This window comes from Tetrao urogallus, assembly GCF_951394365.1.
Source record: "Tetrao urogallus genome assembly, chromosome: 12".
Taxonomy (NCBI): Eukaryota; Metazoa; Chordata; class Aves; order Galliformes; family Phasianidae; genus Tetrao; species Tetrao urogallus.
Genome location: NC_136825.1, coordinates 12,127,984 through 12,188,931, shown reverse-complemented (window position 1 = coordinate 12,188,931; position 60,948 = coordinate 12,127,984). Strand labels below are relative to the sequence as shown.

Below are 60,948 nucleotides of genomic sequence, written 5' to 3'. Positions count from 1 at the left end.
TTCCTACTTCTAGCTGTGTAGAAATATCAGTTAGACCTTAAATCTTTTGCTACTAAATCTTGTTTGCTACATCAAGGTATTTTTCCTTTTACTGTGAACTGAGCTAAAATGCCAGCTAAAGGCTTGTACAAAGGTGGAAAAGTAAAACCACTTCCTTTTGCATTTGTGTCCTTTATGGAAACAAGGAAAAACATGGATCCCATTGTATGCTTTTATGTAAAAATATTTATTCAGCAGTACACAGCTTTATTAAGACATTGTAGATATTCTCTGAACACTTTAGAGGAGGAAGGTAAGAGCAGTTGTGAATATTCTGTCATTGCAAGGCAGTTCCGTTAACTTGACTTAGCAGTAGCCTTTCCACATAATACAGTCAGCTCACTCTAAAGATGAAGAAAATTCACTTTAGTTCAAGCTAACAAGCAAAGCTTAAAGGAAATTTAAAAATTAGGTGCTGTAGATGTAATAAGTAAATCCCTGCTCTCTGCTTACAGATGCAGATACGCTGTTACCAAATTTGACTTCTGCACCTTCATCTTAACTTATGCCAGCCACATTCAATTACTCCCACCCACAAGACTTATCTGATTATTATCACTGATTGTCCAGATGGATACCTATTGCTCCAGATGAATTCATCCGGAAGCTCTATGCTTTGCTAAGAATGTCAGGCAGTGTGTGCTACAAAGTTCTGTTCAGCTTTATTCTTCTTCAAAACAATTTACTTCCTAGAGCCAGAAGTAAGGTAGTTCATGTTCAAATACCAGTAGAGAATTAACAGTAGTTCTTATTCAGTAATAGACATAGAACAACAGATTTTAACAAGAACCGAAGCTTTGCTGTAACTTTGTAAGCTTTTGTGGATGGGATAAAGTATGGCAATTTGCACACTGAGCAATCTAGAAGGAAAAGCTTATAATTCTGTTCTATTCCTGGTAACTGTACATGTTTCTGTAAGTGCTCTCCTACGCATTTATCTGTGTACGGCAGTTGTCCCTTCCCTGTACCTCCCTCTCCCTCTCTCCTTCCAATTTCTGCCAGCCAACTTAGGCTTAACTTCTGAAGAAATACACAATTAGAATTAGCACCCACAACATTTATCTCACATGAAAATGCAGAACAGGGTGGTGGAATACTTATATGCAAGTCTCCTGGTTTAAGCTTACCACTAGGTTATGAATGTGCTGTACTGTATCTTGATTTAATAGTTGAACATCAAAGTTACGGAGGTCTCCACCAGCCATACGGAGTGTCTAAAAACATGAAGAGAAAGTTTCAAAAACTACTCCAAACGTTTATACTTGCACTGTCAGCTTCTTCGAAAACCAGGTGCTGCCCTGCTACATTACAAAACATTGCTAACTGTTCTTCCTTGTGTTTAGCAGCTCACATAGGGACAGCGAGAGCTATCTGTATTAGACAATTCACAGCTGAACTACTGTAAAGTATTTTAGAATTTTTTTTTAAAGGAAGAGTTTCATACCTGTCCATCAGCCAAGGGAATGTTTACAAATGGAACCATTTTATCTTGGGGTACTGATTTACTTCTCAGTATCATGCCTTGAACTCTTTCACTGGTAGGTAAAGTTCTTGAGACAGCTTGTTGTAGTCCAGCACTAGAATACAAGTAAAATGTTACTATAACATTAGCTTCCTCTATTCTGCACATTTTTTGTGCAAGAAGTTTCTGCACATGGTAGCAAGCATACCTAAGAAAAAAGCCATCTTGTTTACCTTTTGCAGTGCTGCCAAAGGACTGCAGGAAATCTAATAGCAGCATTTACTAGCACACTAGGTAATATTTTCTGACCGTGACACTTTTTATTCCTGTGTTACAGGCCTGTAAGCAGGCTGACATTTGGACCTCTCACTATCAAGGACATCCACTCCCCGATATAGACAGTGGAGAACAGTGTTGGAAAGAGAAAACTGTGCCTTGAGGCTTAAGATAAGACTTGCACTGTATCTGTTCACTTCAGAGGGAAATAGCAGGACATTCCAAAGCTGCTACCTCTTAGAGGTACAGGAAATGCTGTACGTATAGAATTCCTTCACTTGTTTTTTTTTTAAAGGCAGGATTTGGACATTTTCTATGTGGCAATAAGCCTCTGGCATTTGTAGTAAGCCAAGGTGAAACTAAGCAACATGTTGGTTTCAAGACCCAGTTAGTTACCAAAATCTTACACCCTTCCCTCTTCTCCCTACCCTTAGGTATTTCAGCTGTCAAAACTAAACTGTTGCTTATGGAAAATAATTGAAAACCTAAACTGTTGAAAAAGGATACAACTGTGATAATCAATTTTTTAAAACATGAGCATATTGGTCACATTTTAATCAAACATATGCTCTGAGGCCGTAGCTTAAACTCTAAACTATACCTTTAAACAAAAGGAGAAAGGAGTAGAATGTATACTCCATTAATGTTTATTGAGGTTTTTCCTTTTTTTTTAAAGGAAAGAAACAAACTGGCTTAGTTGTGACATTGCATTCTGTACCTCCATGAGAAAGTAAGCTAACGCCCATGCTCAAAGCGGGAGGTGCAACTGGTTCACATCCCCACTACCAAGTTCAGTGGCAGACCATGAAGACCTGTTAAATCTAGATCGACATGCAGTGTCTTGGTGCTCCTTACCCTTTTGATACTTTTGGCGTGGCTTTGAAACTTGTGGCATTGCAGTCAGGGGCAAGAGTCTTAACAGCCTCATTTATGCTTGTGGAAGAGTAAACAGACCTAAAAAAATAACAGGAGTAGTGATTTATTTTAACTGCCTCCTCATCTACTTCTACTGTAAAAGCTCCAGCTTAGATGAAAATGGACAGTGAATTAGAGAACGTTGTAAGTGTTCTATAACATATCCAGTTTATATACAATGAAGAAGCCCTCAAACAGATTCTGAGCTATGCTGGAACCTAACATGACAGGTGAATGAAAGGTTTGGTTACATTAGTAGATAAGGGACAGCTGCAATTCCTGATGTGGGGGATACTTAAAGCATCATCCCCAGCTTTGTTTCAGCATACAGAGATGATCTTCTTGGGAAGCTGCTTTTTCAGTAGGATTCCATTTTACTAGTTCAGCTCTCAGGACACTTGTTATGTATGGCTGACCTGAATCCACAGAACAATTTTTTAATTTTTGACTTTTTTTTTAATTGTTGGGCTTTAACTTGGTTCACAGAATTTTTGATGACAGAATTTACCTCTGCTCTTTCCTCTCTTTTCCCACTCGCATTTTGAAGACTAAAGGCTTAATTTTGTCCCACTGTTACTGCACAGAATAAATGCAGCCTGAAAAGCCAGACTTCTCAGGCAAAGCAACCTCCTGTAGTTTGATTTCATCAAGACAGAAACTAAAAAAAAATCCCCATTCAGGAAAATAATTGTACGTGGCTAAGACTTTATTTCTTTTAGGCATGTTAAGCACTGATATTATTTCAGTTGTTTTTCTCCGAATACAAATTGAATGTACCCAAATAAGTGCCAGTGGATTCAGGGATGTACACTGGAACAGGAGCATCTCAAAAAGCTTTTTCAAGCAGATATATCCACTGTTTTTTATTCACTAATTTTAATTCATTAGATTTTATGGCGAGACTTAAATATTGTCTATCCTAAGTACCACAAAGGTGATTTTGCAAGCATCTATTTCCCTGCTAATGATAACTTCCTTTCTGCTATGTCTAAGGGCAAAATTATTACACAACAGTTCATTACCCATAATAAGAAGCAACAAAGACATTTCCCTTATGTGCTGTCTTTCATGAAGTGATGTTTGTTAGTCTGTGCTGATAACACATTCAGGACTGCACACCATGTGGTGAGTGAGAGAACTACGTCTTTCAGCTAGATGTGCTTTTTTGTACATCCGATACAAGTTACGGAAGGCATCTCTATCAGAGCGTTTATAAGGCTCAAATTTCATCTACTTTTGAGAATGATTCTGTGCAGGATTTAACAGTTTAAGTAAGTTATGTATCAAAAGTCAGGCTTACCTAGAAAGACTGTGCAGTTTGCTATTTAAACCAGAGCTCAGTGAAACCAGTGACTTTGATTTGGATACCTGAGAACGTGCATTAGACTGCAGTTAACAGAAATGGCATCTTAAGGCAAAATGATAGACATATGATAGATACTTCCAGGAAAAATACTGGAAGAATTCCATGTTCAAACAGAACAGTTAAGCTCCACAGTGCTGCTTTTTGCTGTTTTACAAATTTTAGAAACCACAAATACACATTTCAAGTTTTTTGATGTAAAACTGTACTGAATTTCAGTATGAAAAAACACAAGCAATAGCTTTTCTAACATACACCTTTCCAACACGTAGCCCTCTTGTAATTAAGACCTGTAACTCCACATACAAGTTTTGTCTTCATTGAGTCATCCTGGCACATTGTGTTTGGCTGAGGTACTGCACTGCACAGGACTGAGGTGGTAGAATTAATACACCTGTGCTATCTGGTTTACAGATCCATGTGGATAGGATGCACCAGTCACCCAAACATACGTCTATTTTTAACACAAAGTTGAGTTCTAAAAAAATGTTTCAGATAGTTCCTCAAACCATCAAGACTTATTGGCAAATCAGGAAAGAATGACTACTTCAGTATGAGCAATTCTGTGTGAATGAGTTACACAAAGAGCAGATAACATTTTATTATGAAGTTCATTTACTATGCAAATTGTCTTGCTTAACTGAAAGTAAGCTGAATTTGAAAGAATTTATTGTTCAAACAGACAACAGGCTACTGGCCTGTCTGGTAATGGACAGAGCAGGGTTCATAGCACGTCACAACTGATTAAACCCTTACATTGTTTATTTAGAGTAAACTTACTTTTTTAGGTATTTTCTTTGCAGATGTATACTTGGCATCTTCATATTCAACAATTGTAGTTACCTTAACTAGAAATGCATTTGAAAGAAAAGAAAAGAAAAAGAAGTCTCACAAAGAGGCATACGTTACTTCAAACTTTTTTGTTTGAAGGCGATTTACCCACCCATAGTTAGGTATCAGTTCTGCTGGGTGATGATCACTCACCTGGGACAGAATTCAAAGCCAACTGTTTGTCACAGACAAAGTGACACATCAAATAGTTAAAAGGCACCAGATAACCCCTTAACTCCCAGATAAAACAGAACTGCATTTAAGTAGTAATGTCACTTTTATGGCATAGTTTGGACTATAAAGATGAATGTTATATTCTTTATAGAGCTTAGAGAACAGGAAGTCAAAGCATAATGTGTAATGTTCTGAGCTCACCTGTTATACTGTAGAGCACTGATAAGGCTCTCAAATCTGTCTCCTTTCACCATTTTCAGTGATAAATCTAAAGGGCAGGAATTCTTATCTCATGTTTTGGAGCACTAGAACAGCAACACAGCACATGATCCTTGTACTTTTAGTTAAGCACTTCCCTCTGAAGTTCTCCAGGCCTAATGTTCACATTCTGCTCAAACCACAACAAGGAGAAAATCTAAGAGCAAAGCTACATAATAGAGCTGCTTGCCTTTTTTACTGTTGGTCCGTGTCACTTTTGGGTTTGGTACATCTTCTAGGGTACAGTCTGTCTGTAAGACATTTATTCAAAAAGATAAAGTGAATATTTTTTTGTTCAACAGATACATTTTATCTTACAGAAAGCAATAAATCAAAAGGACGTGGAAGAAAATGACAGAAATGGCTGAACAGCAGTTTATTTTTCAGAAGCAGCTGTACTTCTTGCAGGTGACCATAAATGTTTAGTAATGTTACTGCACTGTGGCTGGCTGTCTAGCCTTTTTTATGTCTTCTGTTTAAACAGGCAGATATACAAAGTAATTTGTCTGAAATCTTTACAGCAGAAAGAAAAGTTTCTGGTCTGTAAGCTGTGATAAAGTTAAAAATACACACCGCTGCAGCAGCAAGGGCCACTTCCTCCCCTTCTTGCAAATCTGTGACATAAGAAAGCACAGCTTGTTTACATACTGTTGCTTGAATCATTATTATCTGCAGGTTCTTATCTTTCAAAGTATGGAAATGAGCATGTAATTCAGAACTGTAGTTGCCTAAATAATTCACCTTCACTAGCAAATCCCTGAGGACAGCCAGTGTGCAAATCAACGATAAACAAACATCCTGGGCCACTTCAGTAAGTTTTATCTGTAGAAGAACAGTAAATTTAGCCAAACAGTACACAGCCTGAATTAAAAGCAGCAATGTTCTGTGCTGCTGGAAGCCAATGCTTTTAGGTAGCAGTTTTCAGGGAAGGCACTAAACACACCTTCTGCAAAGGCTTACAGTCAACTCAAGATCGCAGAGCCTTCAGTTTGATTTCATGGCCGTGTCACCAATATTAAATGCTGCATTCACACACACTTACTAAGCAAGTCCTTCCTTTTCATCTTTCTGATGGCAGTCGGCATCTTCAGCAGTTCCACCATGAACGCTTTCTCAGCCATTTGCAAGAGCAAATCGAGTTCTTTCTTCATTTCCCGGATGCTTTCCTTGGCTGGAAACCAAACGGGCGTTTATCGCCACACGCGTTACCCGCCTCCGAGGCCAGCCCCGAGGTGCGGCAGCGCCAGCCCGCCGGCCGCTCCCCGCCCCGACGTCCGTCACGGCGCCCCCTGGCGGAGCGGTGCTTCCCGCGCAGCCCCACCGTTCCGCGATCCGCCACAGCCTCGGCCGCCCCGACGCGCGCCTCACGGGACGCCGCGCGGCGCCCCGCCCCGAGCCCCTCCCTGCCGGCCGGCCGGGCCCGGTACCGCCGCCTCAGCGAGCCCGGAGGGGGCCGGCCGGCCTTACCCTGCTGGTCGAAGTCGCTGAGGAAGAGCGCGATGCGCTGATCCTTCTTCTCCTGAGAAAGGGCTCCGCGGTCGCGCTCCACGCCCGAGTCGGTGCTGCGCCGCTTGGCCGGAGCCTTCTTTGGGGGCATGGCTGCCACCTCGCGCGACGGACTCGCCCCTTCCGCCCGGAGGCTTTTGTACGAGCGGGGGCTTCTCCCCCCTCGCCCTCCTCTCCTCTCCCCTCCCTCCGCCTCCTCTCCCTCCGCCTCCTCTCCCGGTCCCTGGCGGTCACACCCCCGGCTGCGTGAATCGCCTGAAGGCGGCGCTGCCGACCGGCTTCCGTCCGACGGGTGAGTCGTGGCCGGGCGGAGGGGGGCGGGCGGGCGGCCGCTGCCGCGTGGCGGTCCGTGAGCGCGGTGCGACCTGAGCGCGGTGCTCCGCAGGCGGGGCGGCACCGGCAGCCCGAGCGGCCCGTGAGCTGGAGCGGCACGAGTTGCGTGCGCTGAACCACGGCTTTCGTTGAGGACCGCTTTCATCGTGAGGTGCGGCGCCTCGTGGCGAGCCTTGCAGCGTTGTGTCAGTGAGGCGGGACACGGAGAACAGCCGCTCTTTAGTTTAATATGCGCTTTATTATTTGGAAGTTTCATACATTGAAGTACCATTATAAGGAGCACCTGTAAGAAAATCAAACCTAGAAGCATGCATTCCAAAGTAAGGATTGTCTGTTATTAATCAAATGTTTAAAAGACATCGAAAATAAACCTCGTTTTTCAGCTTTACGGGATTAATCCACGAAAATACACATTCAGCTCATCACGGTACACACAGACATTGCGGATGGGCAGCAGAGATCACTGCCCTTTTGTATGAGATGCAAAGTGTCATCCCTGCTAATGTCGGAAACACAAAAGGCACCATAAGAGAATGTTTAGAAAAAACTGTTTATGCCGTTCTATTTTGATTTAAAAGTGTAAGAATTGCTGTCCTGGCATAAAACAAAAAGCCTTTGACGCCTGTAAAGTATCATTAGAAACTTGTAAACCTTTACACTTTTCCAGAAGCATCGGGTGCAAAGGCAAATATAAAATCTATTGAATTCTTAGATTACAAATGCTACCCTATGAAAAAATCTATAGTTACAAAAATATAAAAGATCTTCTAACTCCGATTGTTAGATCCTAGCTTCAATCTACACCACGTTGCAAGTTCGAAGCCAGATAGATCTGATTTAGACACATTTATAGAATAGGAAAGCGCTGCTTGTCTTATTTTTAAATCAACATTCCATCCACTTACTACAGTTTTGCCTTCTAAATTTGACTTATTACTGCATATTAAAGATGCCAAATGGAGAGTGCTGATGGGTAAAAGGCTGCATTTATCAATGGATAGTAGCAACATATCCATTCCCAGTCTGCTTTCCTTCCAGAAATCCATTTCTCTATAGATAAGAGAAAATTTTTTATTTTTATTTTTTATTTTCATATAGTGTTGTTTTTTTAACTCCAGCCTCTTTGTGTAGCACATGCAGTTTTCCTTTGTGAACTTGTAATCACTGGCAAATGATTGAGAAGTACCAAGTTCTTCCTTGCAGGCTTTTGTGAGAAACAGTAAGAAGGACAGCAGCTGCCAGTGCACATCACAGCCTGGTAGCTGCTGCTGGAAGGACAGGTATTCGCAACACCTTGCGCACATGAAAGATTGGCACATCCTTTATCCATGCAGTGCTTTTTTAGCCCTTGGCTTTATATCCTGGATCAGCACAGGGTGCTGAAGCAGCTCTAAAGGCAGCCTAACAAAGTGCTATTAGGTATTAAAATGAATTTACTCTAAATAATAATGACTAGATGAAATGAGATACTGATGAATTAACTTTGTAAAATGCTGAGCTTAAGCCTGACAGACTGTAATGCTTTCCTGGCTGAATACTGGAATACATTTCTTGGCCAAAGGTGTCCAGCTTCCAGTCTGGACAAACTGAAGCCTTCTTCCTCCGTTCAGTGGAATTAGCATAGATTAGTGCAGTAATACCACTTTTCTCCTAGATAGTGACCTGCTTTAGCTGGGTTTTAATAAGAACTCAGACTCAGTCAGCCCGCAGTATGACTGTGGAAGATTTAACATGAGCTGTACTATAGTTAGCTTTTTGCTAGGTGTGCGAGACATTTCCCTCTAAATACCTTTTCTTTCATTAGAAACCACCCCCAAACATTTCTTCTGATCACAACGTTTGTTAGTCCTTGACTTAGCTGGCTGTGTTTTAGCCAGCTAATGGCTCTTCTAATGATGTGGCTTCGAACAAATGTTCTCTATAGATAAAGCAGTTCTTTATAAAGTAGCGTTTTATTTTACCTTCTTTGAAAGCATTCACAGTACTCATAGGTGCTTTGAGACAGTAGCTTATTATGTTGCATGTATATAAAATAAGTGAATTAAAGAGTCTTGTGGAGTTGTTATAAGAATAAGCATTCAACTGCTCTTATCTTATGCCGGGTTAGTGTGTCCAACAGCATATGAACAAGAAGGTAATACTCCTCATTATGTTCCAATTTTACAAAAATAGTGTTTGAATGGACGCCTTCTTCATCCCTTTGATCATAACTGTGTATTCTGCTCAGATTATGCTGTGATGGCAGAATTTCTTTATAACAGAAGTTCAAAGGTATCTACAGACATCTGCCAGTGATTTTCTTTTAATAAGCATGTTGTACTTATGTGTTTAGTCAGATTCAGAGAACACTCCATACTTAAAAGAACCACAGCCCGGCACACTAGTCCCTTGTAGCAGGTTTCTGAATTTTTGCTGAGTTTTAAAAAGGAAATCATGTTCCTAGTTCCAATCTAAACAATTGTTCTGAGTATTTCTGTCTTGAGACAAACAAACTAAGAACAAATAACAGTAGTAGATTTCATGACCCAACCTAGTGAGTCAAAAGTTCCAGAACATCACTTCCAACCAAGGCACAAAATCATTCACTGACTCTTTTCTTCCATTGCTTTCTTCACATTTTCCCCTTGCCCTTAAAAAAACCAGAAGTTGGTGTAACAATGTTGCATATTACCAGACATTAAATTCAACCGAGTTGTAGCTGTATCTGAAATAGATTCTATCTATTATGAATTTAGGTTAATTAGATGAACAGCACATTCTTAGCACATCTTTGTTCACTTTCGGCATTCACCTCGAAGGGGAGGAGATGGAGGAAAAAGCCGCAGCAGTTTCATGCATATTTTTCAAGAAACTTTATGTGGAAGTCTTTCATTTTCTCCATTAGGATCTTCAGCTTGTCTATTTGAGGAAGAATGGTCATTCTGAAAAATAGTATTTAGAAAAAGAATTTTAAAAAAGCACCTTATTTTCAAAGCAAAGTAAATTGCGATCACTTCACAGATGTGACACAGCCAGCAGAACTGCTGTAGCTAAAGGTTCCCTCATCGCTGCAGATCAAACAAGACCAAATTCCATGCTGAATTCCAGCTGTTAGTGGCTTGGCTGTAATAAAATGCTATTTGTTGGAAGCAAGAGCAAGCAGTGGAGTTTATGTTCACAGTTTTGGTATTGAAGGATTTAGTCCTATTTCTTGTTTCAGTAAACTAGAAGTAAGTAAGCATGTGTAAGGAGCAGATTAGTAAGGAAAGATACTGTAGATACTTGACTAAGGAAATGCTGTTTAATTCCCAGAAGAAGGCAGGGCAGTGTTATAAACACCCTAGCCAACTTCACAGCATAAGCTATAATTACTGTTTGCAGAGAAGGCATTTCAAGTGTCAGTGTATAAAAATAGAATAAAACTATGTCAGCAAGCTGGGAGAACACCTGAATCAGAAGGAGAAGATAGAAGAGCAGGTCTTTGCCCCAGCAGAAAGTGAGACTGTATGACTTTAAATGCAAGCCCTTATGTCTAATCAGAAAAGAAAGTACTGGGGTAGTACTTAGCTTATTACAGTTCATTTCATTGATCAAACAGAAACTGTACCTGAAATGATATGTTCCTTCTCTTTGGCCGAATCCACTTCCAGGTACAACACAGATTCCAGTCTCTTCCAGAAGTTTCATGCAGTAGAACATGTCAGGTGCCATCTTATGCGCCTGAGGGAATCGATGCATTGGAAAAACAAAGTCAAAATATCCCAAAGACATATAATTTCACAACTGCTTTTTTTTCCTGAAACCTTGTCTTGCATTTTTGGTTTCTTGTTCTGTTTACTAAATAGACGAAGAACAATTCCTAGTTGTACAATTCATGCTGTGAATTAAGTAACAGTAGTTTGTGGAGGAGCGAGGATGAAGAACCTACACAAAATATTTGCTTCAAAAGAAAGGTTCTACATATTTTTGTTTTACTCCTCGAATGGTTTGTAACTTTTGGTCAAAAGTCACAAAATTGTACTTAGAGAAATCTAAGCCATATCTGGCAAGATGAAATTAATTTGAGCTGCGTGTTCCACTTTTGTTAGCAGTTTCTATTTTTTCCCTTATGTTATCTGCTGACTAGAAAGTCTCCTGATTAATACCATCCAAGTTCTTAAGTGCACACAATTGTACACCTTGTCACAGAACGAGCAGGAAAGGAGCCCTGTTTTTGTCCTCGCCTATGTACTTACAATTCCCTTTAAAAAAAATGAGCATTACATATTGGATAACAGAGCTCCAGCTAGGAACAAAAAGACTTGTCACTGAGCTTACTGACCTATGAGAAAAAGTATTGTGCAGAACTAAAATCTGAAAGGAGATCTCCCTCCCTTTATCTCATCCTTGTTCACTGTGGCTTCTGCAGAGTCAGTAGTGCACAGCCCATCTCAATCTCAGCCACACATCTTGGCCTACCTACGTCCACGTACGTCTCTATCCTACAGCTTAATCCATTTAACACATGGTAGCACTCTCAACTTGGAAGCCTAACGAGTGCTTTGCTTGCTTCCCTCACCTAAAGTAAAGGCCATGTTGTATTTTAAATCATATGTAGTCAGTGAAGTACCACTTCTGTGACTAGGGGGCTTTCTCTACCTCTGGAATAGAAGTTCATCATTAGAAGTAGGGTAGATTTAGACTAGATAGAGGGTAGATTGAGACAAGGATAGATTAAGGCCAGGTATTAGGAAGAAATTCTTTACTGTGAGAGTGGTGAGACACTGGAACAGGTTGCCCAGTGAGGCTGTGGATGCTCTCACCTGGAGGCATCTGAGGCCAGGCTGGATGGGGCTTTGAGCAGCCTGGTCTAGAGGGAGGTGTCCTGCCCATAACAGGTATTTGGAACTAGATGATCTTAAAGGTTACTTCCAACCCAAACCATTCTGTGATTCTGTGATCCATTCTAACTGGCAAGCACAAAAGCATAAAGGTTAAAATGGAGTGGGAATAAATGATGACTAACCTTTGCTTCCTCAATGGCTTTGGAAGGCATAAAGATCCGTGGGAAAGCATACAAAGCACCCTGAAGTGGATTGCAGTGAACTCCTGGAACCTTGTTGAACATGTCTTCTGCCAGTTTGGCTTTTTTGGCAAGATTGTTCAAAACAGACTCCTTTTCCTGTATAAAAGGGAAGTGTCCAGTTTGACATATCTGATAAAGCAATAAAAGTGCCAGAGATAATGATGATGCCACAAGAATCCCACCCAGAATTAAGCACTCCAAGGACTTTGCTGAACTTTTAGAACAAATGATGTTCCTACATTCATCCTTTTGGTTACAGACAGCAATGCATAAAGGCATTAGCAGAATGCAACTACAAGGTGTAGGCAGACAGGAACCTACAGAAGTTTATCGGCATGCCCTGTTCTTACGTTCTTCCTTCTGAGCATCCATTCTTGGCTATTTTTAGGGACCACATTAACAAACCTTTGGTCTGACTCAGTACTGCAATTTCTTAAGCCAGATTCAATTTCAGAAGTGAAAAACTGTATATATATGCTTTAACACACAATGCCATATTGTTCATATACGGAGGTACTGGATAGCAAGGAACAAGGCTGAATTTATAACTGTATTTGAATTTCTGTTTCTCTTTAGATGTTAGTACAAGCAAATATTATTTATTAGTTCTTTTGTCATGCTTAACAGCAGAAAAGTTGAACTTATCAGCAAGAAAGCTGATTTGGTAATGCCTTCTCAGTTTGTTTTGGCTCCTAAACAAAGAAACCCTAAAAAGAACAGAATGTATCTTTAAAGGCAGACATATTTAGTTAGTATAAAAAGCCTACATGGTTCTAAGCCAGTGCAGAAAGAATAAGCATGTTATTGCTGACCTTTATGAACTGTGAATAAGACTCTTCTCCAGGTACTGGAGGATTCACTACAATATCCATTGCTGCTTGTCCTGAGACTGGAGGACAAAGGCGAACAGAAAGCAGCTTAACAAGCTGTCCTTTAATGTCTGGATGCAAGTTAAGGACCTCCATATAACCTCCTCTGTAGCCACATCTATGATTGGAGCAAACAGAAGAGATCAGTTAGCTGCAAGTGTATAAATACTGGAAAAGCAATTAAAAGAATTGCAAAAGTAGAACGATGGTTAATGAAGATCTTTGCAGTACGTAACGTAGAGGTTGCTGAGACAGCTGCTTTACTGGTCGTTTTATGATGGAAGTGAACACTGTGCCATTAAGTCCTAGTATACCATACAAAGAAAACAGGTACAAGCAGCTTCCCTGTTGGGCAAGTTAACTATTAACATGGACTGTTTCTTCTTCACAACAGGATCATATGGTTGTAGCAACATTCATTTAATAGAAAACAATCTTTTTCTTAGATCTCTTCCTCTCCAAAACAGCCAAACCCCCGTAATATTAAATGTCCTAGTGATTCTTGAGCTTGAGCTTTTCCCATGTTTGCCTTTCTCACAGCTCTGGCTTAGGACTGTAGGACTGCAGCTTTGTGGAACTGAGGCATGAGGTGTCTGAAATAAACATGCTCACAACATTGTGCTATTCAATACATTGAAACCACTGAGCTAATTCATCACTCAGTGCTTTAAATGTTTGCTTTCTTTTTCGTAACAGTTTTTAGTTAAAATCAGAAAAAGATACCTTCAGGTTTCTAATGTGAAATTCCTGTGCAATGAGATTAACGAGAGAAGATGAAATAAAAAAATTAAAGCAGACTTACTCGCCCATATATCCCTTAGAGGTGGAATGGAAAGAGGCCAGCTCAACGTTGTTAGAGTACTCAGGTCCCATCTCGTACAGAATCTTTTTGAAGGAATGAAACTGGCATCCTTCAGAGTACACATTGTCCTGGTAAACCTGAACAGTCAGAAGACATTAATGTATCCTGTTCCCCCAGCTAAGGATAAAAATGGCCTTTTAGAGAGCCGGGTGTGCACAGAAGAAACAGTTCTAACACTTGTAACTGAAGCCTTTAGGAGACACAAGGTTCTTTATTAAATGGTTGTTACTGTAATTATATGTTTTATCTCATGTGGCCTTAATAATTCAGCCTTCGGAAAAACAGCCAACTCTGTATATAATTTAGCCTTGACTTGTATGTTTAGATTGATTTTTATTCTTTATTTCATTTCAAGTGGTCTGAATATCACATAGATTTTTAGGTCAGCTCTTGCAAAGTTTCTTCCTTAATTTTCCTGCTTGTGTCTCCTATGCTTTACCTCAAATCCAGATCAAGCTACCTCTTACTAATCATCTCATATTAATCTTGTGTGTTCGTCTGTGTCTTAATGTAATAACAGAGACTCTGTCCTCTGTACTTAAAAAGCACAATGCCACATGTGGGACAAAATTTGATTTAATCTGCTTACTTTTAGCTTTGCATTTGAGAAAACAGAATATTCCATTACCTCATCAGCCAGAAGAAAAAGTTTCTCTTCCCAAGCAAAGTGTATCACATCTTCAATGCACTTCCTGCTTTGTACCTGTCCTACAGTTAGATTTTCAGATCAAGAAAAATAAAGTTAGTGGAGCACACAGACAAATCGTTCAGCCCAGACCTAGTTTGACAACTAACTTTTCAATGAAATATCCCTCTGTCTCAAAAAAGAGCTATTCAATTTAGAGCACAATTCAGTAAGTGTGAAATTAAGAAACATAAGAAACATTGGAGGGGATATGGTTCAAGGTAATTTAGTACACCTCAAGCAAAGGAAGTGTGAGGTACATTAATCATGCAATAATTAAGAGTAGTCTTTGTATAAATGATCTTTTAAAATCCTCACATGCTTAATGATTAAGCAAAAACAGGCTATTTCACAATGTTATTTAAGCATAAGTTTGACAGATAACTACAGGGAGTTTAATTATTCTGTTCCTGTTTGTGACCCAAGCCATGCTGATTGACATTGTGCCTTCCTAACTCAAGTATGATGTATTGACTTGAGCCAATTTTCTTTACAAGTGCAGTGAGCTGTGGATATATACACGAAGATTTTTTGCTGCAGTCAGCTGACAAGCAGCAGGAAAAAAGCTTATGCCTGCTTACACCCACTTGAATTGTTTTTGTTATCTTCCGTCCCCAAGCCATTAAAAGGGAGCTAGTTTCTCACTAAGCAACATCAACTACACAAAGAAATAAATTCTTCCAATGGAAACACTGGTTGTCATTCAGTTCAGTGTGTATCTGTAGCCATTGCCATTGTCGTGTAGAGAGAAGATTTTTGGTAAGGACCAAAAGCAATTGAAAGTCATTCTACAAGTCCACAAATTTCAGTGGAGGCAGTGGCTTCAGATGTGATCAGGGAAGTGAATCTGCTCCTTCCTCTCTCCCCAAATTCCTGGAGTTCCATGACAGTGAAAACAAGTTTCTAAAATTATGATGTGCTATCCGACTTGAAGCACTGATGTCTAGAATTCAGCTTTACACATTGGCATGTATTTTGGATGGGCCTGCAATGTCAAATATAAAAAAAAGTAAATGGATCTTAAACATCTTTTCAAGAGAGGTGCTACAGACCGGTGGGATTTCCTGGGTTGATGATGCAGAGCACTTTTGGGTTGCAGTATGCCTTGGCTTCATTCAAGGAGCGCCGCAGCTCATTTACATTTAGAGACCAGCAGTTTTCTTCATCCAAGTAGTAGTTCACCTGGATGGCATCTAATTCAGATATGAGTGCTGAATACAAGGGATATTGTGGTATAGGGATCATCACTCCTGTTCGGGATTTTCCACCTCCTGAGACCAGGATCTTCAAAATTGACTGGGGAAAAAGTAAAAAAAAAAAAAAAAACAAAAAACAAACAAACAAACAAACAAAAAAACAACTCATACATCAGAATTAATAGTATTCTCTAGAATAAGTTACTGATCTTTCTCTTGAAAAGATGTAGAGCTAAGGTAGATTTCTATTCTAGAAGCTGGCAGTCATTTTCTTGAATATTTAAGTTACTATCTGAAAGAGGCTGGTCTAACTGAGCTTCACAGTATTCCTCTGCACATCATTGCTAAATGTCTGGTCAACTTCAAAATCTTGGGAAAAGTTCTGATCAGAAATTCTGAGCTCTAGGAAAAGTTGAAAAGAGGAACATCAGGATCGTGATTTTTCTGTAGCACCCGTTTACAATTAGAACGAAGGAAGCCTCAGCTAGTTGTTGCTCTGCCTTCCACATACTGCACCAGTGATTGCAGCAGGCCAAGAAATAACATCAGAAGTTATTGCTGGGGCACACAGAGGTTTTCCTCTGGGCTGACTGCCTCCAGCGCAGGATCTCTGGTTGGAGATCCCTCTCTTGTGGAGTCTTTCCTGTGAATCTGGATCTCTGGGGACAGGGGAGCACCTTTCCTTTGAAATATCAGTATATCTATGCTGGTCCCTTTTCTGTTACATTCCTATACCCCCCCCCCCGTTCACAGCGTTAATTTTTCTGATTGTAACAGGGCTTTTTATGTGTTAATGAGATAAAATAATGCATTTCTGACAAGTGGAGAGATTTCTTGCCTTTTTTAATCTAGGGAGAGCTCTGAAGTACAGGTGCAATCTTTATCAATGTGTAATAAGAGTGTAAAACAAAAAATAGCTGACAACGGTACCCTTGAAATTTCTCATGCATAAAATCTGCCTTTCTGTGCTTCTCATCACATTTTAACTCAGCTGTTAGATGAATGATTTATAATCAACATCATTTTGTACCCGCCACTAGTTGAAAAATACTGAACAACCAGAAAGTGTCATTAGAATGAAATGCAAATCTAAAAACAAATTCTTTGGCACACTTTGCCCCTTAAGTGATGAAACAGTAGTTGTTCTGTCCTTGGAAGTACCAAATAATGAGACTCATTGTAACTGCTGACACTCTGCTAATAGCAGAGTGTAATAAGCATGATACAGATTTGGTATGCTATGCTGATGTTCCTGACAAGCTGCCAATACAACCCTTGGCATCAGAAACTCTGGAAAGCCAAATCATTAACGATATCTGGAGAACTGTTATGTCACAATTCTGTCATTCTGGACTTTGCCACAAGGTGTCATTAAAAAAAGCCACCTTATTATTATTAGGCTGCCTTTAAAAAAAAAAAAAAATAAAGGTAAACAACTTTTGGTTGTTACAATATCAGTAATCATGTCCCTGTAATGCAAAAATCCAATAGAGATGGTTCTCTTCTTTTAACTGAGGACTAGCTTGGTCAAAGCCAAAACCTGATGCTTCTCCCAAACAAGTTGGTTATTGAAAATGGTCTTTGAGGTTTTCACAGGCATTAATATGCACTAGCGGAGTTTGCTAGGGAGAAATGCTCCTGAGACTTCTCCCCTCTTTGTCGTGGATTCATACCTGCTAACCTTCAGTTCTTATGCATCACGACTACCAGGGGCACCACTATTTAGTCTGAATGGGCTGCCTCACCTAGTTTGTATTTAGACATGTATGTAGCTTATGCTATCTATGCAAGGGGTACTGGTCATTATAAATTTAGAGATGGTGTTTTCATGGGTCTGTTCCTTAGCTGGCACCTTAAGTGCACGTAATTGATGTTCTGATTATCTACTTAATTTTACTACAGCATCTGTTTGATCAAACTCCTAAGTGTCAGACAGTTCAACAGAGATCTGTATTTCTGAAGGTAGCTAATTAATTGTAGCTTATAGCAAGAAGAAACAGCTTGAATTTTGACACTCACAGTAATACCATCACTTGCCCCAGTGGTAAGATATATGTTGTCTGGATCTGCAGGAACTCCTCCATCTCTTCTTTCAATATATGAAGCGACATCTTCACGGATGCAATTTATACCTTGGCTGGCAGTGTAAGCTCCTGTGGGAAACAGCATGAGATAAGAATTAGGTGCACTGACTATTACTCTGCTGTTTGCTAGCAAAACTCCTGAACTAGTAGTGTACAAAGTAGTTTTTGTGTAAGAGAGTTCTGAATCTCTGGGATTTCATTTTCTTTCCAAGGAGTGGGAAAGGAAGTTGGGTTGTTCATTTAGCAAAGTAATTCATTTGAGTCTAGAAAAATACAATAAGAATCACTAACATATAAAAATAGTATACTGGATTGATTAAAAAGTAGGCTGTAATGGATGCTTTGCAAATTGGGTCAGCAATCCCATTTTGACATTCTCCCAGTTGCTTTCATTATGCTGAAAGGTCAATCAATGACTATGTAAGTAGTAGAAACAAGGAACAGAGATAGGAAAAAAACAACTTTTTAAAAATCCATGACAAAAATAAGACTTGTTTGCAATATGAAAATAATATAATGCCATTTCTTCCCACAGTCTGAGAACATCCTAAACTGCTTCCCTCTTCCTCCCTGTGGAGGTAGAAGTTACCTGTAGAGAGACTTCTAGTGTCACCCCAGTCTGCCAGGTTTGCATGAGGTTTACAGGACACAACTAACAATCCTAAATTAAGTAAGATTTTTAGATGCCTGTGTGCTGACATGTGCAACACAAGTGAAGATGAGACCAAGCCTAGTTGAGGACTGATGAATGATGAAATGACAAGTGTACACATAATTTAGAACACTGTCATGAAGCTGTAGAATCTTCTCTGCTTGTTGGGTGGAGTGAAATAATTGCACCTGACTTCACTCTCTTAGCTCAGTTATATGCTAGTAGTCAGCCTAATAATACTTCTGTAGCAATGTAATTTAGAAAGACAGCCTTTGCAGGGGCTGTGCAATTGCACTGCACAAAGTGGCAGTTCAGGGCACAGAGTTCTCTGATGTCCTAAAAATTTATTTTCGCAGTAAAGTTACATTAGGTTTATACAAAGGTATTCCACCGCAGCTAGGAAGCTCCTGTTATTGTAAGACAACAAACTTAAGCCGTCATTCTGTTTTGTGCTTCTTGAAGGGCTCTGTCCCATAGCTCAGTAGGGATAGACAGAAATTCAATTTTGAGGTCTGTGGTTAATTGTACTTGGTTGATATCTTTGACTGGAATGCATTAGTTTGTACTGTAAGATACAAAGTATATTTAAAAAAAAATCCCAAAAAACAACATGTTCAAATACTCTGGGATTCTTTTGACACAACAGAAGTTGAGGATATCTGAGGCTTCCTACATGGTCTGGGACTCTGCACATGCATTCACTCCAGGCCATGTGCTTCTGGAGTGCTGAATAGAGGCTGACGAGCAACCATGGCCAAGAGTGAGGGCTGATACATGATCCAGAGATAGATGGAGAGCAGGCACAAACCAGTAGAGCAGATCAGTATGGTGAGCAGGTACAAACCAGTAGAACAGATCAATAATATATGCAGTTCTTGGTTTTCAGGAATTTAGACAGGAAGTTGTTCTCAATACATATTGTATCAGGAAAAATATTGTGTACACTGCATTTACATATTTACAGAGCTTGTATTAAAAACATATTCTCAATGATCATTGCATTTGAATGTTGCAAATATTTTAGGCCTACTTCCCCCGTGCCTACTAAGCTAATGCAAATTATTTGAAGTATGTGATGATCTGATTTAAAAAAAAGTGATTTTACGTGTATTTCTGAAATATTATACAAAGCCAATTTCCTTTCAGTCACTCCAGACGCACAGGACTGAGGCTCAGCATTCTGAGAACTCCTATTATGTCCCTAAATTTGAAAATCACTACAAGAAAAAGATTGAGGAAAAATTTAAATGTGTCCCTAGCAACTCTTACATGGCAGTTGGTACGGGGTTGCTGAAGTGTTTGGAAATAAGCTAGGAAAGGATTTGTGGAGTTAAGAGCAACTTCTCAATTTTGGTAACTGTATTTTATGTTTTACTTTTCCTGTGAGCCACACTATGAATTCTCCCCCTACAGCTTTGACCTAGGCCATCTCCATTGGACTTGTTATCATATAAACCAAGATGAGGATATTTCAGCACTACACGTATTGAAACTGCTTTAGTTGATTCTGTTGCACGTAGGAGCAACTGGAACGGATGCTTACCTAAGCTGTTACCTCCACAACCCTGCAAGATCCGTCTCGCTCGCTTTTTTGCATCTTCTGGAAAACTTGGGCTGTCCAACAGGTTTGGGTATGTGCACAGTGCCACTACCTAGAGTGCCAAGAAAGCTGTAAATTGGCCACTGCTCAACGGTTATTTCAAGTTGGTAATGTTTCTGTGAACTTTCCTTGGGCAGGAGGATCACAAATAGCAGGTAATTTAAAACAAAGGTTATTGATGAAGGGTTTGCAGTTGTTTCTTTAAAGGTAGTGCTTGCAGGAGTGAAAAGATTTTTATCAGGTTCCAAGTTCTGCTGATAAAAGCAGTTATAGAGTTGTTAACTATTTGTATTAAGACCGGTAAACACTGGAGTCCAAGTGAGCTATGCGTAGTGCAAACACAGTAAAACAGTTAATTATACAGAAGGGGAAGTCTCTAAATAGATCTGTCCTCCACTCTTTTTGTATTATTAGCCCACTCGGTTGACAAGAAATAAAGCGTTTAGATATAGAGCAGAACTGAAAAATATAATCAGAATTTTAAATCCCAGTAGCGTCTTCTGATAATTCTTGCCTAAGAGAACTCATTACCAATTAGAATTTGTGGAAATATTTAATTAAAAAAAAGGTGATGATATGGAACATAGGAAAAGTAGAAACATAACCTAACAGAACTAAGTTTATGGAGAGATGTAAGGCGTAAAGGTTCTGAAGGCCTTGCGTGAGATCAGCTTTGATTCACTCTCTCATTTCTAGGTTAACGTGGTGTCAGATGGGTAGGCTGTTATCATCTTATGGTGACAAGGTGGAAGGTGACTAAGTAATTAAACTTGAGCACATAGGTCATGGGGAGAAAGGATTTCACATTTACACAGTGTTTTATTTAGTAACATTGGTGGATCTAAATTAACTTGAAAGAAGTTTGGGGCTTTCTAGTTAGTAGGCAGTTTGTTGTATACCTCAATTTTATCATCTCAGCATGTAGATACCCAGAATCATGCAGCTTCAATTTGGCCTGTAACTCTCTAAATTTGAATTATGATAGGCTCAGGATTTTGTGTGTGAGTAAGGGATGTTTTAGTATACTACTATATATAGTATGCTATTTTTACTAGCATGCTATTTATTTAAATAGTATAAAAATACATTTATTAAATAATATAACAAAATGTAAATAGTTTTAAAATGATATGCATTTAAATAGCATAATAGTTGGGATATTTTTTTCAGCATGCTGCTGTAAAATCAGCAACTGGGTGCACCCAGCTGCATGCAGATCTTTCTTCACCTGACAGTACACTTTCAGGCATTTGCTTTTTTCCTTAAGGGCAGCCACTTTCTTTTTTGAAGTGCACTGCTGATAATGAATGTGCTGGTTCCTAATAAAGAAGAAGTGGCAGGGGAAAGGATGGATGGGGAATAATCTGAAGAGTAAGAAAAGCTACTGCGTTAAGAGAAAATACAGCAAGCAAATTACAGGACTTTAGGCTGAAATCACAATTTGTAACTCATTATGGCAGACTATTGTCTGTAAGTGCAACTGAAGAATCACTCATACTAATACATAAGTCAAATGGATACTAAGGTATCATAACATAATCAAAGAAGCAAGAATAATGTGTTATAATAGTCTTACCTGTCGAAGGAAGGTGATTGGCCTCTGTCCCATTGCATGTGCATCTCCAATGTTGGCTTTAATTACTTCAGTAAAAGGTTTTTTGATTCCCTAGAAGGGGATAATTCACAATGTACTGTTAGGGCTGAAACAGCTGATAGAGCCTTGTTCTTTGGCTGGCTGTAACTAAACAGTGTGTAGTCTCAGAAAAGAGACGTTTAATGTAAAGCTTACTGCATTTCTTAAGTACTACCAGTAGATCTTAAATGCTGACTGTGACACATTCTAACACAATTAGTAGTCTGCTCTTTGTTTTCATTTTCTGCTGCCTACAAATAAGAGATTGGTTTGCATGGAAACTACATGTGTGAGCTGGAAAAAGATGAAAGAAAGGCATTTTGAATTAGCAGTAATAGAACAGCTTGTTTGATACACCTGCAGGAGGAAGGGCTCAGTCAAGAAACTACAAATATTTGATAACATCTAAAAAATCCACTAACAAGAGAAATCTAAGACATCTAGTACTATTTTGAGTTGGCCTATACACGTGTTACTTCTTTATTTTCTGAATATTTAGAATAAGTATGCATTATGTTATGACCCCACAACACTACAGCTGTTCCATGGAGCCCACAATAGTGAGGCTCTGTATGATAAACAGCAAAAGTGCTAAATAATCACCATGAGTATTGGAAAGCTTCCTAATCTCTGAAATCTGAACAGGCACGTGTTTTTCCTGTGAGGAACTGAATGCATCATGAGAACAGAGGGAAAGCAGTGGAACAGTGTTGGATAGCAATCAGCTCTTTAAAAAAGGACATAAAATTACGGGAAAAAAGGTAAAGAGCTGGACTGGGAGAAAAAAAGAGTATGGTTTATTTAAGTAAGAAAGATGATCTAAAAGATAACTGAAGTGTGAGAGATGTAGGGAAGTCTTCAAGCTGTTACAGGATTTTCATGTGGACTAATAAACTGCAAGTTTATACTGATTAGTTTTCTGTACAGAATCACTTGCAACAACCTGCTCTGTTTGGGCTGAGCTCACAAAGCCCCTTCCTGGCCCGTGTACCTAAAGCAAGTTACAGGTTTGCATATGGCTGGCAAGGCTTAACTAGTTATTCGTTTTCTACCATGGATGGCGTGCAAAGATACTGATGACCAAAATGATAGAATTGACCAGTAAGTTCCTAGGTTGTGAAGATTTGGAAGCCTACAGCTACATATGTGGCTAACAGGTTATTCTAGATAATGTGGTTTCTGTTCTCCCTACAGATCCACTTCAAGGATTACATAACCAATCCCATTTACATTTTTCTTCAGAATTTAAATAGGTAGCTAGAAATGGCATCAAGACAAGGAGGTGGAACTTAGATGATCCTGATTTAGTACAGTTAAAACACTTTAAATGGCCTTAAAATTGGCAGGAATTTTTTAAAGGTTTCACTTAAAGTAATTGAAAGTGATACACTGACCCAGCCATGTCATTTGCTTTTATGTTTGCTGATATAAATGAGCGCCTAAATAAGGGTTGCATTTCAATTTTATATAATGAATTAGGAATAGAGATATCTGATAAACATTACAGGTATTTGAGGCTGGAGTTTAGCAATTTCTCAGCATTACAAACAGTTAGAAATAAGTTGGGGATCGTTGATAGCAGATACCATCCAGATCATTGCTAGTGCCAAACTCAATGTTTATGCCATCACTGCCTTTGAGCTCCAACTACAAGAACATAATCATCACCTGCTCCTTAAAACTTACCCTACTCTTGCTACTGAATTGATTGATATGGAGAAAACAGGAAAACATGTAAGTTCTCTTACTGGAAAATCTTAGTGGAGATAGAACAGCTGGGTTGCACGGACTGCTCCATGTATGTCACATGTGGTTGCACACCTGCTCGATGTATGTCATCCTATTGAATAATTTGTATTTCTTGGCCTCAGCTGCAGGAGCTATTACTTTTATTTTTGTGTGTTTCACAAGAGAGATGCTTTTAAATAACTGGGACCTTTGCCTTTCCTGTCTGAGTTAATGTCAGCAATTGTTTAGAACTGTCTTCTCAAGACTCACTATATCTCTTCCAGTGAAATCTAGAGAAAAAGTATTATGACTACACATTTTTCTCTTCACATATTTCTACTACCTGATTTCTTGTCTTTCTATAGAATGAGGGAATATCAGAAGCTATTCAGATTGTTTAGATTCGTCCTTGAGGAATTGCTACTTTGCAATTTCAGAAAGAAGGCAAAGGAAATGATAACAAGCAAGAACTAATGAAGAATGCTAATGAGCCAAAGTTTCAAAGCAAGGATATCAGAAGCTGCCATCAAAAGAAGTCTAGACAGTGTCCATGACTGCACATGAGTTTAAGGTGGAGATCTACTCGAAGCCTTGACACAGAGACGTATTAGTCACAGGTCTCTTGAGTCAAGGTTTATCTATGATGATGGCACTAGTGTGCGTGGCAATCTCAGAAAAGATTACTGTCAAGTACTTCTCAAAGTCTGTATTAATATCTATACATGAGGAGATGCAAATGTAATGTTGGTAAACTCGACATCAGGCTGTGGAACACGAGGAAAAGCGCTGCAACAAAACATAACATTTGTTAGGGCAAGGTTTATTTTATTGCAGGAGGCTAAACAGTCTTCAGCCATGTCACAACCCTGTCTGTGCTGGGAAAATATAAGTCCCTGGTAAGCCAGGAACATTCAGGGAGAGCAGAAACTGTCTATAGTCTCTCTCTGTATATAAATATATACATATATGTATACTGTATTTACATATGTATACAAATATACGTATGTAATACATATATTTATATATCTATGTATTTTTATATATGTAGCATTCATTTGTAATTTAGTAGGGGCAGGCTTTCAAGGTGTGTTGTAGAGGCAGTTTGGCTGGATTTGGCAGGATTGCAACTGGCAATTACAACTATACTTGTGGGGTTAAGCAGGCAGAGATCTGGAAAAGTGAAGCTTGCAGAACAGGAGCTGTAATAACGAACTGTGGAGCAGTAAGTACCAGTCTGATACTCATGCCTACTGACGAGGGTATGAACCACGTCGGGGAGAAAAGCCAGCCTCCAGCCCTACAAAACATCCAGTGCTACCACCTTCTGCCTTCAGTGGCTCCTCACCCTGTCCTGACAACATTTCATCTTCTGAACAAAGCCAATCTTCTGCCATTCTACTGAAATTGTTAGCAAGGGGACTGATTATGGTAGTCATCTTTTTTTAAAGAAACCATCTCGCACTTTCAAATTCAGATGTAAAGCAGAGCATATAAAAATACATTCAATATTTTTCAGTTGCTGCCTTTATGATAATGACAGGTTTTAAAAAGAAGAAATGAGTCTTTCCTCTACACTCTTTAGAAATAAGTTCCTTCAGTTATTTCTGTCAATCTCTTTTTCTTAAAGGAACTGTAGTTTTTCTGGGAGGCTATGTGAAAAGCTTCTGGAACTCAGAGAAGGTCAGGCAGGATTATTCTAACTGTATTGGTGTTCTCAGTATCACACCATGTTGAGACAAAGGCTTTTCATGTAGGAACCAGAATTAACTGGTGCAGACTTCGTGCAGTAAAACAGATCTGGAGAAGCTTCCTTTTCCCCTACATATCCCCGTGACCTCAAGAAACAAAGCTAGAAGTAGAAAAATACAAAATGAAGAAAAAACTCACAGGGAGCAAGTCACCATGCAAGGAGTGTTGAGTGAATTATTTGATGAAAGAAGTGGTATGATGCCAGAACATTCAGTATCACAAACAACTAGCAAGAAGCCAAAGCACTGCCAGTGCTGGTATGTCTTGCAGGAGTTTTAGCATGCCTAAAGGTTCCTTTTACAATGGTGCCATCAAAGAATGCTGGGAAATTGTGAGATTAGCACAGTGTCCAGAAAGAGCAAAGAATTGCTCAAACAAATGTACAGCTATGTTTGCTCAAGTCTTAAGCAGATTTCAGGGGAAAAGCCTCAGTCTGAACACAGGCTTGCGTGGTTTGAATTTGATTGAAACTAAGCTAAAACGGAACTGGAAAGGGTGAAAATGTGAGGTGTTTTTAATCCCAGAAGAGCAACGTGGTGCTTCAGCTGTTTTAGAATTTCAGAATTTGTCTGCTTTGGGCAGTTTTTCATTGATTCATTTCCATTGGCAATTCTTTGTGCTCCCTCCTGATGGTTATCGGGCAATAACACCACACTGTGGAACCGTTTTCCTTAGCACAGGCCAATCCTGATTTTGCTGTGACTTGCACAAACAAGCTGTAAAATAAGGGAGCTGGCACAACCAACCATTTCAGCATAGTTTAGATACACTCTGTAGTAGCCAAGTGCTTTTTTAGCTCTCAGAGGGCCAAGAAAGCACTGGCCAGAGGCCCTTAACTAATAGAGACTTGAAGGTCTGAATTAGCATTCCAATCTATTTATTAAAACAGCTCACGGCAGAAAAAACCCTGACCTGCTTACCACAGAGTGAGGCTTTGTGTTACGTGTGTGTAATTCATGCTGACAAGGACTGCTGTTGGAGGGAAGGAGAAGGCAAATTTTGGATTTTGACTTAAAATGGCAGTGGTGACTTGCATGCGCCTTACAATTGGATGAGAACAACAGCATGGCTGACCATTAACAGGCAGGTGTGAATCAGACATTAAAGATCAGGAATTGTCCTCATGTTGCTTTTCTGTTTTGCATTGTTCAAAGTACATTTGCATTCAGAAATTTTGTCTACGTTAGTAAAATCCTAGATTTGAATGTGACTGTATATAACATAACTAAAATAACGCCTATTAGGAGGAGGTTAGACACTAGGATCCTCTCAAATTGAAAACCTATTGGAAAATAAAAAAGACTATTTTGGAATCAAGTTTGATATCATATCTGAAAATATCAAATCTTGACTGTGGATCTTGTGGACTGTGTGTGTCTGAACATAGAGTTTTTGTAATCATATTCTCAAGATCTTCCTCTTTATCTGCAGTAGTTTCCCCCCTTATTAAAAAGCATGGGTTCTACTGTGGACTTGCTCTAGTACACAGTGTGTACTGCAGAGGAGGAGCAACAGTTCTACCTTAGTAAGGTCACAGGCTCTTGCCTGGGAGATACTTTCTTGGTGTGTACACAGTCACGTATTCAAGGCAGGAAATTACAGGGTGGTAATTTAAGCTTAGCACCTTTTGTTACTGGGTGTACCAGTCCATCTTGCATCCTTTTCTTAGCATGTCAAATTGTATTTCTGCATGTCATCGCCGTAACTGTTTTATCTTTCCAGAACTCACAGGGACACAGTCAATTCCCATTTACAATTAAGGCTGGATTCTGAGTCAGAAATCTTTCTATTCAATTTAAAAGCCTGAAAAATTAGTTTATTAAAAACAAAAAACAGAACAGACTGAAGTGTCTGGAGACTGTACATTGCCACAACATGCAAGTAGTTCCAGACTCAGTGGTGGAATATGAAATCCTCCTCCGCTGATCTGAAAGAACTTTCTGCATGCTACCAATATGTGTCTGCATACCACCTCTCTGCCCCTACCTTTCTGTCTAAATAACTTGGGTGTCTTGAACAGAGCCCTAATGTTGTAGTAACTTGCAGTAAGCCAGTTTAGTTTCCAGTGTTACATGAGTTGACTTGTGGATCCTAAAATGCTATTTAGTATGCATGTGCTTTGTAAGGACGTTTAAGCTCACTTAACTTGACATCAAATGAGTTATGTAAAACCTACACAGGAAATTGGTAAACAGGAGAGTTTAAGTGAGGGAGATAGGAAGATATTTTCCATAACAAGGTCAGTTAAAATTAGCACTAATGCAAAATAACAAATTGTATGTTTGCTGCCTATCTGAAGATAAAGCTTGTTATTACGCATTATGTAGAGAGAAGGGTTCAGTCCTGAGATTACATTATTCTTGCATGGCCTTCATGCTCAGGCTAAAATTTCTAGTCTGAAATGTAATTGAAGTCAATACTTGATATGCTGGCCATCTGTCAGCAAGTCTCAAAAACAAGTGATAGACAAAAGATCATACTTGTTCTTGTTGGAGTTCTACTGAGAGAATAATCGCTTGGTAAAACATGCCTGTGCTTGAGCTTGCTTTGTAAAAATTTCCAGCAACACCAAGAAAATGGCTGAAAGTTCTGTCTCTCACATCAGTAAGCCAGCATCAGCTGGTTATTACCATCAGCAAAGGGGAGAAGAAATAAGTCTTTCACTTTTGAAGCACGATGCTTTTTCAAAATTATAAATATATATATATTAAAGGAAAGTATTTGAGTAAGAGATTTTGCATAAAGATTTCCAGCTGAACAGACTTAACTTAGATGGAAACTTTAATTTTCCATTTCAGCCAATACAGATCACAGGTCAACAAAACTCATGAGGTCTAAGTACAGGATGCCTCATCTCCGCTCCTGAGCGATGGATCTTATCCTGCTTGAGTAATGCATTCTAATTTGAGACTTACACTGGCCTGATCCTGAGCACGTTAACGAAGAGGCTGAAATTAATGCCTCCTTTTTACTTGCTTTCTCTTTTTAAGAACTATCCCTTAAATTGCCCAGGGACTTCTCAAGTAACGTTTTATTCCTTATTTCCATGTGCACTGCGGAGTTAAAGCTCCTATTGGAATCCTCTGCGGTTACCATACAAAAGAAGCAAATACCAGAAAGAATAACAGAGGAACAGCTATTCAGAATGTGAGTCGACAGGACAAAACTGAAGGAGGAAAGCTTTCACTGTGCAAACAGCTTCAAGTAGCTATTTAGCAGTCTGCATAGCAAGCTATATGAATTACACAAGTATAAAGTCTGAATTGCCCAAGTTTAAACATAGGGGCCTCTATTGTCTGATTAGACAGTGCCTGCATTGAAGATGCTTTTAGTTTACGTAGAAACAAAATATCTAGAGGCATCTTCTACAGAATAGGACAAATGCAGATTTACAAGTGGAGGTACCATTGCTTCCCACTGCCTCGTCTTTCTCCCACACCATACTGTGGAGCGCAGGCTTTCCTGCTTGTGCAAAGCTCCTCCCCCATCATAAGTGGAGGAGCAGCTCCAGGATCTTGCTTTCGGCAGTAAAGAGTGATCACAGATTGAGAGATGCTGTGGGTCATCGCCTCTCTCAGACAACCACTACTTCAGGCAGCACTCGTTCCTCCGGCAGAGGTGCAGTGCTCACTCTGTGATTGTAGGTTGAGAGGGGTGAAAAAAGCAGTTGTCCAGTAATGCAATGCAGAAGAAAGTCTTTCAGCTGCTTCCTCAGGTTGGTCAGTGCTCTCTGTCAATGTTGTCCTGACTTCAACAGTAATATTCTCCTCCTTCCTTGCCAACAGGTACTTGGTTTTGTTTGCTTTAGTCATTTTAGAGTGTAGTCATGTGTTTACGAACACTGTTTGCTATTGATAATATTCCAGGGACTGCCTCAAGGAAAAAAAAAAAAGCTTTTAAATGGAAAATGCCACATAAGCAGACACAAAGCAGCTGTAACAAACTTCTAATAAAGCAATTGGTAATTACTTGCCTTTCTATTTTTTAAGAAGTGCACTGGCGATGATTCTCTCTGCCAATGACTCAGCTTGTAATTGAAGGAAGCAGAGGAGTGGGGAGGAGTTAGGAAGATCACATTGTATTTGTTTTGTTAAGTAATATCTCCTGCTCTGAGATGGATGGTAACATGAAAACAAACACTCAGCGGGAACGCTGGAAGGTTTTGTTCCCTGTTCCTGGCAGATGATCTCATTAGGGAATCCATGGAAAGGCAGCAACACCTTTATAAACAAGTAGTGTGGCAAAAATCAAAACACATTTTGAAATGAAACCTTCATCAGCACTCTGATGGTCCAATTCTAAAAAAGATGCATCCAATAATTGAGTTAAGCTTAAGTAGTTGATGCATGTAATACATGGTGAGCTGGAAGCATGCACAGCCTTCCAAAATGAGAGCAGCCAACTAACACAATGAATGAAGAAATGAAACAGTCCCTTCCGCATTGCTACGGCACTGTTGTTCAAAACATACACTTATCATGTTCTTCCTGCCATACTTACAATTACAGATTAGTAAGGCTTGCTAAAGTAGAGAAAATAGGGAATAGTATTTGGAATCATAAGAAGTAACTCTGCCTGATGCTTTACTCAAAGCAGCACTACGTTGCTCAGTCCCTGTGCTGGTGGGGAAGCTGTGATCAGTGCTAGCAAGAAGCCACACCTGAACTGCTGTTTGTTCTCTGGATTTATGTCTTAAGATAAGGACTAAGAGAAAGATCTGGAGAGCTCAGCATAAGCACTGAGTGATTTGGATGCTCTGTTCGGTCTGGTTTGGCCCAGGAGCTTCTGGGATTTTTGGCTGCTGTGAGTGTCAGCCACCCAGAATCGGGCAGCACGAGCGGGCGTTGGCGCTCGTGTTGGGAAGCGGCTCCTCAAGCGCCTCAACTCGGGCAGCTGAAGCCGGGGAATTCCGCGTCGGAGATGTGCGCAGGACTCCTGTGTCTGCCCGGCGTTGGGGCGTGCGGAGCCGCGAGGACGGCGGGGGGCGGAGGTGCCCGTCCTGGTCGAGGCAGAGCCTTGCGGCCCCGTACCGAGCGCCCAAGCGCTCCGGCGGGCGGTCACTAACCCCGCTCGATAACGTAAAGGACGCGGTATTGCATCAAGAGGTCAAAGTGGCAGAAGAGATGTAAATACCGCTTTATGAGGGGATACTGTATGCGCTTTACGCAACCCACGGCACGAACAAACAGGAGGCGGTGGCGGCTTTCAGTCTCTCGTGCCACTCCCACCCCTTCGAGAAGGGCCGGGGGAGGGCAGGGCCGGGTGCGGGGGGTTCCTCGGCCGCTCTCTCATCCTCCCCTCGGGGACGGCGCGTCCGCGGGCGGAGGCTGAAAAGCCGCTCGCGGTTCCGAGCATCCCGGCGGGGCGCCGCGCAACCGGGGAGCGGCGCCCACAGGGCGGTCCCGCGGCCCCTCCGCCTGCCACGTCGGCCCCACGCCGACCGCAGCCCCGCCGAGCCCCCCGGCGCCCCAATCAGCGGCGGCGGTGGCGGAGGAGTGCCCGGGGGCAGGGCCGGCGGCCGGGGAGCGCTGCCCCGCCCCGCCCCTCCCCGCCCGCGGCCCCCGCCTCACCTTCCGCAGCTCCTTCTCGATCTCGCCGGCTTTGTGGACGATGGGGCCCCGCACGGCGTATTCTACCGCCTTCACTTGCGGGTTCATGGATTCCAGCGTCAGGATCTTCTCCCTGCTCGCCTTCTCGTTGATCTTCACGGCGGAGGCCTCGGCAGCGCTGCTCCATCTCGCCGCCCCCTCCGGCGGCAGCCGGGTACCCCGCGTGGGCCGCCCCGCCGCGCCGCGCAGCGCCTCTTCCCCGGCGCCCCGGCAGCTCGCCGGCATCCGGCCCGCGGCGCGCCCAGCCGCCGACACGAAGCGGTGCATGGTCGGCACGGGCGCTCAGCCCGGAGAAATGACACCGCCGCCGAAGATCGGTGTGTCCCGCAGTCAAAGCCCGCGGCTGTCGGGATGCCCGCGAGCGAGAGACGCGCTCAGGAGCGATGCCGAGCAGCGGGCGCTGTTACATGCACACGCTCAATGCTCCCATGTCCGGATCCCGCAAACTTAATCGCGATCGGTACGAGCGATCTCGCAGCCGTGCGGTGCCGCGGGAGAAGCAATAAGTCCCACCATTGCATCAGGCGGCGGCGCCGTACAGCCCCCTTCCCTCCGGCAGCTCCCGCACTCAGTGCCCCACCACAGCCCCGCCTGCAGCCATGCTTAGCCGAGCCGAGCCGAGCCGAGCCGTGCCGTGCCGTGCCGTGCCGTGCCCGCCCGCGGCACGCCAAGGTGGGGATTGCAGCAGCAGGCTGGCGTCGCGCAGCCTGGCGGGTTTTGTAGTTCCAGCGGCCCTGGGCTGCGCCTGCCCACAGCATCAGGTGATGGGCAGGGAACTACCGCACCCACAGTGCCCCCGCCCGCCGCTCCGCATTGTCTGCCGCCGCGCACCGCGGCTGGGGATGCCGGGGGGAGCGGGAGGGGGCAGAGCCCGCGGGGGGATCGGCGCAGCCCCGGCTCCTTAGGCGGACCCCGCCGCCTTTGTCTGCGGCTGTTTTCCTGCTCGGTTCTGCGAGCCGCCCAGCGCGGCCCCCGCTGAGCCGCTCCCGTCGGTGCGGGGATGGAGCGGGCGGGGGCTCGGGCCGGGGGCTGCGGGCGGGCACCTGTTGGGGAGTCTGCGGGATGCGGCCTCCCGGGGCGAGAGGGAGCCGGCGGCGCTCCCCTCCCTCCTTCCCTTCCTTCTTCCCTCCTGCCGCTCGCTGCGGTGCTGCGCTGCTGCGCTGCTGCGCTGCTCCGGTCCTCCCCTCCTGCAGGAATCATCCGCTGCTCTCACAGTGCCTTCATTGTTTCCAGATGATGGAAATGTTTTTATCTCTCGGGTTCAGTTCTGCTCTCAGAGCGGGCGGCTGGAGAGCTGCCATCAATACAGCAGCGGCACAATTCAGGGGGCGGGGAGGTAAATGCTCTCTTCTTGGCATCCGTGGGGAGGAGAAGGCCCGGCTCACCCCTCCTGGGTGCCCAGAAGAGGCTCCTTGTTTGTGCTCAGAGAGTGGAAAAAGGGACCATTCACTCAGGAATATTCCTATGACCTCATGTTACCTCCACGAGGAAGAGCCTGGCCTGCAAACCGGGCTCATTTCTGATTTATTTCTGTAGAACCTTCTTTCTCTTCCTTTCTCTTTCTCCACTGACTTGGGAGAATGGAGGAAAACAGCTTCCTATTTTAGGTACCTAATTAGATGGTTCAGGACTCGTGCTCTGTGCTGCATGGTTTGGTACACTCCTCTGGCAGATGAAGAAAAGGAAGCTGCTTTGGCAGTGTTTGGCTTTATTTTGTCCCATGGCACTCTATCTTGACTCTTTTCCTGTCTTCACTATTTCCTCTTTCTAATAGCCTTCTGCTTGCTGTAGCGTTTAGCTCCGTAAACATTTAGCTCTAATTCTTGTTCTATTTCTATTTACTCTGTGCTACTTTAAAGAAAATTCATTTGTTTTATTCAGGGATTTCATTTGTTATGATTTCGGTTGTACACGTTGTACCGAAAGCTTTTTGTTGTCTATTGCTCAGCTCGTGAAGGCTAAACAAAGGTCTGACCCTCTGTGTCCTCTCTCCAGTATTCAGTACCCAAAATGACCCAATAGAGTGCTGTCTGTCGGGAACTCAAGTTCTAGGAAGGACATTTTTGTTTATCTGCAGCTTCGGTGACTGTTTCAGCACACTGGAGTCTGCATCTCCTCCACACTCATTCATTTTCCACATTTTGAATCTTTAATTTTTGAACCATCACGTTTTGGAGCCCATACATTTTGACAGTGCTCCTTTACGGTTGACATCAGTTGTGTATCTGGAATGCTGAGTGTTACCTGAATGTTGCTTTTGGACTGATAATTAACAAGCCATGTTGTGGTGCTTTGACACCAGGTTTGATAATGTACTTCAGAAGAAAAGTTTTCAAGCTGTAGTAAAACTTGTCAAGGTAAAAACAAACAAACACAAAAAACCCATAAAAACAGAATGCATTCTGTAGTAGGATCTAATCAGGTCACTTGAAGTGTTTGACTTATTTTGAATTTTGATATAAATTATTGGAAAACTGTTATTTCTATTCACTGTATATCCACAGGCTTGCTGGACACCCTAGTTTGAGTTCATCAGGGATCAGGGTCAAAATGCTGTCTGCCATATACAAATCTAAGTCTGGTGGATTTGGAACCAGTAATTTTGTTAGTGGAAGTATAGAAGTCAACCTTTGCTCCTGACATACACTGTTCCACCCCTAATCCGCCCCCCAGAAAGAGCTGGCAAAGCAGAAAGTTTCCAGTGCGTGCTGCTGCCGTATCTCTGATTCATCCCAAGGAGGACAAGGCACGGGCTGCTGCCCGGCGGCCCTGGCTCTGCCTCCAGCTGGCGGTCCCAGCGGGACCTTCTTTGCAGATTCTGTAATGCTGCTTGTTAGCACAGCAGCCTTGGGAAAAGGCTAGCAGTCGTACAGTACATTTTGCACAAGTCAAAGCATATGCTTGTAATTAAGCAGTTGAATGAATATATACAGCCTTGAAATTCAATAGTTTGATTAATTTCCCAAGTGTAGAAACATACACAGTAGTAAAGAAATAGGATGAAAAAACGCCTTCCGTGTTCAACATAATATGAGGTGTTGTTTGGGTTATGGAAGTGTGTATTTCTTTAATTATGATAAATGTATGTTATTTTAATATGGATACTTTCAGGAAGGTAATGGCATGTGATAAACTTGCAGTTTTGGAATAAAAATTCATCATTAGAAGTAAGTTAGATTTAGACTAGATAGAGGGTAGATTGAGACAAGGATAGATTAAGGCCAGGTATTAGGAAGAAATTCTTTACTGTGAGAGTGATAGAGACACTGGAACAGGTTGCCCGGAGAGGCTGTGGATGCTCTCACCTGGAGGCATCCAAGGCCAGGCTGGATGGGGCTTTGAGCAGCCTGGTCTAGAGGGAGGTGTCCTGCCCATAACAGGTATTTGGAACTAGATGATCTTAAAGGTCCTTTCCAACCCAAACCATTCTGTGATTCTATGATTCTATCTTCTTATCTTTTATGTTAACAGCAAAACTCACAGTGACTTCAGGAAAGGTAACCCTCGAGTTGGTATGACTGCGTTTGTACATGCCACTTTGACTTACTGAGGCTTAGCATTCCTACGCATGCAATGAGGAAAAGAAAGCTTAACTTGTGAGCAAAGGTACTGTGAAATTAGTTAATGAATGTTTGTAACACAGTTGTGCAATGACCTATTAAGGATGAAGTGTCTTCTTGTATTCGCTTATGGAAATCTTCCTTTCTCTCACCCCTTGCCCCTGGAGTTGAAGGGCAGATAGCAGGCATAGTCACAGGCTGCTGCTACACCCTGTGGAGGAGCTGTGGCTTTTGCACATTGGCCTGAGATGGTTGATAGGCACAGTCATCGGGCAGCTTATGCAGCTGGTACAAACCATATGAATGCAAGTTTCATAAACTAGACAATGAAGGTGGCACATACTGCTTACCAAGTGTAGTTCTTTGATCCCCAATGGCGTGTTCCATCCTTAGTTGTAAAGAAAGACCATGTTTGGTTTTCTCGCAGACATGAGAAGCTAAAGTGAATTTCACAATGCTATTGAGTACTTGGAGATATGGAACAACAGCAAATGTTTAAATACATGGAAAGCTAGATACAGAGTTGGAGAAAAGCCTTGATAAACAGACCAACAGCTGCTGTCACATGTTTTCATGATGACAGACCTTCAGCAAGCTGCTTATCACGAATGAGTGCATGGTTTAAACCACATGATTATAATAATGATGTGGTGGCTGGATGTTTGTTTTTCTTATGCTGTTTCATTTAAATAAATGCACTGGATAGAAAACTACTCTTAAAATGGCAAAGTGGTTAACTATATGTAAGGAATAATTAATATTTGAATGACATTTGATTTTGATGAGACATCAAGTAAACAAAAAACATGTTGCAAAACGTATGGTTTTTTTAGGCAGAAAGACAAGCTGTTCTCGTGTTCTGTGTTGTACAAGTATGAGAATGAAGAGGACCGTTTCCTCTGGAATACTGCTGATGGTGGTAGTTCAGAATATAATGAGCATCTTCAGAGAAATTACCGTTCTGAGTGTTCTACCAGCTGAACAGAAACCATCAAGATCTTGCCCAGAACTCTGTGCAGTCAGTGGAAAAAGTGCCAGTTCAGTGACTTTGTATCTTAATGTTTACTGCCTCTCATTCTCTTATGATAAGCAAAAATAAAGTCCAATCTCCAACCCAAAGAACAAACCCAAAAGGAAACATGAAACACTTTATAAAATTTTCTTTGTAATAATTGAAAAGGTACTCTATGAAAATAATGAAATTCTATTTTGAATAGGACGCTTTATATACAAAACATTTAAAATAAAACTGCTTGCGTGATTTTGTTGAAACCAAACTGTTCTAAATAATGTGTGAACTGAGTAATTTCGCACACCTGTGATGGAAATTCATGAAACCATGACCTTGAGTCTGCTTCTGGGTTGGTTTTTTTCCCACCTTAACTGAGAAGGTTCGGATACACAAAACACCAAAAACTAGTTGAGTATTTCAGAGGGTCTTTAACAGCCAGGGACTATGAGCTAGAAATGTAAATGTTTCTTTTGAGTTCCAAAGGAAGCACAGTAAGAGTATGGACTTCTTGTGGATTTTGTGCTTGTCGAATTGGAGCTGCACACCAAAATACTGCAGTGTGTAAGAGCCCCGTATGGTAGGCATCCCAGTGAAGGAGAGAATCCTAAGGCCTCCCATAATTCAGATCAGCCAGACTGCATGTGGCAACCACACAGACAAGAAACCATCAAGGACGCAGAACTTCATGTGTAGCTTTTCATCAAATACATAAATGGCATAGCTTTATTATTTCCTCTTTTAAATTAGTGTAAAACATGTTCTAAGTGAGGCTCTGTCTTGCAAAGTACTACTGTTGCTGACATAGAGGTTAGGCATCTGTACTCTTAAAAAAATATTTGTTGCTTTTTCTCAGTGCTGTGTTAAACCTCTAAAGGGATACAAGAGTAGTTTTGACATAGTAGTAATTTTTGACATTCAGAACTCAAAACTCTTGTGTTAATAAGTTAGAATACCCAGAAAAATAGAATAGAATCACAGACCAGCACAGGTTGGAAAGGACTTTGGAAGATCATCAGGCCCAACCTTTAACAGATGTCTGTATGATGAATCTTAAAAATCAGTAGTCTAGCAGTGAGTGCTGTCTTGCTTGTGTTCAATAAGGAAAGAATTTTTATTTTTGTTAAAGTATTTGAACAGCTGTTGCTGACTATTTTATTTGCTCTAAAAAGAAAGGGAGGATACTGTAATAGGACTGTGTTAGTTCTCTTGTATATTCATTAACTCCTTTCCTGGACACTGTCACACACACTGCAGAGCCCCCTGCTGTTAAGGGCCATCCAAAATATTTTTGTATGTTTTGCTTTGCCTGAAACTTCTCAGTTAAAATGAAAAACAAAATCCTGAAATATTTTCCAGGTTCTCATTGCATGATTTCATCTCAATCCAACAACAAATCTGGATGTTTTGCCTATATGAAACGCAACTGTGTTTTTGGCAACGGTCACGGTTTATAGAAAATATAAACTTGTCTTTGTGTATCTGTGGAGAAAGACCTCTGCTGGCAGCAGATCGATGTAGGCTGAAAGCAGTACACACAGCGAGAAGGTAAACAAAACTCACCCTCTGAGAGATCATTTAAATACTGACGAGAAAAGGAACATGGCAAGTTAGCCAATTCAGTTGCTCTGCACACAGCAGAAGCCATAACACAGGGATGGATGCTCACAAGTGCAGAATATCTTCTCACACTCTGTGTGGGAGCTGGACTTGAAGCAACAAATGGCTGTGGAGTCCATAGGCATGAATGCTAAGAATGAGAGAAAGAGTGGGAGAACAGAGAGGCCACAGAGCACCGACATGAGCTGTTAAGAATGAGACTCAAGGAGGAGGGGTGGAAACAAATCAATAGGTCGTACTGTTCTAGGAAAGCATTCTGCACGTGACGAAATGTTTGGCTATTTATTCATCATACAATAATTGTTAGTAAGGATGGAGTGGCATGGCAAACTGAGAATCTTTAGGGGACTTTCTAGGGCATAAATGTAATTTAATTCTGGGAAATGACATAGCAGAAGTCCAGCACTTTTCCTGTTGTTTAGATCGTGACAGATCGTGACAGTGGCAATGTTACTGTAGTAGCACACTGCTGTCTGAGAACACCTACTGTGGTAGGTGTCTGCAGGAAGAGGAATGTGCATATGAGATTCCAATAAGGATGGTATGTATGCAGGAAGGAGACACTGGGCTGAGAATTGGGAAAACTAGATTGAACAAAACTGTACACTGTATATCTTACATTTATCTATGAGAGATAAAGTTAATACTTAGATATGTTCATTGTGATTTAAAATGCAGCATGTAGAAAACTACCCTGAGCATATTTGTGTGGAGAGATGATAGAGTTCAGACATTAGTGTTGAACTACTTTTAATATTTAGGACTTTAAAACTCTTCTAGATACATTTTTTACCATATGTACTATGTATTATGAATGGATTTTTGTTTGCCTGCAATTCATAGCACTCATCCATTCCAGCACTGCTTTCATAACATGAACTGAGCATTACACCTGAAGTCTAACTGCTCTTTGTTCCTGTGGTGTAAATCCTGGTTGCAGAACAGTTTAACAAGCGTCTTCTCTCTTTTACTGTATGCGAGTAGTTTAAATTCGAAACACTCAAATTATGTTATTGTCTTTAATATAAAATATAATGCAGTTGAGACCTGTTCGATCTGTCAGCATTTGTTTTATCAACCAAAGTAAAAAAAATCTTCTGTGCTGCAACAATGTGAAAGCTTCTGCTGGAACCAAATGTGGCATGTAGGACTTCTGGTGGAAAACAAGTAGTAAACCACGTATCAAACAGAGCCTTCTGGTGATTTAAAACTTGTAGCAGTTCTACAGGTAATCAATTCTTTTAAGAAGAATGCAAAACAACAACAAAGAAACAGTACAGTTGGTCTATTACTGGAGTATATATTTTTAGTGTCTTTATTTCATTTACATATATGAATGAATCTATTCATATTCATATTCAAATAGAAAGATCTATTTATATAAAAATGTGAAATCCAATACAGTGAGTACAGTATGTTGTACAAATATGGATCATAATCTAATGCATTTAGGTGGCTCGTGGTGGCTTCATGGAGCCCCTTTCCAACGCAAGGTATGCCCCTCTCCAGTAGGATGTTTTGAGATGGCTTTTCCTTCTTCAGAGCGGTTGCTAAAGAAAGGGTGTAGGAGTATGGAAAAAGTGGGAAAGTGGACCTTAAACAGTTTACTGGTGATTTTAACCCTCCATTTTCCTTGTTTTGCATGTGAAAAACAGCATAGGACCAGAGCTGTATTGCTGTTTTGGCTAGGAGCTCTCTTTGGGGAGCTGCCCTGATAATTACAGAGATAAACTGTCAACAACAGAAGTGGGTAAATGATTGTAAGTGATTGTGCTTGGACCTGGAACTGCAACCTTCCTCTTCAAACGGCTGACTGAGACATCTCTACTCCTTGGGTCATGGTTAGCATGAAATTAAAAAGATTTCTTTTTCAAATTTAAATAAGAACTTTTTTTTACCCTAAAATTGTTACCTGTGAACTTTGTCATGTGAGAAGGTTAACTGTCAGGATTACTGAAAGGAATCACATTTCCAATGCTTAAGGTGGGAGTGCACCTCCTTACTGTTATGATGTTATGTAACTTCCCTATGTTATCTCCTAAATATTCTGATTTTCCTTAGTATAAATAGATGAAATTGGTTGTTCTCTGTGCTGATTAGAGGACATTTCATTTTTTACTGTGTTTATGTTACACACAGCAATAATGTTGCTTAGAAACCTGTAATAAAAGCACATTGCTGATGTAGAGTATGTGTGGGCTTTTATGAATCTGGAACTCCATTTTCTGGTTTCACAGAACCATAAAGCAGTGTCAACAGCTGAGCTGAATAAATCAAGCAAGAGTGAGGCTCCAGACAACATTGCTTGGCAACTGGGAGACCATTATCTGGTCTGTAGAGATGATCAGCAAACCGTGGGAAGGGTAGAGCATTCATCAAGGCCTTCAGCTGTAGCTTTACTCTGTGAGGAGTTAGGAGGAGTGCTGGTCTTCTGCCTGAAGGAAGAGGTATTTTTTCATTTCACAAGCAAGGCAAAGTGATTTGGGCTGTGCTGGCTGATGAATAAATACTCTCTCTGTAGATTCCTGTTTACCAAGAGCTGACCAAATGCCTCAAAATAACTCAGTGATGAGGTAGTAGACAGCAATAAAATTAACCTTTAAAAAGCATTCTCTGAACTGCAGTTAGGTGAATTTCCTTAAAAGAAAAATGCAGAGAGAAGCCTGATTAAGAACACCTCTCCTCCAGTGTTTTTCCTCTGTGTGGAGGTGCAAAAGCCAAGTCCAACTCAAAGCAACCAAATCAGATTCTGTTACAGCGGGCCCAGTGCCAGCCTCGCAGATGCTCCCATTGCTGCCCTGTGGAAGTGTCACAGGCCCAGTGCAGGTCTTTAATATTTGCTGGCAGCTACACTCGGGGCTGTTTTAAACAGAGATCTTCAAAAAAAGAATTTGCTGTCAAGGCTTCGGTGCATTTTTCTCCTGTAGACATCTTGTAGTAAATGAACAAGTATAATTAAAAAAAGAGAAAGCCAAACTCTTAATGGAGGCACTGTCATTCTCTCTTTCCTCTTTAAGATGTAAGCTTTGCACGCAAATACAAAACATTCACACACTGTTGCACAGCTCTAACTTTTTGCAGTGGAAGTATTTCAAACTGCTATTTTTCTTTTAAAGTGTGTAAGAAATGTAAAAGCGCAGCTAGGTTAGGTTACGCTATTAATAATTGCGGGCGGGAGCGACAGAAGATCCACGCTCCTGTAAGGACGCACCACTGCGAGCACGGCGAGCCTCACAGGCGCGAGCGAACAGCTGAGGCGGGAGGCCGCAGCGCCGAGCCCCGCTGCCGGTGGGCGGCTCTGGAGATCGGCTCTCGCGCCCGTTGCTGAGCTCCCGAGCAGCCGCTCCTGCCCTCCACAGCCGAGCCGCGCCGATCCGCGGCCGTTAAGCGGACCCGCGCCCCCATGTGCACACAGCCAATCTGGGGGTGCGGACGGCTCCTCGCGCACGCGCCCCGCCTCGGTTGCCGCCGGGTGGGCCGGGCTTCAACGGCGGCGTCGGGGAGGTGGAGCGGCTCCTTTGTGGGCGCCGGGCCGGGCCAGGCCCCGCGGAGGCCGCGCTCGCTGCCGTTGGTGCGCGCTCCCGGCTGGCGCCGCGCCCCCGCCTTCCTTTCCTCCCGCCCTCCTCGGCCGCCGAGGGGCGGGGCGGCGGCGCTCCGGCGGCAGCAGCAGCAGCAGAGCAGCATCAGTAGCGAGCATGTCGTCGAGCAGGGCCAAGAAAGTGAAGATGGCCACCAAGTCGTGCCCGGAGTGCGACCAGCAGGTGAGGCGGGGCGTGGCGCGGCGCGGCGCGGCGCGGCGCGGGAGCCGCCCTGTCCCGTCCCGTCCTGTCAGCCGTCCCACGCCTGGCGCCCGGCCGCTTTGCCCTCAGTGCCCGTGTACTCGGCGCTCACCGCCGCCCGGCTGGCACGGCAGCCCTGCCGCTGGGGCTGTGGCTGAGAGCGGGGCGAGCCGCGGGTGTGCGGGGCTTCGACGCCGCTTCGGTGCCCCCGGCCCCGCGCCTCGGCGTGCAGCGCGGCCGCTGCCCGTGCAGGGGCTTCCCGCTGAGCCCCGCCGCTCTTCCTGTTTTCTGTCAGCTCCTCTCGCCTGTGGCTGTCTCTCGATGTACGTGCTGTAGAATACGCGTTTGTGACGGTAACGCCAGAAGCTGCTGGCTGAGCTGCTTGGTTTTCTGAAAGGAGGAAGATCTGCACCGTTTATAGCAGCGTTTGTATGAAGCACGGAGTTGTTGCCTTTGCAGTCGCCGGTTGTGTGTACCGTGCTTCTCTCGCTGTGATAGTTAGCTTATGCCAAAGGATTCTGTGACATGCAGCGTTGCTTAGGCATTGGTATTGTTTAGTAACGACAAAATATATCAAAATACAGTTAACTTTGTAATTTATACAGTGCAGCCCGTCCCCAGCATGACTCGCGTGCCTGGGACCGGTCCGGATCGCTCACTGTGCTGCTTTCTCATGGAGCAGTTTAGAAGGAGCAAAACTGGGAGCTTTGCTGTAATTCCTCCCGTGTGGTCCCAACGTGCGTGCAGTGTTGTTTGCTCCCACCGCAGTTGTGCTCAGCATACGAAGTGCAATTATTGTGCTTCAGCGTGAGCAGCAGTTGGGCTGTTGGCATATTATATGTTTGCCTTCACGTCCACTTCCTACTGGTGATGATGTTACTCATAAAAGCAGGCCGGCTCATTTCAGCCTTGCTGGAACAATAGCACAGCGCTACAGAAGGCTGCCGTGGGGCTCGGGTAGGGGAGAAGGCTTTCCCATGTAATTATGGGAAACACATTTCTGTTTGATCCTGGAACATGACCGGTATCCCATTTTCAGTTAAAACCTAAAACAAAAAGCTCTCACACTGCTTGCTGAACAAATTCTAAAAAAATCACTTGTTCTGACTTGCATGGTTTCTGTAATGTTCCTTTGCATCCCGGAGCAGCTGCAGGCGTTACGCTGCGTGGGGCACCCTTTCATGTTTTAAGCAATGCATGAACCACTGCAGCTGCTCACATGTTGAGTACGTCACTGCAGTGCTGTTTCTGAGAAAAGGAAGCTATGTGCCAAGTTCTGATATTAGGTCGGTGAAAGAAGAAATGGAAATGAGTGAGAAGTTGAGTATGAGATAGGTGTTTTTTGTTTTGTTCATTTAATTTAACGTAAATGACAAACTACCAATACGAGGAAGGGCAAATAATATTACAGACTTTTAAAGCTGATGCTGGAACTTTGTTCCGCTCCTTAGAACTAAACCAGATGATGTGCATGTGAGCACAGACATGTTATTAACAGGTCTTCCATGGCTGGCAAGGAATTATGTGCGTCTTGGCCTGGCACAAGAATTACTCATCAGGCCTTGCTTTCCAAGACCAGAAGCTAAAACCTTGCCTCACAATGCCTGGATCTTTAAAGCTTCTCTTGGAAGCAAGGTGCTTTGCCCCAGCGCAGCTCATCGGCCCTCTGCATGGTGGGAAGGCCCCTTGGTGGCCATGTCTTGTACCAGCATTTATTTCTTGCATAAACAAGGGCTTGGTGTGTTACAAGTGATATGAGTGGAAACACTTAGACAGCCACAGATATTACAGTATAATGCTGAGTAATGTTTCTTAGGCTTTTAAACTTTTTTTTTTCCCTGACATTTAGATGATATGTAATTGCCATTTAGTATCTTTGGTTTTTATTGTGTTGCTTTTTCTGTTACAGAGTTTTGATTGTATTTTCACAGCCCCAGTAAACGAGGGAGCCTGAAATCCTTGCGGTCATTTATTGGAAATAATTAACCTTAATTTACCTTTGAGTGATCTTTCTTGTATGAGAAACTCAATTTGTTTTGGTTAGAAAAACATTGAACAGACTCAAATAGCATTTGCAGGACTGTGCTGCCTCAATGATTGCTGGGGGATGGTTTGTGTAGTAAGTAATTTTCGGAGGATAATTGAGAGCCTTGGGTGAATAAGCCCCTTCCCACGTGCTCCTGTCCCCAAACATTAGTCCCACCTACATGCCTAACCTATAACAATATTGCTCTGTCAAACACTATGAAGTTAATTGGGAAAAAAAACCATTGTGTTTCCTCTAGTTCCCATTGGTTGTCCTCCACCAGTGGTGATTTATTTATTTATAATTTTGGCAGAGCCAAGGGAGGTAATTATTGGAGTGATCCAGGTGTTCAAATGTGGGTTCATAATGTAAACAAACCTGAACAATGCAGATGAAGTGTCTGCTGAGTAGTGTTTCTATACTCTCCTCTTGAGATGTGAACAGTGGGATAAGAGCGCACATAAGCCTGCTAACTTTGATTTTAGGGTTAAGTAAAGCTTGATTAGATTGTTTTTAATGTCAGTGTTCCCATTAAAGGGAGTAACCATGTCTGTAGTTACCTGGGCTGCATCAACTCAGTCAGTCACTCATCCTGAGATGATGTTCAGGAGTTGAGATGTGCTGAAGGAAGCAGAATGCTTATTTATTCTGAGTAACAAGTTCCTCTTTAAAATTAATGCACTGCTTTCACATTTGTGTCTTAGCCAGTTGAATACTGGAAACCTTCATATGCATGTCTGGTAAAATTCAGCAGACGGTCGTCAGTCTGTACTCCTTGCAGTTTCAGTGAATGCTGGCAAACTTGTAGAGGCCTGTCTTAACTTGGGAAGGTACCTCCTGCTTCTTTTCCCCACTCTCCTGCTTCAACGTGGTTTGTTTTTAATGGTGTTATTTAAGTCTATTCCAAATTTTTTTTTTATGGTTGCTTTAATTTGCGTTTTCAGCCTTAAACCTAATCAAGGTTAGATGGGTTATTCTGTGCTATTTTAAAACATCTTGAAAGACTTGGCTTTAGGTGAAGATGACAAATGACAAATGATGTCGTTTATCAGCATTGCCTTTTTAAATTGTTCAGAGTAAATTTTGGTCATATTTCTTGTAAGCACAGCATTTCCAAATTCTTGCACCTTGGTTCAAATTGCCTGTGGCAGTGTGCTGCTCTGGGCTGCTCTGCTGGTTGAGGGAAGCTCTGTGGCCTCTCAGGCTCTGTCTGCAGCCAGCTTTGGGCGAGCTGTGGCAAGTTACGTGTGTTTTGGGTTAACTGGTCCTTCTGAAGCTCCCCGGCCTTGTCTGCAGCCCTATGGAAGAGTGGTAGGAACGCATGTGTTTCACTTCAGGCTCTGTTGTGCCTCTCATGCTAAGCTGCTGTGCTGATGAAGGGGTTGGTTTTGATTGTTTCTGGGGGTGAATGTGTTCTAAATGCACTGATGATTTTAACTTATGCTTTCTTTCCCCTTCCCCCCCTCCCCGTATTTTGTTTTTGTTTAATAAGTGAGGGAAGGAATGCTGGGAGTGGCTTACTGCTATGGCTGGGGATAATTGTGAGCTCCAAAAGAAAACGTGCTTCTATTCTAATTCATCCCTGGTTTGATGCCCTCACTTTTCCTCACCCCTTCCTGCCAGCTTGGGGAAAAGGGCTCACTGTACAACACATGGCAGTGTTGTGTTCTGTGCTTGTTTTCTGCATGACAACTGCATGAAGAGAAGGCTTAGTGGGTGATTAACAGCAGAACCTGGTTTGACTACTTTCAAATATAATATGTGATGGTCTAGACTGTAGTTTTTCAGTAAAAACTAAATATGAAGAGGTAGCTCTGTGCGGATGGAATGCAAGATACTGTTGTGTGGGGGTTTTTTTCATCATATATAGGAATTTGGTCATAATTCAAAATGTTCTGAAATACTTTTCTTTTGCTCTCTCAGGTTCCTGTTGCATGTAAATCGTGTCCCTGTGGCTACATATTTATTAGTCGAAAACTCTTGCATGCTAAACGTGCAGAGAGATCGCCACCCATTACAGGTAATACTTACAAAGATATGGAAGAATGTGATAATAGCTCTTCTGCTTTATTTCTTGGAAGCAAAGAGCAGTGTTTTGTGCCTCTGTGCAAACTGGCTGCTGTCAGTTCACTTTCCTTTGAATTTGTGCACAGTAATCTTAATGTAATAGTTTTTCTTCAGTTTTAATGGGGAAAATGTGGTGGTTTTGGTCTTACATCCCTTATACTTGCAGTATTGGCATTTATTCTGTGTACACTTAGCTGCTCACATTAGTCACTATGCAAAACAATCCCTTACAGAAAGCTTTCTGTTAATGTTTTGAAAATAAACGTCTGCATACGTCAAAGGGATCTGATTTCAGAGTGCATGCTGATTGAAGCTGGGTTTTCTGAAAGTAACTGTTTTTTCTTTAAGTTACACTGAGTTTTGCTTACTCACGAGCACTAGAATGGCACTGCATAAATGTGGTGACATGTCTAATTTAAAACCAGGTACATCTTGCTTCTTTCTGCATGGTTAAATCTTAAAAGTCCATTTTGTGTCCAATCCAATTTCTTTTGTTTTTGAAGTGCATGCTGAAACATTGGTTGAGTATGCATTCTATCATAATTAACATTCTCCTTGTGTCCAATTTTTATCACTTCCTCAAGTCTAGTAGGAATTAGTGAGATCAAGCACCTGTTGAGGAATTTTGTTTTTAATATTGATGTATGCTTTTTTTTCTAAATTATCCAAGAAGTCTACAAAACTGAACTTAAGAACTTGGTATTTTTGTATTGATATTCTGAAGGGCCCTTGTAGTTCAAAAGCTAGTAGGAATTATATGATTATATGCTAGATTACAGTATAGAACAGGTAATGCAATCTGTGCTATTGTCTGGAAGGGCTGATGATTTTTCTCTCCCGCTCCCCAGTTGTTTTAAATACAAGTTACCAAATTAAGTTGATGGCCATAGTTTGATAGAGCAAAGCACCTGCATAATTCGGCTTTGTATGTGTGAAATACAACTTTTGAATTAAGATCAATGACAGGTTAATGTGCTGTCCAGTCTGTAAGTAGCCTGTCTATGTAAATGAGGTGATAGAATCAGAAGGAAGTTGATTCCCCAGGAAGATTTTGCTCGTAAATGGAACTGCAACTTTTTTTACCATGTAGTTACTGCAAAATGGAGCTGCAGCCTTGCAAATGTTCAACCAGTTTGCATTGAATAGTTTGTGGTGGTTGTGTACTATTTTCACTACTCAAGCTCACTAATCTGTACTTAACTTTTCAGTGAAACGCATGTAAATGCCCTTTGATGTGTAGGAAGGTGATACACCTGTTCAGCATCAAGTGAAATGAGACTTGATCTTAGGCTGAGGTTGGTGGGGGAGTGATGGTGGGGGTTTGGTGGCTGAGTAATGACATCTAACGATAGCATCCTTGAATCAGTATCTCTTGTCTGAGCAGTGGGAACAATTTCAGTATTTGTATCAGAAGTATTTTACTATAGGTCAGCTATGTGATAAATCATACATTTTTAACTTATTCTTCAATAATGAAAATGCATGTAGTGTCTTGATGGCTGTGTTCTGGAGAGTTTTTTTCCCGCATCTTGTAATGGGAAGCTAAGAACTGGTGTTCTAGTGAATGTCATATGTTTCCAAATGTTATTTATATTTGAATGAATTAAAAGCTCAATCCATGTAATCAAGAAGTATAGTGTAATTTTGCATCTGACACCTTAATTTCTGCATGGATGTAATGAATTAGACCTGTGACTGTTGTGAAGAGAAGTAAAGGAAAAAAAGTTGGATGGGTGAGTGCTGAGAGTAAGTTATGAGCAAAGATGAGGACAACTGCAGATCACATCATCTCTATTCATTTGCACAGAAAACAAGAGTGAGGCCAAAAGGAGACGGACGGAGAGAGTTAAGCGAGAGAAGATAAATTCTGCGGTAAATAAAGACTTAGAAAACCGAAAGAGATCGAGGTCTAACAGCCATTCAGATCATAGCAGACGAGGAAGAGGAAGACCTAAGAGTGCCTCAGCCAAAAAGCACGAGGAAGAAAGAGGTATGAGAACTGGAGAAGTATTCACTGGGTTCTGTTTCTGTTAAGATTTTTTTTACCATTACTATCAATAAACTTCTATAGCATTCTTTAGAGTAACTGGGCTAGGTCAGTCAGTACCACATGTAATATGGGGAAGGGAATTTGGTTTTATGAAGTTTTGGTGCTTGATTGGAAGGAATTCCTAGTAATTAAATCAGTATTTTTTAGTCACCATACCCAGTTTTATCATGTAGATTGAAAGCCCTGGAACTGTAATGCTTAGTGTTTTTTTGTTTTTTTTTGTGATCCACTATTCTAGATCACAAGAACAAACAACATGGTCGCTGTTGTCAGAGTGATTAGGTGACAACATTGCTTAAAAAAAAAAGCAAAACACAACTGGAGACTCTTTAGGGAGCCCAAAGCAGAAAGGGCGTGTTAAAGTCATTGCAGCGACTTGATTCCAGGTTTTTACATAATATCTCCCAGGAAAGAATGCCTCCTTACTTATTAAGATGCCCACTGTTTTTAATCTTTATACAAGAGACTTCTACGTGCACTGGAGTGATTCTGGAGTCCTTCAGGCATGTGGCTATCACTTAAGACTTCCATCTTTGAACCTGTTGGTATTACATTTGCTATTGTTGTTGCTTGTGGCTTGCTGATGTCTGCACCTTCACGGAATTTGAAGCTTCCCTGTTTATTATTGATCTGAACTGAACTCTGTCTATGTGCACCTGTAGGATCATTTCTAGACACTTTTCTGAGAGTCTAATTCATGCACAGCTTTGGTTTGAAAATTCTGCAAGCTTTTTGAGTTGCTTTCTGAGAGTAAGTTGTTTTTTTTCATATCCCATGAAAGAGAGGAAAGCAATCTAAGCAATCAAAAGAGGAAATCCATTCTGCATGCATGTTTTGTAGTGTCTTAAAAGCAATAATTTGAAAGCATGAGGAATATCTAGAAAACTAGGCCAAATATTTTTGACCTCTTGCTGCATACTGTGGAGTGTGTGAGAATATACCAGTGTTCTGAGATGGAAAATGAGAAATATAGATGTAGTGAGGCCTTTATGTAAGAATGCAGATGCACGCATGTGTGGGGTTTTTGTTGTTATTGTCACGTGTCACTTAAGAAGATTGCCTTCATCTACTTGATCTTTAATGGAGCTGTGACTACTGCACCAGCTCTGCAGAAGAGGTCAAAGAAGAAACAGCAGCAGAGCTCGAGTCTATGCCTCCTTGAAATACATTAGCTCATCCCTAGTACAACACACTTAGTTGGCTAGGAATAAGTGGGCATATGATCTTTCCTACTTCTGGTTAATGTACAAGTAAAAAAAAATAGCCAATAATCGGCTGCAATGTCTATAAAAATGAATTTGGCAGAGCACTCCTCATAACATAAGAGATTTCTCTAAAACAAATTAACACTGAAATTTCCATTTTTGTGGTTTATAAAATTGGCTGAACTGTTATGTGGGGAGTAATTAGTGGAAATTTTAAAAATATTCTTTCTTTTCTGGTCTTGCTGCTTGATAGTGTTTTTTAATGTGGAAGCATACTAAGCAACTGTAATTCTTCTGCTCCAGTTGAGGTGATTTTTGTGTGACCTGCTCAACTATCAGCGCACTGAGAGCATTTGATGTCGGCTTGGGTAGGACTTCGAGCAGTGTTAACCTTGTGAAAGATGTCCCTGCCTATGGCAAGAGGGATTGGACAGATAACCTTTGAGAGTCCCCTGCAGCCCAAATCATTATTTGATTCTTTGGAAGCTGGCTCTGGATTATCTTGAATTAGATATTAAGTACTTTATTTCCTTTGATTATATATTGGTGGGACATTTTGGGTACGGCTTGATTGCCACCGGTGATTGTGTTCCTTTTCTCTTTTTTTCTGCCAAAAAAAACCCCAAAGAAATAAAAATAAAAATAAAAAAATCAAAACTGGAAAAAAAAGCCACTGCTTGTAAGTTTGTAGGTATTTGGTTAGGCTTCTGCATTACCTTTCGGGTGGACAGAGAGCACCTAAATTAGAATAGCAGGCAGATATTTTGTCTGTCTGAAGACCACCCAGCTGTGAGAATTTCCTTCCTGAAGGCATCTGTAGCTTTGCTTCTGTGATTGCTTAATACTCTTTTAATATGAAGTATGCTTTCCCCCAGTTATGTCTGCACTTTCGGCCAGTTCTTTTGTTTCCTTCCTGACTGGTTCACATTAGAGCTGCAGAATTAAGCATCAATTAAGAGGAATGGGAGATTCAAAAGGGCTTTTTAAAATAATCTCTTTTTCCTCTAGATTCAGTAAGAAGGGGAGGGGAAGAGAGGAAGATGACATAGAATGAGGGGATGTGGTAGAGGGCTGGGACCCAAAGGAGATGCTTCTGTCATGTTTCAAAGTGATGCGATAACCCTGGGAAATAAGAACTCCTCAATAAAAGCCTGATTTTTGTCAGGATTGTCAGTGTTTGTTTTTTGGTTTTTTTTTTTGGTCAAGATCTGCAATATATTTTGTAAACAAAAACACTTCATAATAATCTGCTATTGATTTTGCTGCTGTTGTGGCATAAGCTGATTTTGCTATGTGGGGCTGCAGTGCAGAGCTGGGCTGGTTCGCAGGCTGCCTTCTTATGTACATAACAGCTTTGCTGTTTATCAGCTGTGAGTCTTATTACAGATATTTATGTTTCAGTACCCTGATACTGTTTCAGCTGAAGTAGTAAAATAGCTTGAACAAAGTTTTCCCTTCCTTGCAATTTGTTATTCTATCATTTGTGCATTTGTTTACTCAGGGTGCACAGTTGAAGTAGTGCTGTCTCGGATAGAAAGAATTCTTAGAATCTCAGCACTTTGGATTTTGAATCCATGCAAAATTTATGAGGGAGCAGAGTCCACGTTTGGTTTATGCACAGGGGACAATTTAAAGGTCTGTGGGTCCAGAACATTGCATAAGATCTAGGAATGATTCTAGAAAGACTGAGTATTTTCACCTAAGTATCCTCTTTGTTGTACGGAAAGGACTTGATATTTTTAATGTATTACATAAATGGTATTGTGATTTTGTAAGACAGTCTTTTGCTAATAATAGAGAAGTGAGTCAAAACTACTTTCAGATAGGAATGTGAAGTGGAAAGTTTTGATGCTGTCTGTAGAAACCATGGTATCCTATGAATAGCTTATAACAAAATGTCAGCCAGATGCAAGTTCTTCACTAGTTGCTGATGAAAAATGAAATGATCTTGATGCATAAAGCTTACAGACTCGTGTTAATCCTCAATACCGTTTGATATAAAGATTTCAATGGATTCTTTGAAGTGGAAGTTTCTCGGGACTGGCTCGCACACCAGAAGGGGCAGGAAGGAAGGGAAATCTTGGGAAATCTGCTTGGCCAAGTCGTCTGAAATCTATTAACATTAAATGGGGCGAGGGGGGATGTTTTTAATTTTTCTGTGTACTGACATTCTGGGTTTGTTGGGATGAGGAAGTCTGGGGGAAAAAAAAGAAAAGGGGAGGCCTTTAGATAAGAAAACGGGAAAGGTTAATATGAAATGAGTAGTGTGTGCATAGTGGCTGTACTGAGAACAACTCATTTTTATATTTATAAATATATAGCTTTAAAATATATTATATATATATAAATATATATTTTATATATTTTTATATATATTTTATATATATTAACATTGTTAATATATCTGGATCAGAGATGAACAGCTGTTAGCTTGTTGATTAAGCCACCATTATTTTCTTGTATTTCTTCTTGTATTGCATTTTTTTGTATTTCTTGTATCCGTCACTGGTTTAGGTGTGTAGGTGAAGCAGTATGCTGGAGTGTGCTGTGGTCAAGAGTGTGTGTCTGTATGTTAATGAGATAAGGGATCAGGTGAACATGTATTGTGATTGTAAATTAGTCCGGGGCACTGTCGAATGTGGAGTAGAAGTGGAGCTTCAGAGTTGAAAACTGCAGTCAAAGATCAGGTTTGCAACTGCTCAAGGAGCCTAAATGTCCACAAGTCTGTGAGTCCTGCTGAGATATATTCCCAGAATCCCAAAGGAATTGGCTGACATAGTTACTAAGCCATGCTCAATGACGTTTGCAAAATCATGGTGGTCAAGTGAGGGCTCTGGAAAAAAGGCAGCGTCACATCCAATTTTAAGAAGGGTAGAAAGGATGACCCAGGGAGCTACCGACCTGTCAGCTTCACCTCAGTGCTGGGGAACATCATGGAGCAGATCCTCCTGGAAGCTATGCTAAGGCATATGGAAGAAAAGGAGGTGATACGGGATGACTGGCATGGCTTAGTCAGGGGCAGGGGCTGTCTTACCAAGCTTTCTGCTTTTTATGATGGTGTAACTGCGTTAGGAGACAAGGAAAGAACTAATGATGTAATCTGTCTGGACTTTAGTAAGGCCTTTGGCACAGTCTCATATAAGATCCTTCTCTCCAAATTGATAAGATATGGATTTGATGGGTGGACTGTTTAATGGATGAGGAACTGGCTGTGAGATCATACCAGAGAGTGGTAGTCAATGGCTGAATGTCTGAGTGGAATCAATGACAAGTGCTGTCCCTCAGGAGTCAGTACTTGGGCTGGTGCTCTCTAACATCTTCATCAACGACATCGACAATGGGATCGAGTGCACCCTCAGCAGATTTGCAAATGACACCAAGCTGTGTGGTGAAGTTGATGTGCCTGAGGGATGGGATGCCATCCACAGGGACCTAGATGGGCTCGAGCTGCGGGCCCAAGAAAACCTCATGAGGTTCAACAAAGCCAAAAGCAAGGACTCACACCTGGGTTGGGGCAACCCGTGCTATCAGTAAAAGCTGGGGAATATAAGGATACAGTACTGCCCTTCTAAAAAGGACTTGGGGGTACTGGTGGATGGCAAGCCAAACATAAGCCAACAATGTGCACAGAAAGTCAACTGTATCCTGGGCTGCATCAAAAGAAGTGTGGCTAGCGGGTCAAGGGAGGTGATCCTGCCCCTCTGCTCTGTACTGATGAGACCTAATGTGGAGCACTATCTCTGTATTTGGAGTCCTCAGTACAGGAGAGGTGTAGACTTGTTGGAGTGCATCCAGAGGAGTGCCACAAAAATGATCCAGGGGATGGAACACCTTACTGTTGGGATAGGCTGAGAGCTGGGTCTGTTCAGCCTTGAGATGAGAAGGCTCCGGGACATCTGATGGCAGCCTTTCATTGTCTAAAGAAGAGCTATAAGAAAGAAGAAGACAGACTCTTTAGCAGGGTCTGCTGTGACAAGACAAGGGGGAAATGGTTTCAAACTAAAAGAAGGAAGACTTAGATTGGCAGTAAGGAAGAACTTTTTTATAATAAAGGTGGTGAGGTGCTGGCACAGGTTGCCCAGAGAGGTGGTGGAGCCTCATCCATGGAGACACCCAAAGTCAGGCTGGATGGAGCTCTGAACATCAAGCTGTAGAACTACGCGGCCTTTAAAGATCCTTTTGAACTCAAATGATTCTATGATACTGTAAAAACAATCTTTAGAACTATATTTTGTGTGTATTGCTCTCTTCTGTGTCTACAAGGCTGGTCTTATGCTGACAAAACTTTTTTTATTGTTTTCTTTTGCTTTCTCTGAGTTGTAAGATACCTGTGGCTAGCTAAACTTAAGTATAAATAGGCATGATCTAGAATAAGTGGTATTTTTGAAAGCAGTGTTCTGAGTTTTGGCGTGTGCTACGGAGTAAGTTAGTTAAGCAAGCACCCTTGCTTACCGTTATGTGTCTGCATCCCTGAAACAAGACAGCGTTTTCAGAGAAAGCTGAGGGGCTTTCCCTTGCTTACTCAGGTTTTAGTGTTGTTCCATATCTGGGATAAAATTGAAAGTCTCTAATACAGAAAGTTCAGAAATGATTGTGGTAGCAAATTGGGATCCTTGTGCTGTTTGGACTTGGGCACTGTAGTTCATGTCTTCGTTGCTCAGATGTAAAATGAGGGTACAAATGTTGTAGTTAATGAGGATATTGTGAAATGTCATTGTTTTTTAGGATGGGGGCTGTTTTTGTAAAAGCAAAACAAACACAGCAAAACAACCCAACCAACAAAATCACCACCAGGAAACCAAACCCCAGTAAACCTGGAGGAACACTTGAGTTCAGTTTTGTGCCAGGAATCAATCTAATGTTAGTGACTCATTCTTCCTTAGTCATTAAAGAATAGAAATTCAGTCATGCTTTTGGGTGACTAATTCTGTGACTCTGCTAGCACCTTTGTGTGCCTCCCTCCCTTCCTTATCTCTCAGTCCCTCCCCAAGCAGGAGTTGTCAAACTTCTTTGTAATTCCTGTAGGCATTATAATATTGTAAGTTACATAGTAGTTAATTTAACTTCAGATAATGGAAAAAGCTTCTAATAGTGACTTTTTTTTTCTTCTACAGAGAAACAAGAAAAAGAAGTTGACATGTATGCTAACCTTTCAGATGAAAAGGCCTTCGTATTTTCAGTGGCCTTGGCGGAAATAAACAGAAAAATTATCAATCAAAGACTTATTCTGTAACTTGTAAGCACAGTCTGATGCATTTATATACGGAATGACTAGCATATTTCCAAGGTGTCATGGACTCTCGGAAAGCGTGTTGTCTGCGCCAGTAAGGATCGTAGTATTTCCTGTTAAAATTCTGCTGCTGTTTTTGGAAATCACATTCTGTCTCTGCAAGTGAGAAAGGAAGTGTTCTCAAGATTGTGCTATGGAAATCAGAAAGCAGAAGTGTTTTATGCCTTGAAGACAAATACTAGACGAATGCTCAGAGAGACTGCACCCATGCTAGAGCACTTCTTGTAGATTTGCTGCCAGAAATGCAATATTTTAAATATTTTCAGAAAGTAATGATTTTCCTTTAAAATCATATATTTCAGATTTTTGGCTGTATTGCAGTTTACATATGTACAGTTCACTTAACTTTTTAATAAATTGATATTGCAATATTTTATTGAGCTGGAAATTAAGTACATTTGTGATACTTTAAGTGTTTTGGTTTTAATCCTCTTAAAAATCTGGTATTCTTTGGTTTTTCTTGTGTTTTTTTCTGTGTTTTTTTTTTTTTTTTTTTTTTTTTTTTTTTTTTAATAGATACGATATAATTCAGTAGGAAGAAAACTAAAGCAATTTCATTTCGAGTGACTATTTTGCTTGTCAACTTGACAAAGAGGTCCCCAACAGAGAGTTGCTTTTCAAAAATCACATACAGTTTTTGGGGTCAGGCTGCTGGGGTTGGAAAGGCAAATACTTGTTTTGTAACTGCTGTTTGCTAGGTTTCTGTCTTGTCTGATTGGTAAGTACTCAGGCTGTATTCTTAATTGACCCATTATTTAATGGGAAGAGAGAGAAAGTAGATATCTGTGATGTAGATTGGCATCTAGCAACTTCTCACTGAGAAACCAAAAAACATGAAAACCAAAACATGAGGATATGCTGGTTAAATTTAATTCTCAACAGCTTTTGTTGTGTGGTGATGAGCTGTTCTGGTAGAAATAGGTTTGGGAAATATATTCAACAATAGTCATTGTGTTAAAATGGTATAATGCAATTTGAGCCCAAATTCTGACATTAATATGTATTTTTTTTCTTTTTTTTCTAAAAAAATAAAACAAAAAAAACAAACTTCAAACTGTAGAACACTGAAGAGGAGATGTGGGAAGCAGTTGCACGTGTAGGATCTGACATACTTGCTTTTTATCGCTTTTCCAAGAAGAGGAGAGCATTTAAATGTCTCATTTTTTCAGTCTTACTCATACTTTACAGTATCACTATTTTAATAGTGAGAATGAGTTTCTGCCACAGAGCTGATCTTTGGTTGGTAGCAAAGAATTTCATTAATAAAGCTAGGCTATTGAAGTCACTGCTTACTAATTATTGTTTAAAGGAAGGAGCTGTGCTTTGAGTTAATTAAGCCACAAGGGATGACTTTTAATTCTTAAGTCGTAATTGGGGTCCTTTTTAACGATGGGGGAATGGTACGGGTGTGGAAAAGCACTTAAACAACTAATCTGCATTTATCTTTATTCCAGTAAATGAGAATTTGTGAACGCAAGATCTACTTCCCTTCATCATGTAAATTTCTGCTTTCCAGAGCTGTAGCCTGTCACAGATAAAAGTAGCAAGAACAAATGAGTAACTCTTAAGGATAGAGATAATGCGTCATAACGGCTGTCTGCATGGTAAGTTAAAAGTCAGAATGACAAAAGGGAAGTTCTCATTTTGCAAACTTAAGATATAGTCAGGATTGTGTTGCTTCTGTTGCCAGAATGAGATTTACTGTGTTAAGAGAGGAAGGGAAATACTAATGTCCAACTGTCTGGTGCTCTAACCTGCATTCCTACAGGTGCCTCTTTCTTTTTACTCTTGCATATGGAATGAACGTTCTTGTAATAGAGATTCTCTGCGTCAGAGGAATGCAGCTGATGTTAAATGTCATGTTAAGATTTCTACACTTAGACTAGTGCCTTCACTTTACTGTTAAGAACTGAAAAATACATTAATACCTCTCAAATGTGCAAGGCCCTTTTCTCTCTTCATCGGTGGAGAATCTTGAACGAGTGATGAATTTTTATTTCTGTACCACTTCTTTTTGTTTTCATCAGGTCTCCTCTCTCAATTCTTTTTCAGTTGTGATCATGCTATTTTTCTTTCCTTTCTGGCTTCCAGTTTCTTTGCAGAAGCTGTGATAGATGCAGGTTGTTTTGAAAATATCCCAAGGTGGGGGTAGCTCTTTGCTAGTGGGCCACAATGGATCTTGCAAAGCAGGAGTCCAGATTTGCTTTTACCACCAATCAGAAACAAACCAGTTTCCTATATAAATGAGACACTTTGGCATCTTCCTAAAGCATTGGTATCTCTGTAACTGTAATATCATAAGACATAGATTTATTGGAATATATTCCACACTTGAACTGTAAATTGTGCATTTCAGGATTCAGGGGCTCTTTCTTTGTGTTGGAGATGGTCAAGGGATTAAAAATAGCAGTAAATGACTGTAAATTATTGATGTTGAATGTATTGCATCTCAGTCTACAAAACTGTAAAATAAAGTCAATGACAGCTAAATGATGACAGAGTAAAATCCTGTGTATTGCAAACTGTATTTGTGCCTGTCTTTTTAATGTATCTGACTTGGAAACTTTTTTTTTTTTTCCTTCTTGTTTTCTCCAAGAAGCAAGAATAATTATTTAACCCTTCAAGGAACTAATTGATGCAGTTTTTTTTGATGACTGGTTTCAGTGTAAGATTTTGGGCCTGCCCTGCCCTGAAATGTTTCTTTGATTCAGTCTGATTTAATCTGCTTCATTGCATATTGTAGCAGAAAGCTTCTCTGAGGAATATTGCATTTTTTGCCCATTAACTTGAAGGAAGAGAAAATATTTCACATCTGTAAAAATACTAACATCTGTAAAAACACTAACTCACTTCTGCACCACCTCTATGCTAACCTGTCTAGAGCAAATTAATGTTGTGAATTGAATGGTGTATGATTTTACTGGAAAGCTGCCTGCTTGAAACCACCATCTTGCAAATTCTACTTTCTGCCACTTTGTTTATTTTTTCCTGATGAACTGTACTTCCTATGTTTATGTATCTACATAATAGCATGTCAGACTATCAAGTGGGATCACAGCTTACATTCTGGCTTGGGATTTCTCTGCATTTACTTTATTCTGCTACTAGATGGCAGCCTTATTCTAAGGACAATTTCTGTATATGTTCAGGCATTCTTACTATTAAAAGAACATAGTATTCAATTTCCTGTGAAAGTACACTGAAAGTCACTTTTCTTTAGAACGTCACTGGGAGGCTGTTAGTGTAAGCAATTACATTAATCCCAGTTTATGGGATCATAGATATGCAGTGTTCATTATTAGTGAGTGTTACAGCTGCAGTGGCATTTCCTTGCCTAGCAAAGGAAAGACAGCAATGGTGGCTCATTCCTGATATGAGGAGGCAGGGGCAAGAGTGACTGGGCAGGAAGGCTGTGCCTTGAAAAGGGCAGAATGTTACATGGGGTAGGGGGAACAACATGAGAGAAGAAAGGACAGGGAAGGAAAGTGGGGGTGATTGAGGGAATTTGTCTGGATATTGCATGGGAGAAAAGCTAAACTAGGCAGAGCTGGAGAACAATGGAATAACAAGAACTAAGCACGACTGTGTGAAAGCTGCTAGGAGAGATATATGTAGGCTTTCTGTGATATATAGTAGGGGAGAAAGCAGTGCATGAGTTCCACGTTTCTGAAGATGTGACAAAAAGCAGGAAAATTTGGAAGGCAGAAGAGAGGTGATAGAAGAGTAAAAATACATAAACCATTCTGAGTTGAAGAGATCCTTTTTACATAAAAAGTGGGTAGCATGAGCAATGAGTGCTCCAAAGGCTGTGTTCTTCTTTTCTGTTGTGTTTTACCTTCTGTATCCTTAGCTGTAAGTTTATTGGGTTCTCATGGTTATGATCTGCAGGGAAACTGATTCAGGCATGATATGTAAGGTGAATGAGGTGTTTTGCAAGATATTTTTCATTTTGAATCAGCTCTGAAAGGAGGCTTTTTGATGCCTAGAATGAACCTTACTATCATTAGTGACACTTTTCTTTAGCTCACTGTCTAACAATCCATTCTGCCAAAGTTAACGCCTGTCTAAAATGCTTACCTCTGAATTTAAGACCCAAATGGGAAGGATTCTAGAAGTCTGATTTCCTTATTTCTGCCTCATAAATCTTGGTCTGTGTATACTTTAAGAGTCTTAATCACAGAAATGATGTGTTCCTTAGTTAATAAATCATTAAAATTAGAGGTCATACCAGCTGTATGGCCAAGAGAGGTCAAGAGGGTAGGAAAGGATTGCATCAGTTGAATTCTTCATGAAATACAGAGTAGTGCATATTGTAAGTGGCAGCATAATAAGATTTATCATCTAATGCATGTGGCAGTGTATTTATCTCATTTTTCTTTTTCCAGCAGTCACTGTTGATCTGCACTTCTCACTGTTGCAAACTTTTTTTTTTTCTTGAGGGCAAGTGGAGGAATTATTTTGATTTTTGCAAGAGGTTACCTCTCAACATTTTAGAGCATTTTCTATTAAAAACAAGCTGTTTAAGAGTTGATCTATTATGACAAACAGTTTGCAAGGGAAAATAAGGTAAAACTAGATCAATTAATCTTTTTTTTTGCTTTTGGTCCTCATGCCTTCACTAGTGTGCACTAGAAGGCTACAGGGGCTGTCTGAGCATCCTGAACTTGTTGCTATCTGTGGGACTGAGCTGTGTAACAAGGATTTGTGCTATACAGAAATAAGATACCTTCCCCCAAAACTGTCCCCCATTCCTGTAGAGAAGGCTTGAATCTGTTCTCTGTTGCACCTTCCTTATGACTCTTAAAGCCAGGTTTGCTGTATGATATGGTGTGCTTTGACTGCAAAATTATCTGTACGTGTTTGCTATGAAACAAAGCAGATAGTCACTTCTCCTTAATCTGTTTTTGTGGCAGTTACAGCTATTTTTGAAGAGTTCACTAGGCAAGTTGGCTTTTGTGAGTTTATTCAGCTGCAGATGTTGTGCTCACCCATTGTGATGGAACAAAAAATAATGACAGAATGAAAATGTTCTGGCAGTTGTACTTGTGTGCCTGCTTTGAAGGCAGGATTCATTGTAGTGCAAATCTTTGCAGGACAATGAAGTTAGAGCAGAGTTGAATCTAGCCCAATAAATACTATTCTTTTAAAAATAAATGAATAAATCAGCCTGCTTAAAGCAGTCTGCTACTGTTTTCCTTCCAAAACAATGAGCTCAAACACGACAGGTTTAAAAATAGAATGTAATTTATGAGCCTTCTAATCTTGGAGATGAGTCTATATGTAAATAGGATTTAAAATATAAAATGAATATTAATGAGATGGAGAGGCTTTCAAATCTACCCTTTAGTACTAATCCATTGCAAGTGGAGCAGCTCTAGAAATGTGCTGATACTGGCACAGAAACAGCCAGGAGCTCATTGCTCTTAAAAGATCCTCATCAACCACAGTATTCATAAACTTTTGAATACTTGCCCTGATCAGACATACAAGGAACTCAAAACATTTCTGGTATCATTACTCACTTGCTGATTTCGTGTGCTTTTCCCTGGGAGCATTCCTGTATGCTGGCATTCTGTTCTAGTTTGTTGCATGGATGGAAGAGTAATGAAAGGGTAAGTTCTATGGTGGAGCTTGGAAATCTATTTTGGAAGGGGGTTGTTATCCTGCAGTGAGATGTTTTGGGTATAATCATAGTGAGTTAAACTGGATGGAATTAGTGTCAGAATTTCCTACTTGTAATTATTAATAGATGACAAAAAGATTCTCAAATGCTAAATTAATTTAGTAACTTTTAATAGTAAAAAGAAATTTCTCCAGAGGCTAAAACTTCTAGTTACTGATTTCCTTTTCAGGAAGGAAGAGATCTGTATTAACTGCCATGTTAATGGAAAGTTTTAGCTGAGCAATCTAGTAGGTTATAACTTAACTGAATGTGAGATGTGTTTGTGGAGCACTGAGCATCTTCCTAATTTGTGGAGCCTGGTGCAGGGAGATCACCTTAAAAATGCTGATCTTCCATTTTGTACTGTATTCAGTACAGGAATTGGTGTGTCTGTCAGCAGCTGGCTGATGGAGGTAATAAAACCCAACAGCCTCGTAGTGTTACCTTTTTTCTTATCCTGCGCTCTGAATTGTGGTGAGCTGCTTATCAAATGTGGTTAGAGGAGTTTCTGGAGTGTGAGCATAGCAGATTCAAATAGTTGCTCTAGAAACCATCTCTCCCTTGTGTGCAAAATCCACTAGACCTTTCTCTAGTACTGAAGAAAATGTAGTCCTGTATCTATTGTTTTCTGTCCTCAGCGTTTAATCTTGTGACAAGTGGGCTATTTGTTTACTGTGGATTGAATGTTTTGTAGATGCAGCTACTTTGTTGCTTTTGAGATCCTTCTGCAAACACAATCCACAATGCATCATAAAATATGAAATGAAAATGGGAGAGAAAGAAAAAATGTTTCAAAAGATGAAATAAAGAAAAAGCAAAGCTAGTGAAGCTTTGTAATTATATTCTTAGTATTGATATTGATATTGAGAATACTGCAGGAAGGTGTTGTTTTACACTATGGTTCTGTATTTAGATCTGTTAATGGAAGGTTGCAGGCTGAGCATTGCTTGTTCCCAACTGCTTGCCAAACTTCCTGAAGAATTCTCTTTGTCATGCAAGCTTTCCCCTATGGCATGGTGCTTACACGCTGTACACGCCTCCGTTGCCGCATTAAGTAATATCATCTCTTGATTAAATCCAGGGTAACAACACGATTATTGGTGCTACTGGAATAAGTCATAAATGCATCAGAAATGCATCTGTTTTACCTCTCGATTTGGCATCTCCTGACTCATGTGTTAAGTTCTACGCCTTTATAGTAGCGGTAGTATTTGCTGTTTTTGTGAGATCTGTAGATCATAGAATCAGTTACATATGGATGTGTAAAAACGAACAAAACTTGAGAGCAATGTTCAAGAATCTCATACCGGTGTGGACATGCTCTCTCCTGTTGAGTGGCTGGGTAGTGTTCCTTGTGTAAATGCCAGGAATACTGCTCTAAGGTCTGCAACAGTCTTTTCATATCATAGGATAGCTTGGGTTGGAAGGGACCTTGAAGATCATGGAATTCCCAATCCCCTGCCAGAACAAAGTATGAAGAAAAAATAGTTCAGCATCAGTCTCACTGCTTGGAAGACCCAATTTTTTCTTGTACCGCTATATGGAGCAAGCTCATGTCTGAATAGTTTGAGGCAGTTTTGACTTTTTGGGTTGGTTCAATCTTTTGAAGGTGAGGAATAATAATAATAGGTTCTAAAGCTCTGAAAGTCTGTAAGCTACAAAGTATTTAGCTGAATTTTACAAGTGGAGAGAGCAAGGCACAGAGCTCAAGTTTGAATTTATGTGAGACTGTGCAGTGGAGAACCAGCCTTAAATTTCTGGAGCTTTAAGGCCAGTGTCTCAGGCAGCCTCAGGCTGCCTATGTCTCATAGC

At 41.1% G+C, this 60,948-nt stretch overlaps 3 protein-coding genes across 4 annotated transcripts; 1 reads left to right on the top strand and 2 right to left on the bottom strand.

The window, feature by feature from the left end:
• Positions 1-335: 335 nt before the first annotated feature.
• On the bottom strand, positions 336-6,915 carry LOC306951197 (borealin-2; the record flags this gene model as incomplete). The annotated part of the gene is made up of 10 exons (XM_079541639.1): positions 336-383; positions 1,167-1,253; positions 1,484-1,616; positions 2,633-2,731; positions 3,993-4,060; positions 4,836-4,903; positions 5,509-5,569; positions 5,892-5,932; positions 6,361-6,489; positions 6,786-6,915. 10 exons carry the CDS (start codon positions 6,913-6,915, stop codon positions 336-338), a joined length of 864 nt encoding a protein of 287 aa, XP_079397765.1.
• Positions 6,916-9,987: 3,072 nt separating this feature from the next.
• Positions 9,988-31,135, bottom strand: GPT2 (glutamic--pyruvic transaminase 2; the record flags this gene model as incomplete). Its single annotated transcript, XM_079541642.1, has 11 exons — positions 9,988-10,078; positions 10,744-10,856; positions 12,142-12,297; positions 13,014-13,188; positions 13,873-14,009; positions 14,561-14,640; positions 15,670-15,913; positions 17,833-17,966; positions 20,093-20,201; positions 21,726-21,815; positions 30,830-31,135. 11 exons carry the CDS (start codon positions 31,133-31,135, stop codon positions 9,988-9,990), a joined length of 1,635 nt encoding a protein of 544 aa, XP_079397768.1.
• A 9,617-nt stretch (positions 31,136-40,752) lies between these two features.
• On the top strand, positions 40,753-53,417 carry LOC306951223 (UPF0547 protein C16orf87; the record flags this gene model as incomplete). Of its 2 annotated transcripts, XM_079541669.1 has the most annotated exons (4): positions 40,753-40,818; positions 44,786-44,882; positions 46,737-46,919; positions 53,299-53,417. In XM_079541669.1, 4 exons carry the CDS (start codon positions 40,753-40,755, stop codon positions 53,415-53,417), a joined length of 465 nt encoding a protein of 154 aa, XP_079397795.1. The 2 variants fall into 2 exon arrangements, with proteins under 2 accessions (XP_079397795.1, XP_079397796.1); XM_079541670.1 differs by lacking the exon at positions 46,737-46,919.
• Between the last annotated feature and the right edge of the window lie 7,531 nt (positions 53,418-60,948).